General features: G+C 34.8%; 3 protein-coding genes across 5 annotated transcripts; 1 reads left to right on the top strand and 2 right to left on the bottom strand.

The window, feature by feature from the left end:
• Positions 1-28,175: 28,175 nt before the first annotated feature.
• On the bottom strand, positions 28,176-45,497 carry LOC142351534 (uncharacterized). 2 transcript variants are annotated; one of them, XM_075403606.1, is made up of 4 exons: positions 45,345-45,497; positions 30,030-31,223; positions 28,951-29,465; positions 28,176-28,575 (listed from the first exon to the last, which is right to left on the bottom strand). In XM_075403606.1, exons 2-4 carry the CDS (start codon positions 30,981-30,983, stop codon positions 28,245-28,247), a joined length of 1,800 nt encoding a protein of 599 aa, XP_075259721.1. In that variant the 5' UTR covers positions 30,984-31,223; positions 45,345-45,497; the 3' UTR covers positions 28,176-28,244. The 2 variants fall into 2 exon arrangements, with proteins under 2 accessions (XP_075259721.1, XP_075259720.1); XM_075403605.1 differs by lacking the exon at positions 45,345-45,497 and having other exon boundaries at positions 30,030-31,303.
• LOC142352272 (tyrosine-protein phosphatase non-receptor type 1-like) lies at positions 38,238-39,995 on the top strand. The gene has a single exon (XM_075404764.1). It carries the CDS (start codon positions 38,261-38,263, stop codon positions 39,734-39,736), a length of 1,476 nt encoding a protein of 491 aa, XP_075260879.1. The 5' UTR covers positions 38,238-38,260; the 3' UTR covers positions 39,737-39,995.
• A 10,284-nt stretch (positions 45,498-55,781) lies between the features above and the next one.
• On the bottom strand, positions 55,782-63,771 carry LOC142351868 (uncharacterized). 2 transcript variants are annotated; one of them, XM_075404109.1, is made up of 4 exons: positions 63,469-63,771; positions 61,814-61,845; positions 61,199-61,311; positions 55,782-56,110 (listed from the first exon to the last, which is right to left on the bottom strand). In XM_075404109.1, exons 1-4 carry the CDS (start codon positions 63,548-63,550, stop codon positions 56,011-56,013), a joined length of 327 nt encoding a protein of 108 aa, XP_075260224.1. In that variant the 5' UTR covers positions 63,551-63,771; the 3' UTR covers positions 55,782-56,010. The 2 variants fall into 2 exon arrangements, with proteins under 2 accessions (XP_075260224.1, XP_075260223.1); XM_075404108.1 differs by lacking the exon at positions 55,782-56,110 and adding an exon at positions 57,922-58,140 and having other exon boundaries at positions 63,469-63,763.
• Between the last annotated feature and the right edge of the window lie 8,318 nt (positions 63,772-72,089).

Below are 72,089 nucleotides of genomic sequence, written 5' to 3'. Positions count from 1 at the left end.
TCAGCGGGTGTACCAACTTATGTAGATCACTATGCAAAATATTAGTTGAATTAACTACGCTAACCTATCGTACTGAGGATGTACCGATAATCGTCAGACAAAAGATTGCTCAAAGCTACGTGCGGTGTATGAACTCAACATCCAAAATTTTCTCGAGAAACTGCATGGTTAACAAATGCAACCCTCTGTCCGCAATGCGTTTCAACTAGGTAAAGATTCATGGATTGCATTTGCACATCATGTAACGATAGTAGGAGAACTAAATCTTTTTCTACTTTCGGACAACCGAAACATGAAATCGCGATTGTGAGGGAAGCGGTTGACGGCTTATTTACAGACAAACAAATAGAAGAAAGTCCACTAGCAAAAAAGTACTGGCATAGAGGAAGAACAAAAACAGGATGAATTTTCACCAAGGAGAAGAAGAGGAAAAGAAGTTTTCAGCAATGGAAAATATATGTATGAAAAGCTCTTGAAATTTTGTTGCATAATGAGAAAATTGACCTTGGATCTGATGACATTTTTTTGAAAAACGTCAGGTCTTGTTTATACGAATAACAGGATCTTTTCCGTTTGCCCTCGAGCTAATTGGGCGCATATTATTTGCACCACAAGACGCATCTGTCGAATTTTTAATTGTTTACTAATTATTGGCACATTGCTATGTACTGGTTTACTCTGTAACTGGAGGCGCAGAAGGTACTGCAGTAGACATACCCGGAAAAATCCGAATGGCGTTATCCACTATTTTAAAATTTAAAACTGTTCAACCGAAAGTGGTTCTACAGTCGAACAACCCGTTATTTAAATTTAACTATACAACAATTCAACCGTTCTGAGAATCATCGGTTGCAACAAAAATGGGTCTTGAAAAAACTTGTTGAAGCTAAACTGAACAACTCATCGATAAAACGGCCCTTGAGCTGGGTGCTCTTAGACAAGAAAAAAACGGAACGTCTGCAAAGATGTTAGTTTAAGTAATCATATCTAAAGCTTGTGTTGTTTTGAAAGCGTCATGCAAACAGAAGTTGAAGAGTATGGGTGTTATCTGCCACAATTGTGCGAAGTAAAAGCAGTCGTTCGACACGGAGTCTACGAAATATGCGGTGTCAAAAACAGTTTGAGAACGTTAGTGACCCTACATGAACTCGGTGCTACAACATTTACCCACAGACAGACTCTTATTTTTCAAGGATGGGATCAGTAGGAAGTGCTGGTTGAAAACGGTGGAAAACTGTGAGTTGCTTATCTACGAATACAAGAGCAACTTAAAATTGTTCAACAAGCAAAGAGTATGGTTAAAGGGCAAAATGTTGAGTTAAAGCGAAAAAAAGTCGTTGCTAGATCTCAAAATCAATGGGAGCACTTTCGTGCTAGATTAGTAGCTAATAATAGTTCATGTGAGCTGCAATGGCAACTCAAGCAAATGCGGCTTGACTGCAGGTCAGATCAATCAGTGCCAGATGTTTTTTCTGGAGAGCTAGAGACAGCTCCAAAAATCTCGTTGAAAATGTGTTAGAGTTACAGGCAGTTTGTCAAAACGTTCTGAAAATGGCCGCAAAAGTTATGGTTTGGGAGGCCATAGAAAATAATCTAATGTCAAATGAAGTGGCTAACGAAATGTCAACGTTCACAATGAAAAGTTGGTCTTTCCCATTATATTCACTCATGACTTAATAACATGACTTCATGCCATACTATAATGGGAAAGACTCAAAGATTATTTAAGCTACTGGTTGAAACAGTCTGGGACATCACGGCAAAAACAGATCTTAGTCGAAATCTCTCTAAATTCCCTCAAAACGATAATTGCAATTACTGCAACAGGAAAGTTGCCCAACGAAAAAAAGAAGGGAATGTGGGATATGCAAAAATACTAAAATTAATTTAAACATGAATTTGAAAAAAAAGAACCACGAAGGAATCAAGAGTTTCCTGGATATCAGCGTAAATCTGAGCAATCTTAATAGATTTACCTGTCATTGTTATCAAAAACCAAATCACCTTGGGATGAAACAGAACTTTACAAGCTGCCCGCCACTTCAGCATAAGCGTAGTTTAGGGGACCGCTCACAGGTTTTAAAACGCATCATTTAGACTACTTCTTCTTAATCAGGCTCTTGAAACGAACAAGTCACGTTTAATCAAAAACCGGTATCCAGATGAATGATCCTCAAGTTACTGAATGTCTCGTCGAATGTAAAGACATTAGGTTATTAATTTGAATAAAACTAGAAACACAAAACATGGCAAAAATGGAAAGAAAAACTGGATTGAAAAAATACTAAAAAAGGATGCGCAGTAGAAGATGTAAATAGGCTAGAGTTTGTGCATATAAAAATTTGTTTTTTATCAATCAAGAACTTGTTTAATCTTTCTTTTTTTTTATCAGTTTGAATTTTTAAATCAATTTCTAAAACGGTTCTGACATGAAAAGGCATGGAGCGTTGAGAACCGTCTGTTTCGGAAACAGAAATTGATTTTTAAATTTTTTAATTAGGTTCTTTTTCATTCAGAAAAATTCAAAGAAAACGTTAAAGAAAAAATTGTAGACAATTAGAGTTTCAAATTCTTGTTTTTTGGTTTAAAAACTTCTAAGTTCTGTTAATTAAGAGCAGTATCAGTGAAACGTTTCAGAGATTTTCTTGAATTTTGAGATAATATCAGACTGAAGATAAGCCCTATTAAAAAGCTGTCGTTCAGTTTTGCCAAGCTCAGTATCAATTGAACAGCTTAGACTTTTGATGGCTTATCATATTGTTCTTTGTCAGTTAAAAAACAAAATAAATGAAGAGAAATTGGCAGGGAAAATACCAATGATCGTCAAAACAACCTGCTGGAGTCACATTAAAACCTTTATGCAAAATGAGCTGAATTGAGTTAAAAGTTTTAATTTTTTAAAACTGAATTAAGTGAAAGACACGATCTTTAGATTGTGTTTTAACTTGTGATGGTTAATCTTTTTTGCTTTTCAAAACATACTTAACTTTCAGTTTGTATCTGATAATAAGGTGAATAATACAAATTTAAAAAATTATTACATCCAGCAGTTCTTTAAATGAAGCCTTCCTGTGAAAATATTTTCTTTTTTGATTTTGTCTATCTCAAAAACTTTTTAAGATTAATTTGAAAAAAGAAATTTGCGTGTTTCTATTTAGTAAAATGTTTTTGTTCTGGATTATGAAACATCCCTATGAATTCAGAGACTGAAAAAAGCAAAAATTACGTTGATCACAGAGAATTCAGTGAACGCAACATTTAGACTGCTCCTTCTTGATCAGGCTCTTGAAACGAACAAGTCTCATTTGACCAAAAACCAGTATCCAGATGAATGGTCCTCATTTACTGAATGTCTCGGCGAAAATAGAGGTCCGGATGCCTGTTGTACAGTAGAAAAATTCATGACCATCAAATCTATATACATCAGCAAATTGAAAACAGGAACAGACACGTGCGACAAATCTCTGGGAAGGAAATGCACGCTAGGTTATTAATCTATTAATCTCAAACGCCATTTTGTCTATAGTACTGGTAAAAAACAGTCTGTAAATGGCAAAAAAGGCAAGACCCAACAAAAAGGATCCTTAGGGTTAGGTTAACATTTTGAATAAGACTAGAAACAAAAAACATGAAAAAATGGAAAAAACCGGATTAGCGAAATACTAAAGAATAGGTTGTACATTAGAAGATGAAAATAGGCTAGAATTAGTGCATAAAAAAGTTTGTTCTTTATCAATCCCGAACTTATTTTAATTTTCTTTTTTTAACAGTCTGAATTTTTGAATCAATTTGTTAAACAGTTCTAACCTGAAGAGAAACGTAGCGTTCGGAACCTTTTGTTTTGGAAACAAAAATCAATTTTCCGATTACTAATTAGATTCTTTTTCATTAAAAAAAATTTAAAGAAAACGTTAAAGAAAAGATTGTTGACAATTAGAAATTAAAATTCTTGTTTTTTGGTTTAAAAACTTCTAAGTTCCGTTAATTTAGATCAGTATTAGTGAAAAGTATCAGAGATTTTCTTGAAATTTGAGGTAATATCAGACTGAAGATAACCCCTCTTAAAATATTGTTGTTCAGTTTTGCGAAGCTCAGTATCAATTGATTAGCTTAGTCTTATGATGGCTAATCATATTGTTCTTCGTCAGTTGAAAAACAAAACAAACGAACATAAATTGGCAGGGAAAATACAAATGATCGTCAAAAAAACGTGTTGAAATCACATGAAAACCCTTATCCAAAATGAGCTCAATTGAATTAAAAGTATTTTTTTTAAAACCTGAAATAAGTGAAAGCACGATCTATAGATTATGTTTGAACTTGTGGTGGTTAATCAATCTACTTTGATTTTCAAAACATACCTAACGTTAAATTTAATTCTGTTAATTAAGTAAATTAATGCAAAGTAAAAAAAAACATTTTATTAAGTCCAGCAGTTCTTTAAATAAAGCCTTCCTGAGAAAATAATTTCTCTTTTGAATTTGTCTATCTCAAAATCTTATTAAGATTAATTAGAAAAAAACTTGCGTGTTTCGGTTTAGTAAAACGCTTTCATTCTGGATTATGGAACATCCCTTTGAGTTCAGAGACTAAAAAAAGGAAAAATTACGTTGATCAGTGAGCGTTCAGTGGAACAATGGAAGAACAAGGCGGACAAATAATCCTTCACTTTAATGGCGAAGATGTTTGAACTAGGTAATGTTTCTTGGATGACGTTTCGGCAGTATGTGAAGGTAGGAAAAAAATCACAAAAACTACATCATCTAAGGAGTAAAATCAACGGCGTTTCAAAAACTTTACTACGTTGATTCAAACTGTTAAAAGAAGCGACACAGGGAAATTTCAGTTAATTAATCAAATAAACTTAGTGCTCTCGGACAGGGGAGCCCGAAATATATATAAAACGCACGGATCGAAGCTTGCGGTAGGGTTTCTGAGTTGATAATGGGTGGAACATTATGCTTTTCCTCCAAGACATCTTCATGAATTTTTGTGAAGCAGAAATTTTAGAAAATTACATAAAAAGTTTTGAGGGTGACAGCTAAACGCGCTGATTTATGGCTTAATTATGAGACATTATCTCTAACCAATTTTTGTAAGAATTTATTGTTCAAACATCAGAACTGAGTTTATGTCAGAGAATAATTTTGATGTACAACGTTATCGTCTGGACCAAACTCTGGGTTTAGAAAAGACAAACAAAGCAAGGACTCCGGGACCAAGTTATCTTGTTATATGCAAATAATGAAAACACCGGGGGCCGAACCCGTAAAATGAGTATCACAGTTTTGGATCACTTTTAACGCCATTTCAAAGGCTGCCTTCCTATAGTGTCACTTTTGAGGAATTTCATTTGTAATAATCATTTGTCACGCTAATTTTTACTTATAAATTCTGAATTCAATTAGTTTAAACCTTTCGAATATTTCAAAAGAAATTAGAGAAGATTTTTAGAATCCTAGTTAATTGAAAGGGAGTCTATATTTGGTAGCAGTTATGAAAACTTGAATAGAATTTGGGCACCATATATCCAAGGAGTACGAAGCGCAAACACTGAAATCAACACAAAAGACGGTGGAAAAACATAGGATTTTTTCGTGGTAATTTCGAAAAGTATCCCATGACGTAAAATTTCTGCATGCCAAAGTGACGGTTCGTAAGTCAATAGAAAAAGCTCTGAGGGAACTCTATTCTAATGCACTGGCTACGGAAAGCTCTACGTCACAATGAAAAATTGGGTGTTTCCCAATATATTTCCTGCAGCTGAGTGATCAGATAACCTATAGATCCTAAATCGTGTTGATAATAACATAAAGGGGGCTATAACTGGAAAAATCAAAAAAAAAATATTGAAGCTAGTGGTTGAAAATTTTTCAATTTAAAAGAAAGGGCATCTAGTATATGCAATCAGATAGTCTGGCTATACTAGCTGTATACCCAACTAGCTGTAATACTAGCGAATGTATCAATGGAAAATCTGAGAAATAACAGTCAAAACACAGCTTAGTTGAAAGCTCTCTAATCGTCCTGAAAACGGTAATCGCAAAGACTGCAAACGGAGATTGGCTGTACGAAAAAAAGAAAAAATTGATGGTTATGCAAAATTGTAAAGTAAATTTAAAAACTGAATATAAAAATTGAACGATCAATGAATCACGGGTCTCCTTGATATCATTTAAAATCTGAGCCAGCATGAAAAATTAACCTGTCATTGTTATCAAAAGTCAACTGACACGGGACTAATACTGAAAATTTGCAGCTGCACGACGCTTCAGAATAATAAAACGTACTTCACGGGACTGCTCACAGGGTTTAAAATGCAATATTTAGACTGCTTTTTTTCGATCAGTCGCTTGAATTGAACAAATCATGTTGGACCAAAAACCAGTTTCCAGATGAATGATCCTCAAAAATAGTGAACGAAACCTAAGATAAGATAATACATGGTCAAAGATCAAGCTTCTCTGCACTGAAATCTTTTTTCCAAATAAACTTTAAATCTCAGTTGTCGAAATAAAATGTAATGAGGAAGGGCCAATCTATGTTGAGCACACAAGGCGGCATGTTACAAATAGGATATCAGAAAATAAAAAAAAGATTAACAAGTGGTTAACGCCTGTCGTACACTGGAAAAACTCATGATCATCAAATCTACATAGATCAACAAGTTGAAGCCAGCAACAAACACGCGCAAGAAATATCTGTTGTTAAAATGCACGTTAAATTATTAGTTTAAAACAACATTTTGTCTAATTTATTTAGCAAAAAACAATTTGTAAATAAAAAATGCAAAACCTCTACACGAGGGATCCCTAGAGTTAGGACAACTTTTTAATTAACACTAGAAACACAAAATATGACAAAAATGGAAAGAAAAACCGGATTAGCAAAATACTTAAAAATAGGATATACAAAAGAAGATGTAAATTGGCTTGAAGTTGTGTATTTGTAAAATAAATTATATATAATTGCGAGAATTGTTTCTATTGTGAACTTAGAAAAATGTAAGATTTTTTTAAAAATTTGTGAATCAGTGCTTCCCTTCCAATGCGCGAAGCATTGAAAAATCTCTGTTTTTCAAATGAAAATCAAATTTTAAATGACAACTCAATTTCTCTTTTATCAAAATTAATTTGAAAGAAAACATTACAAACTTGAAAACGAGTTTAAAACTCTTGTTTTGTCGATGTTTTTTTAACATCGAACAGCCAAAAATTTGTCAAATGTTTTCTTGATTTCTGTGAAAAAATATCAGACTCAACTTATGTCCACAATTAACAAAATATGTATGTTGCAAAGCTCAGAATCAAGTGAAAGGCTCAATTTTAATGCGCAAAGTAAACACAATGTTTTTTTGTCATTTAAAAACAAGAATAATTGAACCAAAATTGAAAATACAAAAATGTGAATGGAGAAAATACAAATTTAAAAAAGTTCAGAAAACAACGTATTTGAATCACCTTGACACTAATATCCAAAATGAGCTCAAATCAATAAATATTTATCTGATTAAAACCACAAACAACTGAAGGACACGACCTTTAGATTTGTAGATTATTCTTCAACTTGTTATGTTTAACAAACTTCCTAGCTTTATATAATGTTTTTAACTACCATTTTTTTTCTCTGAGAATTAACTATTTTGATACGTTGTAAAAAATACTCATTGAGTCCAGCATTTTTTTGCAGCCTTCTTGAGACGAAAAATTCTATTTTGAATCTGTCTGTCTCAAAAGTTGCTTACAATTTTGACTATTTTGAAAAAATGTTTTCAAGTCTCTATTAAGTGACAATTTTTTACTTGTTGTGGTTTACGAAACAACCCATTGCGTCCAAAGACAGACAGAATGGAAAATACTTTGGTGATCAAAGACGATTCAGTGAAGCAATGACAATAGAAGGTGGAAAAAAATTCATGTCCCTAAAGGCAAATTGGCCGCAAACGTGTAGAAAGGGTATAGATGGTGCACAAATCCACGTAACCAACAGCATATATCATCAGTTATTAACAAATGATTTTTCAGGCCTTATGACTTTTTTCTTTGAAAACTCGGAAAGGTCAACATTGATTTTTTTCACAACTTTGGAACAAAACTTTGTACATCTCGCGCAATTTTTAGTGAAGCGACCAAAAGAGTCTTCATCTGGTCAGGGCTGACTAAAGCTTTTTATATTTTTACAAAGACCAAACCATCAAGTGCATTCGTGTGGAACAGCAAGAACAAAAAACTAAATTCTTACGGTTATTATCCGTTTGTCTGTCAATTTTATTAATTTCTTAATTTTATAATCTTTTAGATGTTTACAACCAGACAAAACAGTACAAGAGACGTAACGTTATCTTTTCATAGGTATTCAAATTGTTTAGAGTAGAAATTTGACATTTATTTGTAAATATTGCGTTCAAAGACTGAAAAAATGGAGTATTACTTTGGTGACTCAGGGAGGATTCAGTGAAGCAATGGAAATAGAAGGTGGACAACCCGGGTCAAGAAAAATATTGAAAAAAATGTGTAAGATAAGCTGTGAAAAATCATTTTTTTTCACCACAATTTTTGCAAAATTTTGCGGTGAAATGCAGTGAATGCAGTGAAATTATGTAAGTTCACCGCTTAGACTAAGCGGTGATCTTACAAAAATTCAGAGGAAAAATCGAAAACGCGAAAACTAATTTTTCACTGCTTATCTTACATAAGTTTTCGATTTTTTGCGTTGAATTTTTGTAAGATCATCGCTTACTCTAGCGGTGAACTTACTTAATTTGACGGCATTTACCGCATTTCACTGCTAAATTATGTAGGAAATTTGCGGTGAAAAAAAAACTTTTCAAAGCTTATCTTACATATTTTTCAGATTTTTTGCTTTCAGATTTTTGCAGCAGTAAATTTGTTTCAGCTTTTGCATGGGCCTTTTTAGCTTCATCGAAAACTAGAGCCAGTGCATTACTGTGCTCCATAAGGAGCGCACCTGACCTAGCCGCCAAAGAAAAAAACAAAGACCCTAAATATCTAAGTTTAATGCGCGAAGGGGTCACAAACAAGAGCGAGGGTTATCGCGCTTCTCGAAGGGGTCATAAACGAGGGCGGGGTGTTGTCACGCTGCAGAAAAAAACAAACAAACATTAAAATGAACCTCTAAATAGACAACAAAGGGGGCACAGAGAGGGCGGGGGTTATTGTGCTAAAGAAATAAACAGACAAACTATAAACGAACTTCTAAAAGCACAGTAAAAGAGGTCGGAATTAGCGCGAAAAGCGACAGCAACGTCGAAAAACTAGCAAGCGAGCGCAAAAAACGAGCGAGCGCAAAACGATCAAAACAAAAACAAACGAGCGCGAAAACGAACGTGCGAAAAGCGAGCGACCGCAAAATGAGCGCAACAAAAACGACAGAGCGTGAAAAGGAACAAACGAAAAGCGAGCGAGAGCAAAACAAGCAAAACAAAAAGGGAAGAACGTGACAGCATTCAAACAATCGCATTTTCTGAGAAGGTCATCCTAAAAGCATAAAAAGACTTTGAAATAGGCGAAGAAAACCGGAGAGAGCGAGAGATGCGAATAAAAGCCCAGTAGGCAACTAAAAGAGACGAGGAGAGGGAGAGAGAGAGAGAGAGAGAGAGCGAGAGAGAGAAAGAGCGAGAGAGAGAGAGAGAAAGAGTGAGAGAGAAAAGTGAGAGACTGAGACAGAGAGAAAAATAGAGAAGGAGGGAGAGAAAAAAGGGAGTCAGAAACAATTGATTTTGAAAAACTAAAAAGAGAATTTTTAGAGCTGAAAAAAATGACGACGTATCGACAACTTTTTTCGTAGACCAGCTGGGTCAAAAATTCATTTTTGTTAGACTCTATTTCAATGCTGAAACGCTTCCTTAGACACTCAAATTTATTATATAAGTCCTTGATTAGATTGAAAAACAATTTATGTTGAAACACTTTATAGAGAGTTTATAGAGCTCGAATTTTCACAACGTATCAACTATTTTTTTCGTAGACAAGCTAAGTCACAATTTCATATTTTGTCAGACTCTATTTCAATGCTGACAATCTTCCTTAGACACCCAAAATTTTTATACAAGTTGACTTAGACACAATCTCCCTTAGACACTCAAATTTTTTATACAAGGAAAACAATTTTTGTTGAAAAACTAAATAGAGAGTTTTTAGAGCTCAAAATTTGACAACGTATCGACTAATTTTTTCGCAGACCAGCTAGGTCAAAAATTCATTTGCTTTCAAACTCTATTCCAATGTTGACACTCCACCTAAGACCCTCAAATTAATTAAATAAATCCTTGACTAGGTTGGAAAGCAATTTAATGAAGCACTAAACAGAGAGTTTTTAGAGCTTGAAATTTGACAACGTATCGACTACTTTTTTCTTAGCACAACTAAGTCAAAAAGTCATTCTTGGTTAGACTTTTTTCAATGTTGACACTCCTCCTTAATTTAATTTAATGAGTCCTTGACTAGATTGAAAAATGATTTATGTTGAAACACTAATTAGAGTTTTTAGAGCTCGAAATTTGACAACGTATCGACAAGTTTTTTCGCAGACCAGCTCGGTCAAAAATTCAATCTTTGTCAGACTCTATTTCAATGATGACACTCCTCCTTAGACCCTCAAATTAATTAGGTAAGTCCTTGATCAGATTGAAAAACGATTTATGTTGAAACACTAAATAGAAAGTTTTTAGAGCTCGAAATTTGACAGCGTATCGACAACTTTTTTCTGAGACAAGCTAGGTCACAAATTCTTTCTTTGTCCGACTCTATTTCAATATTGACACTCCTCCTTAGACCCTCAAATTAATTAAATAAGTCCTTGATTAGGTTGAAAAACGCTTTATGTTGATAAACTAAGTAGAGAGCTTTTAGAGCTCGATATTTGACGACGTATTGACAAGTCTTTTCGGAAACCAAAATGGTCAAAAATTCATTTTTTGTCAGACTGCATTCCAAAACACTTCTCTTAAGTACCTCAAATTAATTCAAATAGTCCACCTTCTAATTGTCCACTTTCTTTTCCCATTGCTTCACCAAGTCCTCACTGAATCACAAAAGCGGTACTTCATTTTTTCGGCCTTCGAACGCATTGGGTTGTTTCGTAAACCGCAACAAATGAAAAATTTTTACTTTCAAAAAAATTCATTTGTTAATAACTGATGATTTATGCTGTTGGTTACCTCGTGCATCATTCTTACCATTGCTGCTCGTATGCGGCTACTTTTTTCTTCAGAGACATGGATTATTTAAATCATCCATCTCTCTAAATACAAAAGTGGCCTCATAAAAGCAGCAAGGGTAAAAATGGTGCACGAGGAAACTAACAGCGTGAATCATCAGTTATTAACAAATGAATTCTCAGGTGTAATGACTTACACGGAGAACACGGAAAAGGTCAACATTGATCTTTTCCACAAAAGCGACCAAAAGAGCCTTCATGTAATAAAGGCTGACTCAAGTTATTTATATTTTAACAAAGACCCACCCATCAAGTGCATTCGTGTGGAACATCAAGAAAAGAAAATTGAATTATTACGGTTATTATCAATTTCTCTGTCAATTTTATTAATTTCTCAATTTTATAATCTTTTAGATGTTTACAAGTTTAGAAGTAATCAAATTATTTATAGCAGATAAGTGACATTTATTTTTTAAATATTGTCTTCAATCAACCAATACGTGATAAGTAAACATGGTTTTTTTAGATTTTTTAATATATTATTTGAATTAATTGAATATTTCTAAGCGTGCAGAACAAATTTTTTTTAACAATTGTTATAAGGAAAAGTTGATTCTCCTTCTGAATATCGTTCAATTCTTGATCATGCTTATCCGTTGTGTCTTACATTTGATCTTGAATTCATCTGGAAAATTTGCTTAGGTGTTTGAGTTCTCTTAAAAGAGGTTATTAAAATTATTTTCTTGAACTAATCCCTACAAAATTCCTTACAATTGAAAGTGAAGAAACTTAATAAAACCTGTCAACCAGGTTGGAAAAATGGCATCCGCTTCAATTCTTGAGCAGCCACAACACTTAGGTCACCTGAACAACAGCAACGACTTGAACAACTAGCGAATTCCGAAGAATATCAAGAGCACGGAAATGGGCTTGGGCATTGTAAAGAGCAGCGTCTTCAGAAATTCATCGTAAAACTCATTGAATCAAGGAATATCAGCTTGTAGACTTTCATTCTAAGAACCGCACAAAATGTCTGCAGTCAGCACTGAAGTCAGCAACAATCACACGAACCCATCAGGTTATTTCAATGGTTAAGATTAATGAACAATACAACGATTACTGCGGTCATCAAAAAATTAAAAACAAATTGGAAAATATAACGCTAGAAGCAACGGAGACTTAAATTCAGTGAAATCTGCATCAGTGAAGACAAAAAAGCAGATAATTCAGTTGTCTGAAATAACCTCGATTCATTAAACTGAACTCAGCCTCGGAAAAAAAAGGAAGACAGGAAGTGTGCATTGGGCATTGGGTAACAAAACCAAAGAATCTCTTAAACACTCTAATTCAAAATCAGGCAGAGTGTCTGAAGATGTTTAGATCTTTTAAGTTATTTGACAAGTATTTGAAAGAAGACATTTCTGAAGATCTTCAAGGAATTTGGTCAAAAACAAAAAGAGTACAAATTGAACATAAAGTTGTCAACCTAAAACGCTATATTGTCAATTTGAAGCAAGAAGTAGAAATGATGTACTCAGCAATATAGTTTAATACATTCCTGTCCAAAAGGAACCACAGATGGACGCGTGATGCATCAATTTACAAGTGGGAAAGTGAAGTATGTCCAATTACATTAGCTCTAGTGCCGTTTATGGCTATTAGAAGAACTATGAATTCACAATAATTTTTTCAACGCAAAACTAACAGAATAAAACAAGAAGTTTTGTACAGATGTATGAAGCTATTCATACTGGAAGGATGTTCAGATTGAAAAACTTTTCCAAATTATTTTATGTCTCCGTATGAGAATCAGCAGAATCTTTTGTTTCGGAAAAATGAACAAATCACGTTGCATCGAGAACCGATATAAATGGTCCTCAAAAATAGTGAACAAAAGCTAAGATAAGATAATAACCGTTCAAAGATCAAGCTTCCTTGCAGTGAAGTCTTTTCTCCAAAAAATCTTTGAAATCTCAATTGTCTTTTGAAACAAAATGTATTGGGTATGGACCAATCTATGTTGGGCAGAAAAGGCGGCATTTTACAAATAGTATATTCAACATCAAAAGAAAGGTTCACAAGTGGTCAACTGTTTGCTGAATGTTGGGCCGACTGCAAAAATCTGGATGCCTGTCGTACAAAAGAAAATCTTCTGACCATCAAATCTACGTACATCAGCAAGTTGAAGCCAGAAACAAACACGGGCGACAAAGCTTGGGTTTGGAAACGCACTCAAAGTTATTAATTTAAAACGCCATTTTGTCTAAAATATCAGGCGAAAAACAGTCTGTAAATGGCAAAAAACTGCAAAAACCCCAATGATAGGGATATTTAGGTTTAGGGTAACTTTTTAAAGTAACACTAGAAACAAAAGACTTGGAAAAATTGGAACGAAAAATCGGATTAGCAAAGTAGTAAAAAATGATATGCAAAAGAAGAGGTAGATAGGCTAGAAATTGTGTATATATAAAATTTATTTTCTTAATTCCCGAAATTGTTTCAATTGTGGAATTATGTAAAAACAATTTTTTCAACAATTGTTTAAGAATTTTTGAAACAGTGCTGACCTTGCAATGAATGGAGCGTTGAAAAACGTCAGTTTTAGAATTGAGAATCATTTTTTGAATGACAACTAAATTTTTTTCCATCCAAAAAGTTTGAAAGAAAACGTTACAAAAATTGTTCATCAATTAGAGTTTGAAATTCTTGTTTTAGCATGGTTTTTTTGGTTTAAAGTTTTCTAAGTTCTGTTAATTGCAATCAGTCAAGTAAAAAGCTTAATTTTGTGGTGGGTAAACATTTTGCTTTTCATCATGTAACAACAAAAATAAATGAACAGAATTTGATATGGAAAAACAAATTTAAAAATGTTCAGAAAAAAACTTTTTTGAATCATCTTGAAGCTTATATCCAAAATGTGCTCAAATCAGTAAATGTTTCTTTTATTAAAATCGGAAATAACTGAAGGACACGACTTTTAGAATATTTTTTAACTTTTGTTGTTTAAAAAAGATTCTTAGCTCTTTATAATACATTTAACTATCGTTTTTTTCCTCCGAAGTGAATTTTTTTGATGCATTGTAAAAAATATTCATTGAATCCAGCAGTTTTTTGGAGCCTTCTTGAGACGAAAAATTCTATTTTGAAACTGTCTGTCTCCAAGTTTCTTACAATTTTGACAATTTTGAAAAAAGGTTTGCGTGTCTCTATTTAGTAAAAACTTTTTATTTGTTGTGGTTTACGAAACAACCCAATGCGCCCGGAGACTGACAGAATGGAATAATATTTTGGTGATCAGTGAGGATTCAGTGAAGCAATGGGAATAGAATGTGGAAAAATAATCCATGTCTCTAATGGCAAATGTGGCCGCATACGAGCAGCAAGGGTAAAAATGGTGCAAGAGGGATCCGACAGCATAAATCATCAGTTATTAACAAAAGAATTATCAGGCGTATTGACTTATTTTCTTTGAAAACTCGGAAAAGCTCAACATTTAATTTTTTCACAACTTGGGAACAAAACTTTGTACATCCCGCGCAATTTTTAGTGAAGCAACCAAAAGAGTCTTCAGGTGGTAAGGGCTGACTCCAGTTATTTATATTTTGACAAAGACCCACCCATCAAGTGCATTCGTGTGGAACAGCAAGAACAAAATTTATATTATCACGTTTATTATCTGTTTGTCAATTTTATTAATTTCCTTATTTTATAATCCCTTAGACGTTTCCAACCAGCCAAAGTAGTACAAGAAACGTAGGTAGTAAAATTTTCATAGGTAGTCAAATTTTTTATAGTAGATAAGTGACATTTATTTGTAAATATTGTCTTTAATCGTCCAATACGTGACGAGTAAACATGGTTTTTTTATAGATTTTTTGAGATATTATTTGAATTAATTGACTATTTCTAAGAGTGCAGAACAAATTTTTTTTAAACAATTGTTATAAGGAAAAGTTGACTCTCCTTCTGAATATCGTTCAATTCTTGATCATGCTTATCCGTTGTGTCTTACATTTGATCTTGAATTCATCTGGAAAATTTGCTTAGGTGTTTGAGTTCTCTTTGAAGAGGTTATTAAAATCATTTTCTTGACCTAAGCCCTACAAAATTCCTTACAATTGAAAGTGAAGAAACTTAATAAAACCTGTCAACCAGGTTGGAAAAATGGCATCCGCTTCAGTTCTTGAGCAGCCACAACACTTAGGTCACCTGAACAACAGCAACGACCTGAACAATTAGCGAATTCCGAAGAATATCAAGAGCACGGAAATGGGCTTGGGCATTGTAAAGAGCAGCGTCTTCAGAAATTCATCGTAAAATTCATTGAATCAACGAGTATCAGCTTGTAGGTTTTCATGCTAAGAACCACATGAATTTTTTGGAACTGAGCATAGAAGCAACGGAGACATAATTTCAGTGAAAACTGCATCAACGAAGAGAAATAAGCAAATGATTCAGTTGTCTGAAATATAATCAATGCATTAGTTTAAACTCAGCCTCGGAAAAAAAGAAGACAAGAAGGGTGCATTGGGCATTGGGTAACCAAACCAAAGAATCTCTTAAAGACTCGAATTCAAAATCATGGAGCGTGTCCAAAATTTCGAGTTATTTGACAAGTAACAGAAAACAATACTGAAGATCTTCAAGGAATTTAGTCAAAAACAAAAAGAGTACGAACTGAGCATTAAATTGTCAGCCTAAAACGTTATTTTGTCAACTGGAACTAAGAACTCAAGATGAAGTTTTCAGAGAATTGATATAAAACATTCCTGTCCAAAAGGAACCATGAATGGACGCGTGATGCATCAATTTACTTGTAGGAGCATGAAGTTTGTCCAACTACGATAGCCATAGTGCCATTTATGGGCTATTAGAAGAACTATGATTTCACGTTACTTTTTTCAATGCAAAACTTACAGAGGTTATGTAAAACAAGAAGTTTTATAAAGATGTTGATAGTTGTATGAACCTATTAATATTGGATCGAAGTTGAAAATTTTTTTTACAAACTAATTGATGTTTCGGTATGAGAATCAGTGGAATGTTTTGTTTCACGAAACACGATTTCTTTAAATTTCGAATATGTTACCTTGAAAAAAAATTACATATACTACAGATAAAACTATTTTTTACGAAATGAATGTCCAATAGCTGTGTCAAAATTAATAGGCAACAAAAAAAAGTTAAAAAAATGTAAGAAAACCTGTCACCGAGTTCGAGAAAATTGCAGCTGCTTCGATTTTTGAGCAGCACAAAATTTAGTCTATTTGGACAACAGCAACAACATTGAAAATTACACAATCGCGAAGAACATCAAGAACGCTGAAATGGGTTTGGGCATTATGAAGAGCAGCATCTTCAGGAACATTACAAAAAATACGGCCTCATCAAAGGCTGGAAGACAAATTGGAGAAAATAACGCCAGAAACAACGGAGAAATCAGGTCAGTAAAATATGCATCAAAAATGACAAAATTTCAGTTGTCTGAAAAGAATCGATGCTTTAAATTTAACTCAGTACAAGTGAAGAAGAAATAAAAGAAGGGTCCGTTGGGTAACTAAACCAAAGAATTTATCAAACACTCTAATTCAAAATCATGGATCGTTTCGAAAGATGTTCAGATCTTTTGAGAGTTTTGAAAAGTCAAAGCAAACAATTCCGAAGGTTTTCAAATATTTTGGTCAAAAAAATGAGAGTACGAACTGAACATTATATTGTCAACCACCAACCTAATATTGTCAACTGGAAGCAAGAAGTCAAAATTATGTTCTCATACAACTAAGATATTACAGTCTTGTGCATAAAGGAACCACAAATGGACGCGTGATTAATCAATTTACAACTGGGAGCGTGAAGTATGTCCAACTACATTAGCTCTAGTGCAATCTATGGGCTATTAGAAGAACTACGAATTCACAAAATTTTTTTCTTTGCAAAACTTAGAGAATCCAACAAGAAGTTTTATACAGATGTTGAGAGTTGTATGAACCTATTTATACTGGAAGGAAGTTCAGTTTGAAGAAGTTTTCCAAACTAATTAATGTCTTCGTATGAGAATCAGCGGAATCTTTTGTTTGACAAAACAGAATTTCATTAAATTCGAAAATTGATACTTTTAACAAAACTACATACACTGCAGCTGAAATTGTTTTTTTATGACAACTGAAAGACAAATTTGAATGACTAATTGTTTTGTCAAGATTGTTAGGCAACAATTAGAATTAAAGAAACAGGCCGCAAAAAAAACTGTCAAATAGGTTGAGAAAAATGCATCCACTTCAATTATTGAGCTGCCACAACACTTATGTCAATTAGACAACAGCAAAAACCTAAAAAATACCAAATCCCGAAGCACATCAACAACGGGTACATCGGCTAGGGCATTGTGAAGAGAAGCATCTTTAGAATTCTATCGTATGAGTCATTGAATCAACAATTGTCAACATGGAGATGTTCATGCTAAGAAATGCGTAAAATCTCTAGAAGTGAAGTTAACTAAAATCAGCCGGATACATTAAGTTAAATGAATTATTAAGTTAGCTGAAAGTTACAACAAGTACTGTGGTGATCTAAGGATTGAAGAAAAAAGTGTAAAAAACTGCTAAAAACTATGGAAAGATCAATTCAGTGAAATTTAAATTAGAGAAGACAAAAAAGCAAATGTTTCAGTTGTCTGAGAAAAGATCGAGTCATTAAATTGAACTCATTCTAGGAAAAAAAATGAAGAAAAGAAGGGTCCATTGTGTAACAAAACCAAAGAGGCTTTTAAACAATCTTGTTCAAAATCAAAGAGCCTGTCCAAAGATGTTCAGATCTTTAGAGTGATTTGAAAAGTATAAAGAAAACGATTCTGAACATCTTCAAGGATATTGGTCAGAAACAAGAAGAGTACGAATTGAACATAAAATTGTCAACCTTAAACATTATATTGTCAACTGGAAGCAAGATTTCAAAATTATGCTCTCACAGAATTAAGATAATACAGTCTTGTGCATAAAGGAACCACAAATGGACGCGTGTTGCATCAATTTACAAGTGGGAGCGTGAAGTATGTCCAATTGCATTAGCTCTAGTGCCATTTATGGGCTATTAGAAGAACTATAATTTCAAGATAATTTTTTTAATGCAAAACTTAGAGAATCCAACAAGAAGATTTATACAGACGTTGAGAGTTGTATGAACCTAATAATATTGGACAGAACTTCAGTTTGCAAACCTGCTCAAAATTAACTTTTGTCCCCGGATGAGAATCACCAGATTCTTTTGTTTCACAAGTCAGTATTCCATTGAGTTCGGAAAGTGCTACCTTGAAAAAAAATATATATGCTTCAGTTGTTTTGTTTCTCAGTCAAAAGCAATGAGTCGAGTTCCGGAGCGAACAATTTGTTGCTACCGAAAAAGACAAAAAATTGTTCAAAAGGAACAAAAAATGCTGCATACCCCCTGTCAAACAGTTGAGAAACTTGATCAAATAACATCATATAGAAAACAGAATCAACCCCAGAAAAAAACAGTTGGTCGCACAAGACGATCAGATTTTCCATCGTTATCCTAAACTGCAGGGAAACCGAATCGCTGGAAAATCCAACCGCATGACCTTTTCTTCTGCACTGTGTTTAGCAAGAAAAAAGATTGCGAGAATCAAAAAATTATTCAGCAACTTTTCACTCTACGAAATTTTCTATACAAAGCTGAGAATACTTTAACATTCTGCAATATAACCGGGCCGTAACTTGATGAGGTTGTCAAAGCAACAAAATATTTTCAAAAGCTTTTTTAGATTTCAGCAGCTCATAAACGCAGAAGCGGCCTGAGGTGACTCCAATGACTTCAGTGATATTCAACCTCACAAAAGTAGTGGGCTGATTTTATCCGAAATATATTATGCCCTCAATAGAAAGCACAAAAAGCGGTGAAGTGAGGAACGATTTTTCATCGCAAGCAAATATTCCAGCAGCTAGCAAAACCAAAGATGCCATTCCATTGACTCGTGGAGACCAAAATTTACCTTCTGATGAGACTGGTGCAGACGAAAGTCCGACCGAAATAGGTACTTAAAAACTACATATCAAATGTTTTGTTTTCGACTCTAAAACTACTCCAGTTGAGTTGAGTGTGTAAACAAAGAACTTAAAAAAACGAAAGACGTTTGTTTTGTTTTTGTTCAAAACATTAACTAATTTCTTCAAAAAAATAAATGATTACAATTGTTTTGGTGTCTTTTGGTTTTATTTTTGGCTCTCCAATTTATGAATTGTTCTGCTATTTAGCTATATCAGATTCCCACTAAATTGCAAAAAAACTTTCAAAACAAACCGGTACATGGTTTGAGAAAGTAGAAGAGGTCAGGAATTTTGTTTCAACCTTTCGTCCTCTGAGTTTTTCTCTATTGAAACTTCAATGACATGTTTTGTTTTAGTTCCATTCACTATATCTGCAAATTACTAAAAATAAAACTCAAATATTCTAACAGAATAAAAAGCTCAAAAATCTGTACTGCATCCAACATTTATTGCCTTGAAACTTTTCCATTTTTCATTCCAATTTCTGTACACAAGTACCAATTGTCACACCTTGGTGTAGAGTTGTCAGATTAGAAATAAAAATTGGATTAAAACGTAATGGGCTACATAAAGAGATCATTTTCTCTAGGTTCCCAAATGATAATGGAAAAGAATATGGATTGAAGAACCAACATATGAATATGTGGTCTTTAAAAAAAGGTTTAGCAAAAAATAAAAGTTAAGTACATATGTCATTCAGTTTTAGGCAAAAATAAACAGTTCCTTTGCAGTTAAAATAGATATTATAAACTAAAGGAAACTGTCGCTCGCCATAATTTACAATCAAAATTGTTTGCATTTTCGGACATTTCAAATGTTAAAAATTTTGGGGATTGTTTATCAGATCCAGTTTCCTACATCCGATGTAAAAGACAGCAAAGTTGTTTTTGAAAACATTGAGAACAACAAGTGGTGGTCAAGTAAAGTGAAATAAGTGAAATTCGCAATTTCCAGGTGGAATGGCCTTTTAAACAAGGCAAAATCCTTTTTACACAATTCAGCTTTTTTTCTTCGCATCTCATCATCTAAGTTTTTAAATGTGGGTTAACTAACGCCTTACTATTTTGACAAGATTATCAAAATATTATTTCCTTAATTATGTTGATTCTGTAGGGTGACTATTACAGAACATATTTAGTTCTGATATCAGCTACAAAAACTTAGAAAATTTTTCAAGCGAATGATGAAGTGCTTTGTTTATGCTTCATGGAATAATATAGAAGGATTCTTGTTCTGTGGGATTTTTTTGAGGATAAGACAGCGCGTGTTGTCTTCCTAAAGCATTTTTGCATCTGTGAAGTACAATGAAACTGCACTTACGCTCGCTCTGTAGTCTGGAGCATAAAGTCTACCACCCTCCCAAGTTCCCTATTTCACGCTGTTAATTTTCGCATGCCTCATTTCGCAATCAAGCAGAACAGCCCTGTTTTATAGGATTCGTCAGCTTCTAAAGCCCTGAGAGCAGGTCATATCGATGAACCCAACAATAACACCCAAGTACCGATTACGGGGCTTTAATACAGGTGCGAAATCCAATTTGCCGAATTTTTTGGTGAAGCCAAATCCCTGCAAAACTCTTTTCGAAAAAGATTCTGTTGGCAACTACTATGACCAAAAATTATTTCAGACAATAAAAACCAAAGCCAAATAAGTTCTCTTATCGGAACATTCTCTCCTCAAAACAAAATTAATAGAGATTTCTTGAACTACACCATTAAAAACAATCCTCTCAAACCGAACCACTTTGTTTTATTGACAAGCATGCATTTAAATCCATTCTATGTCATCCTTCAATATATCAAAACATAAGTGCAAAGCAGTTAAAAATGGAGCCATGAATTGCTTTGTTTAGACGCCAACAAAGTGATAAAAATTCTGACTTCACGGAGAATTGAAACTCCGATTACTCTAAACAAAACTGTCAAAAAGATAGACCCCGAAGAAATCATTGTTTTTATTTGGTACCATACAATGTATTTGGCTTCGCACTTGTACTACAGCATTGCCACTGTTCTATCCAGAAGCGCAACGCGTTTCAACCAGAAAATTTCCTAGCAATGAAATAACAATTTTTTGTAACTCAAAAAAACCGATTTTTTCAACATTTGGTTAAAAACTATATTGCGTGTCAGTTTTAAAAGTCTACTTCACATTTCGTTTTGTGAGAAATTTTCCCAAATTGTTCTTTTGTCATTAATGGAGCATCATAGCAACAAATGTTGCGGAATCTTGACACCGTAACAGGAACACGTATGTTTAATCAATTATTCAATTTAACTATTGATTTACCCATAGACTAAATGCAATTGATAAAAAAAAATGTTGTCACCTTTCTGACAATTTTTTTGTGGCCAAGAGTATAAAAATGAATACATCTTGAATTCAAGACCAACAAAAATAAATATATTATCAGTTCAAGAAAATAAAAGAGTCTTGAGGTTAAGACTGAAAAGGTGAACACGTTCTTAGTTTAGAAACTCAAAAACAGAAATCGTCTTGTGTGCAGGATCAAAATAAGAATACGTTTTGAATGCGAGACCATAAACGGAAAAAATTCAAAAACAAAAGTGTTTTTTTGAATAAAGCAGGCAACGCGACCTCACGAATCGGTGAACATTTATACTATATGCCCGAGCTGATAAATGTTATTTCTGAGATTTCCCCAAGAGTTACCGAGTGGAATCCTGTTTATCTGAGACTTGCAAGGTGCTACCTTAGAAATTCCGGCACTCACCAATATTCGGTCCCCAGCGTTACAGCCTGAAGTGGAGTTGCAAAGCCCCTGCATGCAGCTAGAGAAGTTGAAGAGTTACTTCAAAAAGACCTTTTCGAGATCGAAAAAAATTATACAAATATTGTGATACGGCCAAGGAGGAGACAAAAAAGCGATGGAAAACCTGAGGGCCGAGAGATGAAGAGACTAAGAGGTGACCTAAAGGCAGCGGCAGTCAGAAATGCCGAACAAGAAAAAGCAATCAATTTATTAAAAGGATTGGCCGATAGTAAGTTCAAGGCTGCTAAGAAACGCGAAGCCGTCGAGAGACTGAAGAAAATGAGTGATCAATTATTCTCATAGCTTCAGCAGCTAGAACAACACAAACCAGTACATGACCATTGAATGTCGAAGAAATAATACAGTCAATGATAGACAGAAGACTTCATTGAAAAACGAGAAAACAAGACAAGGGCGACTGAGCAATGTCTTTTCGGGATTCGAAAGAAGAATGAATGTTTCATCCTGCTATGCTGCATGCAATTTTGTTGGTCAAAAGTTCTGTCCCTAAAGAACAAATCAAGAAACTTTATCACCAGTTGAATCTATGACGCACCCTGATGCTGGTGGGGACGAATTGTTCTTCAAAACAATTAAGCGGGCATTCCAAATTTTGTGAAGTGATGCAGCGGGAGAAGCATACAAACTTTTTTGGCGGGAGGAAGGCTAGAAAGTTCTGTATGACAAAAACTTACACAAAAATTTCATTATGAAAGGTACTAACTTTTCATGCTGAGATATTATGCAACAAAATTTGTTTATGAAAAAATTGGCCGATTTTTTGAGTAAGTGGTACCCTCTATCCTTAGTAAGAGGGGCAGTGTGAGTTTCACGCGTTCGTGGAAAGAACACTGAGAAACCTTGGCCTTCAAGATGGAAGATTTAGCTTAAAAAAACAAATTTTTCAGTTGATTTACGGCTGACACAAGGCTGATAGGTGTCAAATTTCGCATTATTTGCACCCCCAGACGCAGGTACTATATGAAATAATGATTTAACATGTAATAACTCGTGATCGGTAACTGGGTAACTCCAATCCCCCTTCTGCACATCGTTCTCCACTCACGCCTGCTCGCCGGTTTGTTTAGGCCCGACGTAAGTCCGTTATGTTTTACTTTTCAAAAAATTTTGAAAATTTTTGTCTCACTGCTGAACTATCATCCAGAATATTATCACCAAACGATACAATTAACGGAAAAACTGTATATGTGTTGCTCAAAGGGAAACACCCAACTCCTTCCCAAGTCAACCTCACTTACATTGTCGACGAAAACACGTTTGAGTAAATCCCGTTACAAGCTGCAATCTTTGAAGTTCTCCGTCGCATCATAAGCAAATGCATCATTAAGCGTATCCAAAACAACCTACGCTTCTTGGGCGGCAACAGAGGACTTTGCCTATGCCAAAATTGCAAAACTGAACACGCAATTCACTTTCTGCGCTCGCAATATAAAGAAACTGAAAATAAAGCTGTTCTCCCTTTTCTTCAACTGCTTCAAACGTAACTTGGCAATTAAAAACAACAAGAGAACTTTGCCCTGCCTTGAGTTTTGTTGTTCAAAACTCCTATTCAGCCCCGTGGGATTTATTTGTCGCAAGTAAAACACCGCAGTCTCTAGAGGGCACGACTCAAGGGGAACCAATGCTATGGCTATGTATGGAGTAGCCACCCTCCCCTTGCTTAGGCTTGCCCAGAATACGCACATGTCGCAAAAATGTTAAGCACGCGGCGGCAGCGCAGTACGCTGCTTCGCTAACCACATGCGCTCCTCTTGAAGATGAGGACCAAGAAAATGCTCACCTCGGCCAAGAACGCATAACGCACGACCGAAGAACCGCATGCCTTAATATTATTTGATGGCGTAAGAAGGATATTAAGGAAAACCTTCAGACCGAGCAACGCTTCGTATTATAAATGGCTCCGGAATGTGGAGCTTCGAACTATCTCACAGCTCCACGGCTTAGACGTTACGGTTTTACACTAAAGAAGTACGACTTTAGAAAGGGCTTTGCACTAGTGAGTGGTACGCTCTATCCATAGTAAGAGGGGGCAGTGTGAGTTTCACGCGTTCGTGAAAAGAACACTAAGAAACCGTGGCCTTCAAGATGGAAGATATAGCTTTAAAAAATAAAATTTTTCAGTTGATTTATGGCGGACACAAGGCTGATAGGTGTCAAATTTCGCATTATTTACATCCCCAGACGTAGGTGCCATATTAAATAATGATTTAACATTTAATAACTTGTGATCTGTAAATTGGTAACTCTAAACCCCCTTCTACACATCGTTCTCCACTCACGCCTGCTCGCCGGTTTGTTTAAGCCCGACGTAAGTCCGTTATGTTTTATTTTTCAAAAAATTTTGAAAATTTTTGTCTCACTGCTGAACTATCATCCGGAATGTTATCTCCAAACGATACAATTAACAGAAAAACTGCATATGTTTTGCTCAAAGGGAAACACCCGACTCCTTCCCAAGTCAACGTCAATTACATTGTCGACAAAAACACGTTTGAGTCAATCCCGTTACACGTTGCAATCTTCGAAAACATAGGCGCATCGGCAGTTAAAAAGCTGGCCTAGAAAACACACGGCAGCCATGGACTGTTCGGTTTAGACGCAAACAATTGGATACGATTTATCACTTGTCTAAAAGAATTTTCAGCAAACATAGGGAAGACGATAGCCAAAATTGCTATTCGTCTGGCAACTGAATATGTATCTGAAAAATCTCTCCAAGCGCATAACGCATGCAGACTAATCCCTTTAATCAAAAACCTTGAAGTTTGACCTAATGGCGTCGGAGAAGTTTTGTGTCGCATCATAGGCAAATGCATCATCAAAGGTATCGAAAACAACTTACGCTTCTTGGGCGGCAACAGACGACTTTGCCTAGGCCAAAATTGCAAGACTGAACACGCAATTCATTTTCTGCGCTCGCAATATGAAGAAACTGAAAGTAAAGCTGTTCTCCCTTTTCTTCAACTGCTTCAACCGTAACTTGGCAGTTAAAAACAACAAGAGAACTTTGCCCTGCCTTGAGTTTTGTTGTTCAAAACTCAGATTCAGCCCCGTGGGATTTATTTGTCGCAAGTAAAACACTGCAGTCTCTAGAGGGCACGACTCAAGGGGAACCATTGCTATGGCTATGTATGGAGTAGCCACCCTCCCCTTGCTTAGGCTTGCCCAGAATACGCACATGTCGCAAAAATGGTAAGCACGCGGCGGCAGCGCAGTACGCTGCTTCGCTAACAACATGCGCTCCTCTTGAAGATGAGGACCAAGAAAATGCTCACCTCGGCCAAGAACGCATGACGCACGACCAAAGAACCTCATGCCTTAATATTATTTGATGGCGTAAGAAGGATATTAAGGAAAACCTTCAGACCGAGCAACGACTCGTAATATAAATGGCTCCGGAATGCGGAGCTTCGAACTATCTCACAGCTCCACGGCTTAGACGTTACGGTTTTACACAAACGAAGTACGACTTTAGAAAGGGCTTTGCACTAGATGTAATATTGAGGCCAACAATACGCCCATTAATGGTCCATGTGGTGAAAAGTTTACCCTATCACTTACTCTCAACTTTACGAATGTGGGGGGGGGGGTATACACACATGAGACACAACAAGATCCGAGACAACATTAAACCTATGGGGGTCAAGGTTCAGCCGTTAATTTTTTGTCCTGAAGATCTTTGACCCATTTGCCAAGTCATGCCCGAAAAACTCAGTAGAAGCGTACAATTATTTTGAGTTGTTTTGTTGAAGGGCCTGAATTATAAGCAACGAATACTTCGTCAAGAAGAGTAAATCTGTGTTTTCCTTCATGGGGGCGCAGGTTTTCCTTCACGGGGGGCGCAGGACCGTCCGCAACGCGCATTACTAAACAACTAACTAGCAAAATTGCTGAAAAGAAGGAAGAATCATACTCCGACGCAATTTTGTATACACGCACGAAGATAAATTTTGCTCTTCTGCCCAGCGCTATCATATGCCTCAGAGGATGACGTGGTTCCAAATGGCCGGCCGACATTGATAGTTGTTGCAGTGCCATAGTGCGGGAGGGGAGACTAGACTCATAACAAATTAGGTTATATTGAAATTCTATTCTTTTGATGCAGCTCTAAAAGAGCTATAGTGCTTCATCTTTAAAATTATGTACGATCCAATGATGTCTCACTGGGGGATCACTACTCATCCATTGGATTGTCCTACGAGCGTTTACACATTAGGGCGGATTACCTATGGGGGTCAAGGTTCAGTCGTTATTGCTTCGTCCTGAAGATCTTTAACCCATTTGCCAAGTCATGCCCCCTTTATGTTTGAATTGTTTGTGAAAAAAAATAAAATAAAATGAGAAAAAAATTATTGATCAATAAACTTTAAGCTTTGTTAATAATTGTTGTAATTTCTCTGAAATTTTGTTTATTTTTAGTTTATCCAGGAGTTTTTGTATACAGATGGTTATGTTATCTGCTGCATTCAACTTTTGGATCTTTTCCGTTTGTGCCCCCCCCCCCCAGTACGTTATGTGCCCCCAGCTGCAGAGCACGTGCTATCATCATATAATGTGGCACGTGCGTCTGGAGGGTGCAAATAATATGCGCCCACTAGGCTGGGGGGGGGGGGCACAAACGGAAAAGATCCGAAATCTGTAAAATTAATTACGGTTTGCGACAGAAATTCGGGATCTCTTCTGTTTCACCCCCAGTATTTTTTTATGCCACCATTTACAAATTATATGTTATATAGCACGGGATCTATTCTGTTTTGCCCCCTCCCCCCTCTTAGTGAGCTGATATTTTTTACGCCCCCCGGGCGTACATGCTATTTTTTGAAATAGTAACGTGCTAAATAACAACACAATTTGTAATTGGGGGCGTAAAAAACACTGAGAACCAAAACAGAATAGATCCATAGCACAATACTTTGTAAAAAAAAATGGCAGGTGCGCGTGGGGGGGGGGGGGGGGTGGTAAAAATAACACATGCGCCCTGGGGCAGCCCAACGTCTAAACTCAAAGAATTCGCATCTATTCTGCCCCACCCCCAGCTTAGGGGGCTTCTAATTTTTATAGTAGTAGTTCTGGGTACAAACCCTCGGGTTATTCACCCTACAAGTTTAAATGTAGCACGAGTTTTGATGATTAATCAAAACTGGTGCTAAATTTAAATTTGTAGGGTGAATATCCCGTGGATTTGTACCCAGAAGCCAGGACTACTAATATAAAAATTAGAAGCCCACCAAGCTGGGTGGATGGGGGGGGGGGGAACAGAATAGATTCGAAATTCGTTAACAAGAAATTTTCTCAAGTTTCTGGTTTGAGACCTGCTAGAATGTTGTTTCAGTTTTCTCCATTTTGTTCAATTGTTGGCAATTAACTGTATCGCTCCAATAAATTTTTGCAATTAAATTAGTCACTTATCAATTTTTGGATCTATTCTGTTTCGGCCCCCAGTGTTTTTTATGACCCTCAGCTACAAATTATATGTTATTACATAGCACGTTACTATTAAAAAAATAGCACGTGCACCTTGGGGTCATAAAAGATTTATGCTCACTAAGCTGGGGGACCAAAACAGAATAGATCCCAATTTTTGTAATCAAATAATTGCCAATTGTTGATATTCCAATTAATTGCAATCCCTGCTTTCATTTCAGTACGTAATATATTTCCATGATGCCCATTCTGCTGTTTAACATTTCAACTTAAGAGAAATATGAGAAATGGCGAGTTAATCAGTTGTCGCTTGATAATCGATGGCTGGGTAGAGGGGGTGCAACAGTTTCTATAACTGGTGACCTTCGTTACTCTGTTTCTTGCAATGGTTAAGTGACTCTGCTTGAAGTCACTGAGAACTTCTGGCGTTTATCGAGAACCGCGAAGCTGTTCGAGATATTAAGTCAGAATTTTGAAGTGACTTCTGCAGAGTAACTTAACCATGCTTAAAACACGAAAGGCGCACGTTTTGAAATGACGAAAGTCAACGAAATACAACTTCTGGCTAAGTAGCAACTTCTTGCATTTTAACCTCTGGCACTGCAGACTTTCGGCATTTTAAAATATGCAGTCGTGTTTTGCGATTCTGAGTTGCGCCTTCTCCTCTACCGGCGTCTTCCCCTCCTATGCGAGGGAACCAAATGAGATCAAATTGGTTTGTGTGTAAATTGAATTTTGAAAATAATATTTTGAAATATAAAAATGATGCTTTTTAATATTATAAATCAGGTCTCTGATTCTAGTATTGGTTGAACTGAAACAGCTTGTACGTCTGGAATGACTTCCAACGAGCGGGGTTCAAATTCTGGAGGGTCGATGTATAAGGGGGTGGCGGGTAACTTGGCAGGTACAGTAATTCCGTTCGTGACTGTTCCGGCTGCAACATACGGATGAGACATTTTTCGGAATAAAATTGACCTCGGCGCTGGTGCCATGGGCTTGTCTCCATCAATATGCACAGCCTGAGGGGAACTTGAGCCAGGCACTGTCGCTGGTTGAGCAACTACAAGATTGGTTGACCTCAAGTTGGCTGGCATTGTACTGGAATTAGCTGGCCTAAAACAGCGGATTTGTTTGATATCCAACGGGAGCTAAAGTTGGTGCCATTCCCAATTATATCTTTGATGAGTTATTTATATAGGATTTAAATCGCTAATTTAAATTCTATTCAAGAACAGCCCCATTGCACGGATGCAATGATTGAAAAGATCCGGATTTTTTAAATCTTTTTTTTTGTGTCTTTGCTACCTGCTTTATGGGCACCTGCACCTTAAAATTATAAATTCTAGTGGTAAAAATTTGTGTAATTTTTGCTCTTTACGAGGCAATTGTTCCAATAGTTTGATGGCGTTGCGAAAGTTTGTACCCGTTTAAGAACATAATTTTGTTTAGAGGCTGATCGAATCCGTTAAGAGTTACTAGCGAGCTCACCTGAAAGTTGATGCTGGTTTTGCTGTTGGTGATTTTTGAATGTCAGTAGCGAGCGGGTTCCTTTGTAGAGACATGAATTGATGATAAGGTGGGCGCTGGGGAGCATTCTGAGCTGGAGCACCATTTGGTAATGTCCTGGGAATGTCCATTGACGTGGTGTTCAGAATTCCAGTCAATCCCACTGGTTTATCACCTGGGAATCTGTAATCCTCGACTGGTTTGCCATTCACATTCGAGTATCGCATCTTTCTTTTGGGCTTGCAACATTTTCGCACTCGTGGCGAACAGAAGCAGCACAGTAATAGCGAGAGAAGGGCTAGAATTGCTAAAGGCAAAACTACTGCAGCGATAATCTTTGTCTTCTCACTTGAAGATAGCTGCTGGTTGACAGTTAGGATGATCTCAATTGTGGTGTTTTTGACAATGTTTGAAGCTATGCACTGAATGCGTTGGGCATCTCCAATTGATACCTCGTCAATTATCAGAATGCCATCGTCGGAGACTTTGTATTTGCCCTGAAAAATTTTCCAAATAGTTTATCTTATTGCTCATATTTGTCAGTGCTAACCTGCGGCATATATCACGCCTTTTATAATTTTTAGCTCATACAACAAAGATTACTTTCTCTACTATTAGCTCCCTCTTTTCAAAGACCAGAAATTTGCGGCAATATATGTTGCACTTGACTGTTCGGGCTGAGTCCCCAATAGATCTTAAGGGTCTTAATTTGTTAATATCCAGATCTTTTTGTCTTTTTTAATTTTTCAAATTTTTCTATCGAAAAACGTGAAGCCTCACGATGTTTATAGTCTGTCCCATAAAATTGAAATAGGCGAACGATCGAAAAATGCCAAAAACGTACAATTGAGCATCAATGTGCTCATTTGAATGTCAACGTTTTCTCCATTAAGTTTTCATTCATCATTTTTTTCTACATGTTTTAAATTTGACTTTGAACTCTAACCTGTGGCTTTTGAAACTTTCGCTTGTTTCAACTTTACCGGACACGCTATATAACACCTCTTCTTGACCTGGATGTGTAGTAAAATTGCGGTTCATGAAATATAAACGTAACTAACCGATGATTGTCCTTGTGCCAGCCAAATCCCGTTAGACAACTTGAAGTTAATTGTTGGTTTTGGATCCCCGTTTGCAGCACAGGGAATCATCCCGTAATCATGTTCGTCCAACACAATATGCGTCCTAACAGTCACGTCTATCTCGGGTGCCTTGCAATTGAATTCCGAAGGTTTCAAACTGTAAAGGTTTGTCGATTTCATGCTAATCGGGTACTCGCAAGTTCCCTGAATGTCTATGTGAGAAACTGAATGTTCACTGAAGTCGTCTTGCAATGTCGAAACCCATTTCATAAGGCAATTGCAACGTAATGGGTTCCCTGATAAGTTGATTTTTAGCTTGCTGTATCGATTGGAGTTGTAAATTAAGTTTGAAATTGCTTCTTTTGGAAGGGTTTCTATTTTGTTATTTGAAAAGTCCAGTGTAATTTGCTGCTGTCTGACGTTAATTTTGGAAAACAGATCGTTGGGTATTTTTGTAATGTCGTTTTCTGAAATGTCGAATTCTTGAATCTTGTGCATAGATTGCATAAAAAGTGGTGATATATAAGCGATACTGTTTCCTTTCAAGTTGATATGTTCCAAAGATAGCGGGGTGTAAAATTCCAGTTTTTGAATTTTATTGTAGTCGAGGTTTAGAAACCGAAGTCGCTGTAATGGCAAAAATGAATTCTGGTCTATGTGGTTAATCTGATTTTTATTCAGAGTAAGTCTTTCGAGGTTTCCACGATCGACAAAGTCGCTGCTTTTGATTGATTTGATTTGTTTAGACGATAACAGAGCACTAGTTGCGTTCTTGGGAATTGAAGGAATTCTGTCAAACGTGATTCTGGTTTCGATACAATCGAAGATTAAATCCTCAAACTTACAAGGCAAATAGGTAGACGAAATTCTAACCGCTAAATTTAACAGGATAGCTATTATTAAACTTTTAAGACAGACAAATTTATGATACATGGTTTAAGAATCGAAGAAATTAAACTACCGTAGTTTAATGTTAACTAAGACAGCATATTTTTTTCAATTTTTTGCAAGAAATGGTGAGTTGTTGGTTGTGTAGAATTGCTAGTGGCTTCGTAACGCATTTATAACATTGATTGTAAATAATATAATGTAATGAATATTGTAAGTTTTTTTCTCATTCGATCGGCTCAGCTGGACATTTATCACTGCTTCGTATGAGTTTTATGGCCAGAACTAAAACACACAAAAGCCACAATGTAATTTGTCCAATTTTATCTCTTTTTCATATTCTGATAGTTGTGCTAAAATGATTAACTATACCATTAAATTTAATGTTAACTGCCAAATAAAGACTAATATGATGTTATATGCACTACTAAGAAATTGGCTTTCTTTCGATTTCATTAAGTGGTCATAAAATATGGTGACTTAAGTTGAAGTCGGGGGATTACACGGAGTGCCGTAAATACTGTAAAAGCCCTCAGAGACTAATTGAAAATGTCTGGAAAATGTACGTGGGATTATTATTTTCTCTGTTAGTGTTGATCCGGGATTAAAAAGTGGGGTTCGGGTTGTTGTGTCTTTGCGTAAATATTGAAATGCGATTTTTGAAAGATCCCGACTAGCATTTGAGCTGATAAGGTGGAAAGAATTTATCCAACTTAGGAGAGGGTATGTTCAAGTTCCACTGTTTCCGAATCTGTTTAAGTATGCCCTAAGTGGGTTAATTTTTCCTATCTATTAGTAGTCTCTATCTCTAATGTCATTTAAAACTTTTTCAAGGCTGACACATTGTTTGATCTAATAAAAAACCACGTACTACGTTGATTGATATCATGCTACATTAACATTTTTAAGTTTATTCGTCACAGTTTCAATCAACTGTTTCTCTTCTTTCAGTTTTTTAGCCTTTCTTGTATTTTGTGAGCATGGCACGAATTTGTATCCTGACGCGAGTTGTTATAGATTATTTGTATTAAAATTTTTCCTTGACTTCGGTATTAATTTTAGTATGATTGGAATATTGTATGATATTTAGTATGATTGGAGGCAGGGTAATTTATGAAAGGCATTTTTTTGAAAACTTTTGCCCATGATATCCTATGTCTTTTTAATTGCTCTCAAACGAAGTTGGTAGCAATTATATTAGTCCTGTCGGTCTTTTTTTAATGCAATTTTTTGCTTGACCGATTTTTCGTCTGACCAATTTGACTTTTCGTCATCAAAAACGGGATAAACAGGTAGCGCCCAGTGGGAATTAAGTGCTTTTAGAGCCTTTCAGCTCACTATTATCCAAGTATGCGATTCAAAGAAACTGTTTTGGAGACTTATACTTATGTTGTGAAGGGCGGTTCGTAGAGGTTGACCCCTACATCAGCCCCCCTCTCACTTCACCCCATCCGCACCCCTCCACATCGTTCACCCCGTGCAGCCAAAACCCCCTCCAACCGTTGCCCCCCCCCCGTTGTTCCTGCCCTCCATTAGCCCCCCTCCCCCCGCTGCGCGAACCTCACGGCTGTTCAATTAAGCTAAAGCTGGCGTCGCTGAACCGTGTCTAGCTACTGATAAAGCCAACCGCTCGCCGGTCGTTTGAGAGCAATTCGCCCGACGTTAGTCGGTCATGTTCATTTTGTCCGATTAAGTGATTTTACGCACATTTTCAATCAGTTATTACTTTTAAACTCGGTGATTTTTACGATTCAATGTTTTTGAACATGATCACTTTGGAGGGTTTTAGTTCTCGGGGGCTTAAAATTTATTTATCGATATAATTTATATTCAATGTTCACGTAGTTTTTTCCGTAAACGAGGAAAGTCAGCGTTTTTCTGTGTCTGTGTATATTTCTTCGGTTTTTGTTTTCTAACAGTGCGTTCGACAAATCTTTGCAAGATAGTACTGAATATTACCACACGGTTGATATTGGCATCGAAAAGTTATCTAACTACGAGACGAAACCAGGTAGTTGAATACTTTCGAGAAGACAATAACAACCGTGTGGTATTGTGTTTAATCAACTTTTGTTGCTATTAACAGTTGCTTAACTTTATCGCACTCTTGTCGTTATTAGACTTCGAGTTTATCTCTTTAACTCCACTGTTTACATAGTAACAGTGGTGAAAAATAAGCCTGATGACTTTAAGCCTAACGAGGAAGCAGATTTCGTACTGTAAATTGGGCGTTAACATGTTATTTCACTGGAATGTAATGCAACTGTTATTGCAACGAGAGTTGATTTAAGACATTTACATTAGATATTTTTGTTTAACGATGAGTGAGCAAACTTATTTATTGCTTTTAAACGAAGTTTGTAGCAATTATATTAGTCCTTCGGTCTTTTTTGTACGATTTTTTTGCTTGAATGATTTTTCGTGTCACGCTTTCATCTTGTCGTGCTCAAAAAGTGTATTAACAGCTAAAGCTCGGAAGGCATTAACGGCTCGTTAGCTCTCTTAGAGCCATACGCCTCACTAGTCTCAGTGTCCGATCCACCCAAACTGTCGCGGAGACATAAATTCATGGTGTGGAGGGCAGTACTTAAGAGTTTGAACCCCCTCCCTGGCACCCCTTCACCACCCCGCCCTCGCAACTCCAAACTCCTCCTCTTGGCGATTTAGACCAATACCCTTTGGTATCACTAGTAGATGCGACATTATCCTTTTAATGTTTGCTCGTCACAGTTTCAATCAACTGTTAATAGATTATTTGTGTATTAATTTTTTCCGCACTTTGGTGTTAATTTTGGTATGATTGGATTAGAGGCAGGTTAAATTAATTTTTTTTGTCCGCTTAAGTGATTTAATTAATAATTTTTTTGTCCGCTTAAGTGATTTTACGTACATGTTCAGTCTGTTGTTACTCTCCGTATTCTTGAAACAAATAAGCAGGTATTTTTGGGGCATCTTTTTTAAATAAAGGGATATATCTGAGTTAATTAACTGAATAACTTTAAGCTATTGTAAGGCAGCAAAAGGTGTTAGTTTTACTCTGCAGAATTCAACAGGTGAAAACAAACTGAACTATGGGCTCAAGAAATTTTGGCGAAAGCTTGATTAGGCAAAAGTCTTCGTCGTAAATCGTAAACAAAAGTTCTCAATTTAAAATTTTGTCGAAATTAGGCGAAACGCATGCAAACCACTAGAAGGCAGTACCTCAAAGTGGATGTTACAAATTGAACTAGTCAAAATTCCCTGACATCTGTCTTTAAAAGAAAATTAGTAACAAAAATCAATCGAATATTCATCTTGGTCGCAAGTTTTTCACCCCTTCACCACCTCTCCCTAGCAACTCCATCCTCCTCCTTGCGATTTCGTCCAGTACCCTTCAGTGGCGAGACCCCCGAGGTCCCCACTCCATTCAACCCCCAGCCCCCTAATGCTAGCATACCTGAGAGCAATTAGCCCGACGCTACTCGGTTATGTTTACATATTTGCGGTTGACCGTAGCGTGATCGACATTTTTTTAATGCTGAACTGTCTGATTTAATTGAAGCTAATTTAATTTTTGTTGATTTTCAGCCTATCGTGTGCACGAACGATTTTTTTAAAACCTAGGTAATACTTTATGGTTATTGCACGCATTAGTAGTTCAAGCCTTTTTAGTAATATTGTAGGAAAGAGCTTTTATCTTTTAGCAGCAGATGCTTCTGAATTATTAAATGTTTTCGTATTTGTATTTCTGACAAATAGTTTACACCGTTTGTTTTGTTTTTACTAGTTTTTGAAAAGCTCAGAGGTTGTCAATATCAGCAATTCATTTGGATTCAATTTGATCAGTTTCTTTGGTTAAATCAAAAAGTAGCTTCAATGAAATAATCAGATGGTTTTTTTAGGTCGTGATATATTAGGGTTTTGTATGTTTAGGTTAATAAGTTTCAATGTTCTTAAATTGTTGAACGCATGAATTGACTGCTTGCATTTTCAATTTGCACGAAGGCAGTTGAAAACGGTAAGTTTCTTTTTATTTGTGCAGTACTGCTTTTAGGTAATAAGTGTTGTCTTTAGTGTCCCTTTGTTGACGAATTGTTATGGAAGAGTTGTCGTTTTTAATGAACAAAAAGTATTGAAAAAGTTTTATGATTTTTATTTGAAAAAGTTTGGATAATTTCTTGAAACGTCTCAAATAACTGGTCATTAACTATTGATCAATTTTTCTTGCAATTAGTTTCATGCTATTTTTTCATAACCAATTTCTGCACTAGTGTGATTTTTTTCGAACCTGATTTTTTGTAATCTGAATTGCTCTCCTTTAGAATAAAACCTCTTTAACTGAATTTGATATGCTAATTCACGGCATACTTGAAAATTTCAGTTCAAAATTGCGCCAATTGTAGTTTCTTCAATAAATATTGATCACTGAATAATCTTTTGTATGAAAATCAAAGTAGATTGATTCCCAAGCGTAAGCCTCCTATTTTCAGATTCCGGTAATTTTCTTTGTTATTTGAACTCTTATAGTTTTCACACAAGTTTCTTGCGACATCTGAGTAAAGTTTGTGTCATTTTTTCCAAATTTTTCGAAAGAACTTTCTATTTTCGTAATTGTTGCTCCAAAATGGCCCATAAATTTTTAATTGGTTTTAGATCGGCACTATTTGTTGACCATTCCGGTTCCTCCCGGTCTTTTTCGTTGAAGAAATTTCTGACAATCTTCAATTTAGTCACAGGAGCATCATCTTGTTGAAAAATATTGTAAAATCTATTTTTGTAACTTTTTAATATTTTCAAGTTAACTACAATTTTTTGATTGTTTGAACATCGCACAAACAGTTTCCACCCATCTTATTGTATTTAACACCAAAGCATAAGTGATCAATTGTCCGAACTCGACTTTTTTGTTTTTTTTTGTCAAAAAGTTTATCTCTTCATTTCTCCGATGAACTTGCACAATTCCTTCACTGGAGATGCATTGATCCTGTTACCTTTTGCATCGTTTGTATGCTTACTGTTCGCTAAATTTTGTTTTTAAGCTGAGTTGATTTTTCTTTTTGTCCATAAAAATTGAACATTTCAAGTCGCAACAGCGTGGCAAACAAAGTAGCAGAACTATCTTTTCTGTGTAAGCGGAAAAAATGAGATTGAAATCTCGTTTAAGACTTCAATATTTCACGCGTTTCTCCACGCCTTAACCCAAATGAAACGTTTCGATCAAAAGTAAATGTTAAAGAGCACAAATTGTGCTGTACTCGCTTTTTGGTACGATAGATCTATGGTTAACAGCACTATCTGGAAACAATCATTTTGATGAATCATTCATTGATCAAAAGCCGATCTGACCGGGCTTTCTTTACAATCCAAAGCTTAAATGTTTACAAATGAACTGAATGAACCTACACCATTTTCTATCTTTCATTTAATGTATTAATGGACCCGCTAATCGAGTCTTCAATTTATGTGCTAAGAGCCTCACAGTGCTTTCCTCAGCTTGCATTTTCATTCATGGTTCCTTAGTATATAATCATGGTATGCTGCCAATTTCTAGTAGATCTACCTTGCTATTTGCTTGGCCTGTCAGCCTTTTATCAAAACTACAGGTATCGATAGTGCCCTACGACTCGACTGATTGCAATGATTAAACTTCAGAGATAGGGTTTTCACCCCATCAGCTAACAATGCTACCCGTTTAGATATGGTATAATGGGGAAGAGATTCCTCGTGACTTGTGCTTGATTATTTTGCAATTGACATGCAAAACTTCAGAAGAGTTATGCTAATGACTATTAGCTTCCTGTTGGAAGTAACAACCGATCTGCATTTGTTAATTGGCATAATTAATGCAGATATTGCAAACAATAAAAAATAGTTAACAGAATAAAAAAAATGTTATTGTGCTCATAGTGTATTATAGTATTATTAATATATACGCCCTGCGGTGTAACATAGAAGGTTAGGGGCAAATCTTGATGGCGTATTTGTTTACACGACTTCAGCTTTGATCACTTTCTCATGTGTGTTTTTCATAACCATAAAATATCATAAGGTTCTGGTATATAAACTAAAATTCTCAACTTGGCGGAGTTTCATTCGTTTGAAACCGGAGATTTTTGACTGTTGGCGGTCCTTATTTTGATTAGGCTTTTGAAGTTTGTTGTTTTTCTATTATATGTGTGTTTGTTTGCTGAAGTGAATAGCCGAGGCGGACAAATTAGCTGGACAAATTTACGATGCCTTTTATGAATGTGACTTGAGACTTGAGGTGTTTGAAAGAACCTCTTTCTGTTTGTTATGGCCGCTTGTTTAATTGACAAAATGCCTTTTCTCTTAACTCGCTAATTTAACATACAATACCTGCTTAGATTCAAGTATCACACTCGACTCTAACAAGAACTCTTACCAACATACAGTCACAGTTCTTTCATTTTTGGCTCGAATCACGTTGTGATTTAAATCTCTAACTTTGGACTGTGATTAACCTGCTGTTGTATTGTGTAATTCGAACAATTTTGCTTAATTTTTCAGAGGTTTATAAAATGTACATGCGCGTTATAAATTGCATAAGTTGAGATTTTTTGATAGAAACTGTCAATTTAACAATGCTAAGCATGTTCTTTTCTCTCACTAAGACTCGATCAAAACTCATCTTTTTTTGTCAAATATTGTTAACTTTTTCAATCAACTGAAAATTGTTTCTGTGCCCATTGTTTTTACAGTGGTGAAAGCAGTGTTTTGAACTTTAATCAAAATGGGCTATCACGTTGATTGAAAAGTATTTGAGGTGTTTATTTTTAAAAAGTGGTCAATTATTTGTTTACTGTGCAGTACACACGCGTTCATTTCCTGAAGCGTAAGAGACTTAACCAATTTCAGTTTGAAGCACTAAATATGATTTAATAAAACTGATAGACCATTAATGTTATTGATATTGTTAATTGTCGTAGAATTTAGTAATTATTAATAAATTATATATATTGAACAGTCAACTAAAGCTGAAAGGTTAGGTAAGATAGATATTCGTTATACAGAAATTGTATTGCATGCATGTATTTGAGAAAATCGATTATGTTATATTTCATGAACCTAATGAAGCGAAACTTGATACGTGCCAAGATATGCAAGAGCATAATTTTCTTGAAAACGTGGGATGAATCGCCAAGATCTTGTTCAGTTTCTTTTCGTTAAAAATCGAGACTTGTCTTTACAAGATAGGATACCTATTTCTTCGATTACATGCAAAGATTTTGAAAATTCCTACATATCTTTTCGATTTCTGGTCAAGAATCTTATCAATAAATTTTAATTTTCGTTCCACTATTAAATACAATAATTGATTATGAATGTATTTCAGATCGCAGATGTACAGTAAATGGAATAGTACCATTCAAACTTTTTTATCGGGCAAAAAAGTGCCTCTTATATCGCAACAGTTAAAGCAAATTTTCGACAAACTATGGCGGGAATTAGACGAGGGTGCTTTCAAAACAGTCGAAGGGGTGCAATATAGAGCCTTAAACCGGTACTTCAACATTTTACCCTTTGATAAGAATCGGGTGAAGTTGAACCCACTGCTAGAGCAAGGTGATGAAAAGTCATGTGATTACATAAATGCGTCCTTCATTAAACATTCGCTGGTGCCTAGACAGTATATTATGTGCCAAGGACCTCTTGAGGGAACCAGCGAGGCATTTTGGAAAATGGTTCTTCAAAACAAGGTCAAGTTGATTGTAATGTTGGGAAACTTTGTAGAAAACGAACGAGAAAAGGTATTCGAATACTTGCCATTAATTGAAGATGAAGGTTGTGGTCAAAGTGATGATAGCAGAGATTTCAACAGCGTCTCAGTTAAATGTGTAGATGTTAAAGTAACGGAAAAGATTATGACTGAAAGAACTCTTGAAATAACAGAGAGAGGATCTGATAACAAACATGCATGTACTCATTGCCATTTCTCATCCTGGGCCGATTTCGGAGTTCCTGCTAAGGTGGAGTACTTGGAAACCTTGTTGAACTTTGTTCAGCTCAAAAGTGCATCCGATTCGAGTCCTATAATTGTGCACTGTAGCGCAGGTGTTGGAAGGTCTGGAGTGTTTGTGTACTGCGATATTGTTCTTTCTTTGCTTTCTCAGTCAAGTTTGGAATCGGTTGCGTACGTCGAGGAGCTACTCGAGCTTCGAAGTCAGAGAATGAAGGCAATTCAAACATTTCCTCAATTTGTGTACGCATTGCAGGTTCTAAGGCTAATGTACCCCAAAGTTGCGAATTGGGGTACTTTGAGCCCAGAAAAAGACAACAAAGCTACTGATTTCATTTGTGACAATTCGCCTAATGATAAAGTAAAGCCAACGCTAAACGTCGCTAAAATTCGGGAAAAGCGCAAGTTTCAATGCTTGTCTGAGATTCTATGTTCGGATGCAGACGTTGAAATTTCACTCGATGGTCAAAAGCAATCCGAAGCAAAAAAGCCACCACCTTGCCCTATTCGCACTACTTCATTAATGCATATGCTTAAATCAAAATCAGTTGACTCAGAACCAAAAGTGCCCAGATGTGATAGTTATGAAGAATCGAGCGACAAGGAAAGATCTCCATCGCCAGAACAAGCAGTTATGTTCATGACTCCGACTAACCAAAGCGAGAAGGCAAACCGAAGTTTCTTTAGTTTGTCAAAGACCGATTCGAAGATTATGATGAAAAGCAAGTCTTTAACTAAACGAAAGTTGGGATCGTCGTTGAGAAAAAATTTGATGACCAAGTTCAAAAGGTTGGAAAAGACGGAGTTGAGTGTGGTTGCTAAACCTGTGAACTTTGATTGAAAGCCTAATTCTTGATTGAAAAAGCATTTCATTGTTATGACTGAATTGAACATGACTTGGATGAGCAATAAAACGCAATTGGATATTTTGACTCTTGATTAATGCTTAATTTATTCCCTAAATTTATAAATTATTCATCTATTAGCATCAGTTTGTAAACGTTTAGAGGATGTGGGTTATTGATTAACGATGCTGTGAATCATTTTTGTTTGTTTAAAAAGTTTGCAAAAAATGATTTTTATACAACCAGAGTGTGCAGCCCAATTTGGTCCTAAATATCTGATCATATCAAAACTCAATAGCACCTTTAAAATACGTGAAAGTTGCGGAATCAAGTTATTTAATTGAAAGAATAGCCAAAAATTGTAAGTTCGATACTTCTGAACAAAAGCTTTGGAAAAGTCAAGGAAAAATAGCCAAGTCCAATATTATGGAAAGTAGCGAATAATAATAATTAATAATAATTGTTGTTCCTGCGTAATCGCAGCGGAACAGCATTAAGCCTACAGTAGACTGTTCTCAGCTGCCCTTTTTCTTATTATTCCCCACGTTTCAGACTATTCTTTCTATGAGCAGCATTGCTCTTTTTTGATGACTATGGCCACTTTTTTTGCGTCTGAAACTTTACGTGTTACCATCATTGCAGCCAACATTGGTCAGGCTATGGTCAACCTGAAGCTATGGGTAAGTAAGAGCTCATCCGTACACAGACAGCTTCACGGAGGCAGGGGATTGAACTCTCAATCATTGGCGTGTGAATCACACACCTTACCTCTCGGCTATCAGGCCACAATTGGTCCTAAATATCTGATCATATCAAAACTCAATAGCACCTTTAAAATACGTGAGCTTCTTGTTGTGCACTCAGATGGCCCAATTTTAAAAAAGCCGAGATTAATAAAAGTTCAAACAAATCGATTCGCCGAGTTTTGCACTAGATTCTTTTTGTTTAGATGTGATCGTGCATTCAAAACACCTGAAACTTAAGTGCTGTTTTTGTAACAAAAAGGTAACCAAACTTGTAACAAAATGGTTACCATACTTTGGCGCTAAAACCAGCTGCTTTTAATTTTAATTGCCTCCAATTGATTGTCGTTAGGTTAATTCATGTGATAATGCCTTGTGGGACTTGCGAGAAACCTATCACAACCAAACAATGCTGATTTCTGAAGATTCTATCTTTTTGGTATTAAATCTTTGGGTGGACTTTAAAAAGAACCGAAGAAATGGAAACGAATTTTTGACAGTAAAATGAATTTGCACAATCCAAGAACACAAATGCGTTCTGAAATACATCTGCGACAGCAAATTTCTATGGACCTTTAGTTTTCACTCAAACTGCACCTAGTAACTGACCGTGTTTGAGCATTACAGTTCTGATGCCGGCAAAACAAGTTTAGTTTCTAATTAAGTTGCTAATAATATTAAAGAGAAAACGAAAGTGTAATTCATTGGGGTTATCGCAAACATGTAATATCCGGAAGTATAGTTCTTCTTTAAACCCCGATTTATTTAATCCCATAAAATTTAACGCCGTATATATTTACCCCTCTGTCATTTAACCCCGCAATTTGTTCACCCCGAACTCGGTTCAACAAATTTTTTTTATCTATTTCTGCGTCCATTTGAACAATTAGCAAAGTTCAAAGGTCTGAAAAAACACAAAGTTACTGATCTTGAGGAGTTTGCCATTAAACAGTTTGCGTTTGTTTTGACGTCTGTTAATGACGAGCCAGATTCAAAAGCTGTTTCAGTCTAGAAGCCGGAGAAACCGGTACTTTCCAAATGAAACAAGTTACGCTAGATTTAAAACCTACTTTTACTGCAAGCAAAATAAGTGGTGTGTAAGTGTCATATCTGAATGTTAGAAAAACTTGCCAAATAGGGGCCACAAACGGTTAACACCCGGGATCAAATTCCCTAGTGAATCACAATGTCGCGAATATGTCGGCCATCTTGGTTAAAGCCAGAAACGCGGCACTTGTAGCTGTGATTCATCCCGAAATCCCTGGCAGTCGTTTACTTAATCAATCTTTTTATATATAACTCATATCCTTCTCTAAGCCATATTTTTGTTTTTGAAAGAAATGGTGTGAGTCGGAAGTTATCATGCTGATTTCAGGTTGCAATAAAGCAAATTGTCTAGAATGTGATCCACATTGAATTGCCTTTAATTACCCCATTAAGAACTAGATGAGATAACTAAGTCGATAAGTGTTGTAAATTTGCTCTTAACAGTTGAGTCTTTAGGTTCGTTTTCCTGGCAATTATAAGCGGTTAATTTTTAGGTTAAATGACAGGTGTGAAAATGTTTGTCACGCCTCTGTCATTTCACGCCGATGTTAATCGCTTTTAATGCGACTAATCATAATCGATTGAGACTTATATATGCTCATTTATAGAAGCTTAATTTCGGGCGTAAACATTGTATGGGTTAATTTTTTGCTGGATTAAATTATATATAAAGGGGTTAAAAAATCAGGGTTAAAATATAGGGGGTTAAAAGAAAGGGGGCGAAAAAACAGGCCAACAAAATTATATCCACTTAGTCAGAACAAACGTTCACGTAATTGTAGGGAAAATTTGAGTTCTTCATCTGGACGATAAGCGTCAAAACATTAAATTTAAGTACTACTAGAGGTCATTTTTCTCTGCTTTCCATTTAAAAATATTGCTCTGATAAATAACAGGTTAACATCGTCCATTAATCCGTTAATACAGTTGCAAGCATGGCGTACTTATTTCACTAGATGTACTAGAACACTAAGGCAAGCAGCAAAAACTTTCGAAATAGTTTTCGTATAGAAGTTAAGTTGTAGAATCACAATCGGCAAAAATGAAGTACATGGCTTACTGTAATCTCAGTGGCTTACTTGCAAACTACTCTGAAATACAAGAACTGTTTTTGCTAAAAGGGCACACAAAATATTACCAATTTTAAAATGGTGATCGTATGATTCAAGAATAGAAGCCAAGCTTTATGATAACTAAGAAAAAGGTTCTAACCGCATCGGGGCGTTTGCATTTCCAAAAAGATGGTTTCAATCACATTTTTTGGTTAAAAATAGAATTCAAAAAGTTGAATTCCTTGATAATAAGAAGTCTTTTCCCTTGATAATAAGAAGCTGATAGAGAAGCTACTGCAAACCTCTCGAAACGGAAATCAATATAAATTGTAACCCTTCTCATTTTTTAATCAATGATTGATGTAAGCTTTCATTGATTGATGAACACTTTTTCTTAATCAAACGAATCAGAAATTCTTTATCGTTTTAACAGCCTCATATCTCTGAAAAAAAAGACTGAAAAAAAAACTGAAGAATTGAACTATACTTGTAGAGCATGTTCAAAAAGGGTTGAAGGATACAACTACATTTGCCAATCAAATAGTGTACTAATTTTTGTCTCCTCAAACAATTTGTGCTTCCACGGCAAAAAGACAAATTTCCCTAATCTCCGATCCTCGAAGCAAGTTTTTGGTAAATTTGAAGCACCCTTACGTCCTTAAACCACTAGAAGTCTAACTGATTCTTCATCATGATCTTTAAAATGGTAATGCGACAAGTAATTGAAAGTATTCAACTTGTAAACAGTATTACTCTACAATATACTTTTAAATTGAGAATGCTTTTTTACATTGAGAATGCCGATTTTTCAAGATTGAGAATGCTCGAGTTGACGGTACTTTTAAGTTGAGCTTTTTGATGAATTTGATAAGATATTTCAATGCATTATTATATTTGTTACTAGAAAAGTAACATTAACGGCACCCAAAATTATATTCACAGTTTTTCGTTACGTTTTTGAAGCCGGGCAACTTTGAGAGCACACTGTTAAAAACAATTGGAAAACCGTTGTAAACAATAGAAGAAATTCAAAAGATTGGCGCATTTTCCTAAATATTTATAATAATAGATGCATGTGAATTTAAGTATCGTGGCTGAACTCTTGTCAATAAAAGGCAACCAAATAAACTATGCGAAAATTTTTTTAACAAAATTTCTAGAACAAATTTAATTGAACTACTGCCCTTTTACTTTCCCCATTTAAAACTATTTGTTTACAGAAATTGTATAGTCTTTTTAAATAGAGATTTACTGAAGAGGAATAACATTTCAATAAGCAACCATGCAACTTAAGCACAAATACGGGATAAAATTTAGAATATTTTAGACGTTTATCAACTAAAGGTTTAATTTCATTTTTCCATCTAATGAAAATAAACTTTAGCTAAATTCGTAGAACATGATTTCAGCAAAATTAAAAATCTAAATACGGCAAGTAAGAATTCCAAAAATTAATGCGATGATAAGTTTGGTATTTGTTGTTGCAATATCTTTTCGGTTATTTCAAAAGTAATAAAGCAGTTCCGCTAAAAGTACTTTCTGTTTTTTGCTGCTGTGTCAAAGAATAAAACTTTGCATTAAATTTTGGAGAATTAGTTTAAAAACTGATAAAACACACTTTTCAAAAGCTGCTTTAGCTCACCTCGTAGACAAAATCTGAAAAAATTCTGACAAAGCACATTAGATGTTTTTAAAATAAGAAACATGACCGCTTAACAATTTGTTGACAAAAAAAATTGCAAGCAAAATGATTTGGGTCTAATTTCTGGAAATTGACATGAGGTTTTTCTTGAAATCTACCAATTGAAATTTAGTCAACAAGTACTTTAATACCAATTGGCCATTTGCAAAAGTTAACATTTATTGATTTTTTTATATCAACAAAAATCGATATACAAACAACTTTTTCTTCAAATAACTCTGTTCATTTGTACTGACTTTATTTATTGATTACTTTTGGAAAATGAGTGGATGTTTTTGATTAATAGTTTAGTTTAGACTAGGCAAAAATCAATTTTGCTGAAAAACCTTAGTATTGTGCAAATTTTTAAATAATGGCAAACAACGATTAAAACTAATCAATTTGAGAGAAATACATTCCTTTTCTTACTGATTTTGGACAGAAGATATCTAAAATTTACCCTTAAGGACAAAAATGAACAAAGGTGCGGCAAAATGGAAAAATGCAAAAACATTTGAAGCCTAAATAACTCCTCTAGAAAACAGAATTTGGAACTCCCTTTGATAGAAATATTTCACGCTTGATAGGTTTTCTATTGACGCCACTCACAACTCTCTACTATACATATATCGATCGGCCAAATTTGGTGAACAAAACAATCAGTTGAGCGTGTAATTCCTCCCTCCCATGAAACAAAGTGAGGTTAGAACGATAACTAAATTGGAAAGAATGCCGAGTTTTAAAACTATTCGGAAGGTTCTTGTTCGTATGATAAACACCGGCCAAATTTGGCTGCACAAAAACAGACTGCCCTAGCAAAATTAAAACCTATTTTTGCTAAATTAGTTCATTTCAATCAAAATTGAACTTGAAGGAATGGCGAACAAAAATAAACATAAAATGAGAAAATTTCGAAATCACTATTTAATAAATATCAGAATAAAGAAAGTTGCTGAAGAAGATTGAGGGACCAAAATCGGCGCAGAGTTTGAATATAACCAGAGAAAAAAATGAAAAAAAAAATAGACAAAAGAGCTTTGCTTGGATAATTAGAGCCCAATTAACTATAACACTGTCTTACCTTGTTGACCGAGTGCTCAGTTTTAAATGGTGTAAAAGTTTGCTTTCCATATATCACTGGAAATGTAAACAGTTGCCACAGTTATCAGTTTAGGGAACAGAGACTCAAAGTGATAGAAATCCAGCTAACCAATTGAAGTTAAATGAAAAGCACTGCTGTAAATCTCGTTCAAAATGCATTCTGTGTATACCTGTGTGAAATCATAAGGAACTTGTTAGCCACGCGGTTTGAACAAATGGCCCTATTGAATATAGGAACGTTGAACTAAGTAGGTGTTTAAATTCATGGAGAACTGAAACAATTTGCTATATCTGGACAAACATAATCCCAGCCCAGCAAACAGCCCCACGCTGGATAAGTTGACGAACCCCATTTGCCCGGTGTTTTATAGGCCACCTTTTCCATATAGGATTTATTTATTAGAAAAAGACTTACAATATTAGATTTAGTGCCGGCAATTTTGATCACACTTTTCCCAATCAGAGCCCATTGAATATCCCTAATTGAAGTGGTTAAGATGATAGCTCATAAATCCTTCCTTAGATTTGCGCCAGTCAAATTGGCCAAATTGGAAGTGTGTTTGGAATCCGAGTATTTATTAATGGGCGGAATCTTGCCTCTGGCTAAGTCTGGTTTTGAAGTTGTTCCAAACAAACTCAAGGTGTAAATGCCGGTTGGGTTGATAGAATAATCAAACATTCTGACAATGAGACGCTTATTACACGGTGAATTGAATTACGTAAATTTGGCGTCCATTTCTACAGGTGAAAATTATAAAGAGATCAAATCTGTTCAACTGTTGTTCAGACTGAATGCAAGGCTGTGTATTAAAAAGGGAGGAGGAAATTTCCTGCTGATGGTTAATGAAAGCTTTAAGAACCATTTTTGGCTCTGAAGTTTATTTGAAGGGTTTTAATTGGTTCTGACAATAATTAGCGCCAGTATTCAGCAGCTTTTTAAGCATTAATTTCCTTACCCTGGAGTCGCTTTCCAGTTTCACGGGGAGCAAATTTGCCTTTTCCACATTTGAGGCATAGGTTCCGAAGTACTGTCAGCTATAATCGGTACAGTCGAGGATCTTTGTCTCTGTTCTTTATTCGACTCGCATTTCAGATCTATAAGATTTTTCGGTGTACGTTTTGACAGCTAGAATTTTTAGCAGCTCGATTTTTGAAAGTCCATGAATAAAAATGTCTGTTTAATGAGGGTAGGTGTAAAATTTAACAAATTTTACTTCTTTGAGAAAGAAAAACAAATTTGTGGAACAAGAGCTGAGAAAAACCAAATGTTAAAAATCACTTATCTGTCTTAAAATGAGAATACTATTAAAGTGTCATATGCGTATAAAATCCGAACAGTAGGCTCTAAACGTTTGGAATATATTCAATTTGTTTTTGCGTAATTTTGCATTTAGCTTAATCTTTCAGGCAAATTGCTCTCACGTGAGCAATACCTGAAAGCACCTGAATTTTAGCTGAACCTTCCCTGAAAAACAAAGGAATCACTGGCTATTTTTTTTTACCTGATTATGCCTGAACTGTTCAAGCATTTTTCTCAGGCGTTACCTTATTTTCTATATTTCTCAAATAAAGCTACCATAAAAATTTAGGTAAAATTCAGGTGAAAATACCTGGAAAAATGCTGTCTTAACTGTTCTAGCACTTTTTTCATGTGTTTTGCACGCACGGTCAGGTAAAAACTCAGCTAGTGATGCCTGATTTTTTCAGTATATTTTAGGTGCTTTCAAGTGAGAACATTTTGCATGAGCAATTCAGCTGTTTTTCAGGCAAATTAATCTGAAATTATATCTACCTGAATATTAGAGAGCTCTGTGGAGTTTTTTGGTTGAAATTATTTAAGGGGCTCAGGTGTTCTTTAAATGTGATTGATTTGGCTTTTGAGTTTTTTTTTGATAAAGAAAATGGGGTAACATTGTTCCAATTTTCTATCATTTTTGTCTGCTGGCTAAGTGTTTTGGCTAACTTTTTGAATTTAATTTTTCTCTTTATAACTTTTTTTCGATATTTATTCTAGTGGTATTTTAGAGGCAGTGCGACTAAAAGTTGTCACATCATGGCAATTGCAAGGCCGCTTTTACTAGAACAATTTTTTGAATTTAGTAATTTCTATCCGCTTTCTCATTGCTTGCCTTTTTAATGGCTGATTAGTCTTCCTCTTACGTTATCCAGTTTTGTTGTCGAGAAGTAGCATTTTAAAAGCATTTTGCAATATTTTTTGTTTTGATTTTTCCGTTCTCGTTTTTTCTGTTTGTACATTTCTGAGGTTTATATATATATATATATATATATATATATTTCATGGCACTCATTTACTGAATGGTAACTAGTTGCCTTGCAAGTTGTTTGCACCAATAGTTTAACGAAAATGGCAACTTGAAAAAAAAATCTCAGATATTTGCCCAGATGCCAATTCTGGCTTTTCTCAAGTTATTTAGCGCTGTCATCGTTTCAATTTCAATGGTAAATTAAGTAGCAAGTTGATGTTTCATTTTTTAGTGAGTGCATAGCTGCGGCCTAAGTGAATGTATACCTCGAGTCGTTGTCGGAGTCTTCCGGTTGTTTTTTGTAAGATCTATTTGCACTTTATTGGCCTTTTCACATAAGTGAGAATTCAATATAAAGTGTTCATTTTGGTCACGTTGATTAGTAAAGGAAAATAAGTCTAGTCGGTTTGAGGCGCATTTTTTTCAAACTATCTTAAAATGAACTGAAAAAATTGCGTTTCAACTAAAAGTCGCTCTTCGAGGTGGATTTTCTTTCACGTGCGCCAACGTAACTTCTGCATCGAGTGTTTTTTTCTTGATTATTGTTACTATGATTCATATTTGTTCCAATTGGGCTTTTTTGCAATTGCTTCATTTCATTAAAAAGAAAAAAAAGCTTGTTATCACCTTGACGCAAGTTGTGATCATAAAACTTTAGTAAATGGTTTTTTGCGCAGTTTGAGTTAGCAGCTAGTGGTTTTTCTATAACTTCGCACTAATTTTTCCAAAAAATTCTGGTGAATTTTAGATTTTTGCTAAGATTTGTTGTACTTATTGTTGCCTTTTCATTAATTTACATTAGAGACAAGTCTCATAGAGTGCTATATTGGACTATGTTAGTCAATTTATCTGTTTCTGTACAACGCTAAGCCTTTCTATGACTCGTAGCTATTGATTTCCTATTTTTTTAACACTATTTGTGTTGCCACTTTTTGACAAAAGCTGATTTCTTAGTCGTGCATGTTTTTGTTTTTTATGGTCCTATTACTTAGCATCCACAGTAGAAATGGCGTAATTTTGGTAAAATTAGTTTTTGCAGCTTTCAGATCATTTCTTCATTGAGATGCTGTTTGCATTCAAAATAATTAGGTCAATCTGTGAATCTTGCATTAGTTGTTATTTCTTCTTTTTCTGCTACTAGAACTGTTAATAAGTTTTTGAGACTTCTTAGGTTTTTATTATATTCCTGGTATGGTTTTTGGCATGTGGATTTTTTGAGTTTAGGCCACTATAGATCAACGTTTTTTTTATTAATGCCAATTTAGTTTTTTTATCATTTCCCTTGTTTTTGTTTTCTTTTGCTTTGTTTGTCAATAGTTCCCCTCATGTTTGTTGTTTTTTTTTTCTATTGTATCTTAAAGTAATTCAGTTTTCAGCTTGAGTAGATTCAAATTGTCTTTTATTGTTTAGTCATAATTTTCATAATAGTTTATTTGATAATGGTGTATCCTTAAACAATAGATATTGCAAACAAAAGACGACTAATTGTTTTTAATTTTTTTTTATTTCTGCGCATATAAGGTCATGGGTTTTTGTTGACGATCTGAGTTTGATTTTGACGTAAAAATGTTAATTTTCAAATCATATGTTAGTTCAATTTTTTAGTTTTATTTCATGCCATCTCCGCCTATGTTTTTTTAAAAAGATTTTCACACTTTTTTCCTGTTTTTGATTTTTGAAATAAGATATTCAAGTGAAACACGGCGGGCATTAAATCGCAATAGAGAACCAAAATCCAATAATGAAATTGTTTGTACTTCTTTGCGAAAAACTTAACTTTTGAAAAAAGAGTTGAGAAAAAACCAAGTGTGAAAAGATTCTTGTCTGTCTTGGAATGACAATACTATTAAAATGCAATATGCCTATAAATTTTGAACGGTAGGGTAAAAAATTTTGGAATATATAAAATTTGTTTTTTGTGTGTAATCTCGGCTGAGCACTCATTAGAATTTTAGTCAGCAGTGAATCAACAGCAGCCTGTTGAAGCTGCACTTTTGTATTACGCTCAAAAGTTGAGTAATATTGCCTGAAAAAACACCTGAATCTAGCTTAATCGTTCAGGCAAATTTTTCACACCTGATAAATAACTGAATGCACATGAATTTTAGCCGAGTTTTTCCTGAAAGTCTAAGAAATCACTTGCTAAATTTTTTACCTTACTATGCCCTCAGGAGGTTCCTGATTTTCTGTATTCCTCAAATAAATTAACTATAAATATTTGGGTAAAGTCAGTGAAAATACCTGGAAAAAACTGGCTGAACTGTTCAAGCATTTTTTAAATGTGTTTCCATGTCTTTTATGTGCTTTTTAAATCATTTGTTATTGTGTTTTTAAGCACTTTTACGCACGTTCAGGTAAAAACTCAGCTAGTGATGCCTGAAATTTTCAGTTTTTCAGGCGTTGCTCAGGTGAGAACAATTCGCATGAACAATTTTGCTGAATTCAGGTGTTTTTCAGGCAATTTTATCTGAAATTATGTCAAACTGAATTTTGGAGAGCTCTAATAGGCACGTGTGGATTTCTTTGGCTAAAATTAATTTTTTAAAGGGCTGAGATGCTCTTTAAATGTGACTGATTTGCCTTCTGAGTTTTTTTGACAAAAAATGGGGTAATATTGATCCAATTTTAAACCAATTTTGACTGTTTGTTAAGTGCTTTGGCTGAATTTACGCTTTTTCTATATAACTTTTTTCGCTATTTTATCTAGTGGTTTTCTTAGCGGTAGTGCGATTAAGAGTTGACACATCAAAACAATTGCAGGGCAGCTTTTACTGAAATGATTTATTAAATATTGTATGTTCGTCTGTCCCGTTTTTCATTGCTTGCTTTTTTAAATGGCTGATTAGTCTTCTTCTTATTTTATCCAGTTTTATTGTCTCGGGAAGTAGCCTTTTAAAATCAATTTGCAAAATTTTTTGTTTTGTTGTTTCCATTCTCAGTTTTTCTGTGTGTACCTTTTCTCTGGTTTTTGTAAACATTACAAGGCTCTCAGTTACTGGATAATAAATATTTGCCTTGCAAATAAATTTTACCAAAAGTTAAACCAAAAACGCAATTCTGGAAAAATATTTCTCAGATGTTTGTTCGTATGTTAATTCCGGCTTTTCTCATGTTATTTCGCACTGTCATTGTTTCAGTTTGAATGGTAAATTTATTAGTAAGTTGATATTTGTTTTTATTTAATGAGTGGATAGCTGTGGACTAAGTTAATGTATACATCGAGTCGGTGCCGGAGAGTTCCGGCTGTGTTTTTTTAATGATTTGTTTACACTTTTTTCGGCATTTTCACATCAGTGAGAAGTCAATTGAAACGGTTGAATTTGGTCTTGCTCAGTTAATAATGGGAGCCAAAGTCTAGCAGGTTTGAGGCGTGATTTTTTTCAAACTCTCCTTTAAAGTGGAATGAGCTCTTCAAGATGGATTTTCTTTCACATGCGCCAACGTCATTTCTGCATCGAGTGTTTTTTCTTGATTGTTGTTACTGTGATTCAAATTTGTTCTAATTGCGCTTTTTTGCAATTGATTTATTTCATGAAAAACAAAAAAAGCTTGTTATCACCTTGACCCTTGACAAAAGTTGTGATCATAAAACTTTAGTGAATGATTTTTTGCACAGTTTGAGTTAACAGCTAGTGGTTTTTGAAAGAAAAAACAAAAGTTGATTTTTTAGCCTTGCATGTCTTTTTATGCTTAATCCTTCTGCTTAGTCTCCACAGTAATAATTGAATGGTGTAAAATCGGTAGTTTTAGCAGCTCTAGCTTTCAACTCATTCCTTCAATGACTGAGGTACTGTTTGTTATCGAAATAATCAGGTCAATCTGTGAACCTTGAAATTCTTTGTAGTTATGTCCTCTTTTCCTGCTATTAGAACTGTGAAAAAGTGTTTTGAGACTTCTTAGGTCTCATATTATATTCTGGTTATGGATATTGACATGTAGTTTTCTCACATTGAGGCCACTATCTTTCAAAATTTTTCAATAATGCCAATTTGTTTTTTTTTTGCCATTTTCTTAGTTTTTTGTCTCCCTTTACTTTGTTTGTCAATATTTCTCCTCAGGTTTGTTGTTGTGTTTTCTGTTCTATTTGAGAAGAATTCAATTTTAAGGCTGAGTTGATTCAAATTCTTTGTAACTGTTAACTCACAATTTCATAATAATTTTGTTGATAATAGTGTATCTTTAAACAATAGATATTGCAAACAGAAGTTGACTAATTGTTTTTAGTTTTTGTTTTATTTTTGCGCATATAAGTTCATGGGTTTTGTTGACAGTCCGAGTTTGATGTTTACGTAAAAGTGTTATTCGTCAAGTCATTAGTTAGTTCAATTATTTTAGTTTTATTTCAGAACATGTCCGCCTATCTTTTTTTTGGTTAAGATTTTCAGATTTTTTTCCATGACTTTGGTTTTTTGAAACATGATATACAAGTAAAACCCGGCGGTCATCTTTTCGCAATGGAGAACGACAGCTGATTTTAGTAGTTTTCTAGGTGTTTAATGTGCTGAAACTGCAGTACGGCCTCAATTCAAAGTAAAAACGTTAGTTTTTGCTGTTTTTGAGCCCTGAATGCATTAATTTTTCTTTGTTTTGTCATTTTTCTTCAGTATTCTGTGCTTATTTTAGAAGTCAGTGAAAGTTTATATGTCTATTATGCTTTGAGAAAAGTCTTTTTATGCTAATGTTTTTGTTTTATTTTTGTTGATTTTGCCAACTCTAACAACTGAGTCACAGCATTTTCTGCTAAATTTTTTCCAACAAAAACGGCGTAAATTGCAGGCTGAAATTTGAGTTATTGCATAACCTTCATTGACCCAGATAATTTTTTGAGGACATAAAAATCACAATTTTCTACAACTGATTAAAAAGTTTTTCTTGAAAACCTTTTGTTGTTTGAAAACGTTTTGTTCTTTTTGTTACAGTTGAAGTCAGGGCTTATCGTCCTTTGTTATAGTTAAAGTGACAACGAGATATTTTCAAATGCTTAAGAGTTCAGCAACGAATAGATATTAGGATGCCATCAATACAGGCGCTTTTTTGAAAGTATTTTATCTTTCATTTTGATTAAATGTTAGCTTCTTGAATCAGTTTCCTCCGTCTGTTTGGCTACTATATAAACCGATTTTTTTTGTAGCCTGCAAGTTTGCCGTGTTGTAGTTTTGGCAAAAATTTGCCGATTTTGGTGAAATCAGTGTCTTTGAACGTAAGTTATTTATTAAGTAATCTCCATTTTCAATAAAGTTTTTTTGTTTTATTTGGGTTTTTTAACTGCTGTTTTTCATTTTTTTTAATGAAGACTGCCTGTTAATCAGTGCTCTATCTTGATGCTGGGTTTTGAAATTTTTGTGACAACACAAAGTTGTTTCTGAGCACAAAACAGTAAAAAAAATTTAATGTTTTTTATTAAAAACTTGCTCTAACAGAACAATTCGGCTTGTGGTTATTGCTTGTGCTTGTTGTTTGTGTCTAAGAAATCTGTGAAAAGCCAACTTATGTTTTTTTTGTGATTTTTTTTGTATGTTTATTATTCGTTATTGCTACCGTAACAACCAAAGAATCTACAATACAAATTCTGTTTTGATAATTCTCAATTTGTGTAAAAGTTGTTTTGTTTGGCTTTTTATTTTATTAGTCAATTGAGGAGTTTTCAAGGTTTCCTTTCTTTGTATTGGTTTTTGTAAATTATCCTGCGACAGTTTTTTGGTTCGCTTTACGTTTGACTCGTGATTTGCTTCACTCACTGTTTCAACTGAATTGATTTTGAATTTTTTCAATCATTGAATTAGGAATTAGGCAGTGTAGTGAATACGGTCAACGAAAAAAAAAACAAAATCAACAGAACTGTAGAAACCAATAAAGCCCGGTCATGAAGTCATAGTGCATTAAGCTATCAAATTTTATTAGAGGCATTGCTAGCTGAAATTAGTTTTCAGCTAAATAGGTTTCAATTCAAAAGCTGAATAAAGTATAGTTTTAGAGTCTAATTGAAACTGTAGACTAAATTAGAACAATTTTTCAAGCTTAGGAAGAAATTTTGTCAACTTCTGTCTCTTCTTTTTTTCTGTTTCTGTCTCAATCCCGGTGGGCTTCAAGCACGTCAGTGGAGGCAATTTTCTGGCAATTTTCCGGCTATTATTAACATATAGTTTCATAAAGTTTTTCTATCAAATATTTATGGAAGCAAACGTGACTAACAGATCGAAAAACAAAATTCTATGGCCATACCAAATTGCCCGTAAGTTCCACAAAATCATGCATAGTTTAACTAACTTTTATCGTTCCCGACAATGATTTGTTTAGCTTGTGCCCCTTTGTTTTTCCTTCCTTCCGACGGGTTTCTATGCCTGCTATATTTCTGAGTGGTTATGATTGGGTCGGTTTTTCTGGTGTACCAGCTGCAATTGTTCGAACCTAAGAATACGAGATGATTCTTCACATAAGTTCATGGGACTCCGGTAAGTAGTTAGTTAAAATGTGAACGATTTTGTGGAATTCACGGGTAAGATCGTCAGACCATAGAACTCTGTTTTCAATATGTTAATCACATTTACTGCCCAAACACAAAGGAAAGTTTCAGTTTCCAATTGTACTTGAAGTGCAGCATAACTCGGATCTAATTTCAATACTGCATTATATATGATCCTAGTATGATTACCAAGAATCATACACCTAATTCTCATAAATCTATTGACAGTAAAGTTTATAATTTTTTATCGGTAAAGTATCACTTATGTGATACCCCTGTTTCATTTTGTGATCCGCCAAAAGACCCTGAACTGCAGTGTTTCTTGCAAGGTTTTGGACCAAATCAAAGATTAGGTCCACGTACAAGACTACGGTTCTGATAATCTCTGAAGCTAGTTCCTACCTATAAATGCTCATTTCAAACATATATTTGAAAAAAATTTCCGGATAACATCAAGATCGTTTTCTGAATACTTTTAAAGCGCATAGTTATTAATTTAGCGCACCCAAAGAAACAAATATGGATTGCACATGCGATATAACAAATTTAAATGCCTTCTGACAACATTTTACGATAATTTTTGGCACCAGTTGATGTTTTATGTGTCATATATGAGCCTGTATGCTTTCCAAAAAATTTTTTCAACTTCGTTCGGAAAAAAATTCTACAGTTTTTATGGCTGTAATTTTTTTTATGATTCCTGTATGATTTCTTGGAAATTATATATGATTCGTGTGTGACTACCAAGATTTCGTACAAATCAAATATGACCTCTGATGACTACAAAGAAAGAAATTGTTTTTCTACACGTTTGGAATCGTTGGCTGATTTTTTCCATATAATTTACTTAGGGAATAACTATTGAGGCTTTTTGAGAGTAATTTTTAAAATTATTATGATCGTTCTATGAGTAATAAGAAAACATAGAAATCATATAGGGCCTAGTAAAAAATCAAAGAAAGTTATATGATCGGTGACCCGGGCAAGTTCATCAGCATGAGTTTTGTTGGCATTTGTGTCTAATTTGATTCAACAACAAAATCTTTTAGCAACCAAATTATGTATGAATTTTATTTAAGAATTGGTGAGAAGTTTGGGAGAGAACTGTCTAATGTTAATTGTGCATCAGATAAGCTTGACATGGCTTGACAAGAAGCTCTACTAGTTCAACGTATACTTGCTTGGCTAGAGAAAGGAAGCCTTGAGGTACTAGAAAAAACGTGAGACCGGGTTAAAAGAGAGGTTACAAGTTATATATGCCCAAGTTCGAGAGCTTAAGACCAATAGGTGTAAACGGGAAGCAGACCAGTCTTGCAAGTAAGAGATGCTGGTTCAAGTCTTTTACTGGTCCATTTTCACAGTGGTTGCAACTGCTTAGACTCCCTAACAATTGGCGTTTTTAATCCGCAACCAGTAAGTAGTGGATAACATAGGTAACGTGCGGAAACGCATTTTTAATCAAAATAAGGATCTTCATCAATTAAAACAACAAAACCGAGAGTGGAATAGTGATATTGATTTTAAAGAAATTGTACCAAAAAATCACTTAAAAACCTTAAATGGTGTAATGACTTGACACGTTACTCTACTTCATGCATCCCTGGCTTCTTTCTGATATTAATTATAACCAACTGGATCACTTAATCAAATAGTTTGCAAATTTTTGCCTCACTTTGTCTATAACAGAAACTTTAAGTTGACGTTAAATTGACATATATAAAAATTTTTCGCCAATACGCTCTTCTGGTTACTAGAATTCAGATGCAGAAAAATTCAATATACTGTGAACTAAACCGAGCTTCATATGACCTTTGACAGCAATATAATGACACTATAGGTATTGATCAGAACAGAGTCGCAGTTTGATAGTTTTTGTTTTCTCTGAAAAAAGTTAAATTGACAACGTCCAAGTTCTCGGATCAATCCGTTATACGACTGATGATTTTTCCGAGAAAGGTAAAGATAGTTTCTCCATTGTGAGGCAGGCAAACACCTTCGTATGTTAATTTGCAAGCAAGTCTGAAACACAAAAAAAACCCAAATTTAAGATCCTTTTCACGAACTAATTTTGAATTGTTGCGCAAAGTTGTTTAGCGCCTCGAGTTTCATTTTTTGAGTTTTCCGGAAAAATATGCATTTCAGTTGTTTGGAACTTTTTGTGCTCACTAATCTGGGAACAATATATTTGACTTTCATGGAAATGTGCAAAATTTTGCTTCAATTTTTTTTATGTACGCTAGATGGATCGATATTTTGAGGTCAGGATTTTTGAATATCATTAAAAAACCATGTAGCTTAAGAATATCACTATTTTAATCTTTATTGACAGTTTATCCAACTCTCAGCCTTATCCAAGTGGTTGAATAACTTTGACAGGGCAATTGCAACAGTGTGATCACGTGTTCAATCAGCTAGCGTCGCAAATGCTTTAACTGCTTAATTTACTTCACTTCTTGTGGCGAAATTTTCTTGTCTGAACGCACAGCCATTTTTCCTTAAAAAGTTTTGAGGTACTTATTCAGCGTTGGCCTCAAAAAACTATACAACTATTGTCATGACAACAGAACTCAACCACAGAAACAATTAAGAATGAATTACGAAATTGAATTTTGTTTTCGTTTGAAAGCTTTTTCCTATTTGGTCTGATATATCCCAATAATTTCCAACTGATTCATATTTTTATAGTATGAACTTCAGGACATTCTATATAATGTTGTTTTGGCTTCTTATTTGCGTCTACAGTCATGATCGAGATAAATTGTTATGTCATCACCACTTAATTTAATCAGGCTTCCCCCAGTTTACAATATTTTGATTTTCTTTTATTTTCCCGACCTAATTTCATCACTGAGTTTTGCTGAGTTCATAACTCAGAGGAGCCATGCACCGAAATTAAGTCTGAGCAGCATAATGTCATATCATACTTTTGCAGCTTATAACTGGTAATTAATATAAAAGAAAAAACGCTCTTTATCCTTAAGCCAGTTGGAGGGTAATTACCAGAAAACCCGACTTAGCTCAGTGGTAACGACGTGTAAGGCAAATTAAATGTTACAAGTACCCACGCGTAATTTCGAATCACAGACAAAACTAATATTTTAGGCGGGAGATAAGCTGAGCATACTTTTTTCCTTCGTTGAATTTTAATTGCTGCTGATTCAGCGGTGATTTGCTCTGTCACCAATATCCGAGTTTTTTATTTCCCTTTTGGAATAGAATTTTTCAAAATCAAGTTTCAAGTTTACTTTTTCATGTTTTTCTCTAATTACATTTTTTTGATCAATGAGCTCCAAATTTGCGTGAAGAACATCAGAATGCGTGCAGAGATGAGGTGAATATATATATATATATATATATATATATATATATATATATATATATATATATATATATATATATATATATTTATATATATATATATATATATATATATATATTCACCTCATCTCTACATGCAATTTGATGTCTTTACGCAAATTTGTTGTCAATAGACTGCTAGTACAGGGAGTAATTGCGCTGTTAATTCTCTGTTTCCAGAATTGGACTTGGAAAATTTGGGTTGCCAGCAATTATTTTTGGTTGTGCTCAAGTATTGTCATCGGTGCAAGGTTTTATTTATGCTTTGAGCGTTAATTTAGTTTAGTTTTTTTTTAGGAAAACAGAACTGGAGAGAAAAAACCGAAACCTTGTTTAAAAAAAGCTGAATATTTTTTATTATAAAATTGTTGAAAACTTCAAGTCAGTTTTGTTTTACATTGTCGTTCATTTTTCTGAAGTTATTTCCACTTAGTTTCCTTTAATCAAAACATGACGAGAGAAAAGATGTCATCTCAATAATAACTGTTGAATTTTCTAATCTCTTTCTAATTCATAATTTAGGCATAATTTGAGTTCAAACAATCAAACTTTGTTTCATCTGTATACATGCTGTCTCAAAAACATTTCTTCAATTATCGTCGTCATCATCGAGTAGGTTGGTTATGAAATCCCACAGGGTTTTTCCATCGTGAGGTAAACAAACGCCTTCAAAGGTATATTTGCAGGCTAGTCTGAAATATAACAGAAACCGTACCTTATATTTAAGTATGTATATATCCAGTAATGTTATGGAAGACGTTATCCTACAAAAATCATTTCTTAACTCACATTCGATTTTCTTTTTTTGTTTACTTTTGTTCACTTTGCTTTGGGTTTAAGTTGCCCAGAATTTAGCATCTCAAAAACTACTGGATTCTTGACAACGTTTTTCTCAATTTTCCATTTCTTAACCCGTTCATCGGTATAATTGAAGAAAGGTTTAAAATACAACAAACATTACGTCTTGAAAGTAACATCTTGCAGCTTTTCTGAACAACAGTGGCAACCGTTTCATTTAACCATATTCGATTTCTCGCAGTTTTAAATCATTCTTTTTAATACATTTTAGAAACCCAATTTCTAAAGAGCCAAATGATCAGTAAGTCATGTTTTGGAATTTTTCTTCCTAATACAAAATATTTAATACGATGACCTTCTATCAAATTTAATAAATATTTGTTATTGTTGAACCATGCGTAGTGGGTAGAAGAACTATGCACTCAAATGAATTTTTGATCAGTCAATTATCGCCGATCGATATCATCGTAGAGAATCAAGAGTGGAAACACTAGAAAGCTCTTCAGGCGTAAAATTTGTAATGAAGAAGATTTTTCTTAATTGCCCTTTTTCGACGAGTTATCGTTCGTAGAAATTATGTCAAAACTTTATATTTGGTTTTCATGGCTTTGACAAGATGTTTTTGTAAATTTTGATATATTTTTTGTGCATTTTGCTTGCGTTTGTCGCATGTTTGTTGTCCTATTGCGTAGTCTTGTTAAATGAAAGTTCAACTTGCTACCTATAGAGTATTAGGCGAACCTACTTTTTGCTTTTAATGCATGCCCAATAGCTGTTAAAACCATGAAAACAACAAAATTTTGAACACTGCCCGGTTTTCAAACTCATATCCGTGAACTTGTGAAACTTAAATTTCCCACTGATGAAAGGTCCCAGATGCTTATGACAATATTGAATGTTCTTAATGGCGTTGAAAAGCCGTCAACTGAACAAAAAGAAAGTTATCAGCCAATTGCTTATGGTTTTAATGGCCTCGAATGTTCCTTCGTGCACTTTTTCATTGATTTTTTAGTTTTCGCCTGTAATTGTTGTCCTTCTGCAGTCTACTCCTTCTATTTTTGTACTTTTACTCTAGGTTCCTTACTCTTTAAATACTTTGACACCTTTCTCTGGCGTTATTTCTATCTTTCGTTTTCTGAAAATATTATTGTTCTTTACGAAGTCATAAGAATTTTTGGTGAATAATAGCAGCACTCATTAGCTTCCTTGTATGGGGTTAATTGTTTTATTAAATGCTATCACTTGATTGCTAACGGCTCGAAGATTTTGATTTTAATTGTTTTCAAAAATTACAGATTATTTTTTCAATTTTTCCCGATTTGTTCCTATTTTTTAAGTGGAAAATTAATCTAATCAATGAGAGGCCCCGTGCACTTTCTTCTGATTTATACGTCAACTTCTCTTTTGCTTTTTTGAACTGAATTTTTTAACTGAACAATATGCGTTTTTTGTAGTCCTTTAAAATGTTCAAGTTAATGACATATCGGATTAATGTGCAATTAACAACAGAGTTAACATATATAATTTTTCATTTTTGGCCTAACTGAAAAAATACAAATATTAGTTGAAATAAAAATACGTAATATTCAAATAGTAGCTGAATTTTTTAAGTAATTCAATCATTTGTGTTTTCGTTTTTCTAGTTTTCTGTACTTTTGTACGTGCAATTATTTTTTTTGTACTGTCCTATGGCTTATTATCAACAAAAACAGATCGTTAGAGGAATTGAATGTAAATCTATTCAGAATTTTTAGTTGAAGCTAATAATATTTGACCTTAAAAATTTTTTCTTTAAAGAAACTAGATAGATTATTGAACGGTTTATGCACTGTTTATGAATAAATAATGAATTACGCCGTAAAAAATGTCTCTTTTTGATTATTTTGTTGTTTGCATTTTCTCATAATCTTAATAATGGCAGGTAGCCTGAACTCTCAAATGCAGCAGGACATTGTATAGTTTATTTAGTAGTTTGACTTAGTAAAAAATTTTCAAATTTCGACATCTATTTTTGTATATCTCTTATAATCTCTTCCTTTGTTAGACAATTAGGTCAAAAAGGTGTGAATGAGCAAGGTCGGAATTTTATGTGCGAACGCACATTACCGAGCTTCCTTGTTTTGATGTTCAATTGACACGACACGTTGTTAAGGACAATCATGGGTAATTTTACCTGCGGTGGAATGGAAATGTTCATTTATCACTTCATAAGTTAGAGATAATAAAAAGCAAGATTTTTAAAATAGTTTAATATCAGAATGTATTTGATGTTAACATTTTTGCATCTTAAGTTGAGCTTGTAAGTTATTTTTGAAAAAAGTAACTCTATTGAAAGGAGTTCCAACATTTTTGTCGTAAGTTGTCGTAAAATTTTTGAACTCAGAAAATTGGTTGACTCATTATTTAAGAGATTCAAAGGTTTAATTGACTTTCCTACGAAATGAGTTGTTGTTTCCAATGTTCTGCTTATTTAAAAGATTGAGTCAAAAATGATGTTTTCATGAAAAGTCTGATGAATCAAATAATTTTTTGTTTTTGTTTCGTGAAAATATTACGCCCTACCTACCTGCAGGCTGATTGCGCTATACCTGTCTGTTGAAAGCAATGTGAAAGTCAAGATAAAAAAGCCTAGTTAGCCGGGCATGCTGTAAGTTAATTATGTTCGTTGATCACTGGCACTTCCTCATCAAGGAAAGAATTGTAAAAAATTTGTTAGTTAAAACCAAATACCATGTCCATGTAAATTTAATTTCAGTTTGTTTGCACACCATGTTTCGAACGGTAAAAAATTATTCCCTATGTTGACTCAACTCATCTTTAAAAACGCAAATGATTTCATCTGCGGTTTCATTGCCTTTATTCTATTTTGAGCTATTTTTTTTTTTTGGGGGGGGGGGGGGGTCGTAACGGGCATTTTGCTTTTATGTTGAAATGTTTTTCAATTGACTTTACCCCTCGCAGCAGTCTCCGTGGAAGTGACACTTGTCGTTTTCCTCGTGACAAATCTTCCCACCCATATCATGATCAAGAATTCCTCTCTTAGCCGATGTGAAGTGGCCCAGATCCTAAATAGTTATAAATAGTTATAAATAGTTATAAATAGTTTTTTGGTGTTACAAATTCAAACAAAATTGAGCAGACAATTGATTTCACTACTAGTAGGATTATAGTTTACTACTCATCTTTTCATATTTGATTAAATAAAAATATCATATATGATAAAATTCATCTGAAAAGGAGAAGCTTTTTCTTTAAGTTCTGATCAACCATTTATTATCTTTCCAGTTTTCAAGCTACAAAAATAATCAGTGAACAATGCACAAGCACAACACAATAAAACTGCGTTGTGTTAGTCAAAACTGTTGTTTTAGTCAAAAACCTAAAACGTCATTTCTACCAAATGTTTTTTTGAGAATTTCATTTATCAAAGGAAAATGCAACTTAGAAATATTCAAAAATTTCAAGAATTGATTGAATTTGGTCAGGTTTCAGTTAGGGTTTGGAAAAGGCATTTATGATTTCTACTCATTATATGTGAGCTAAGCGAAAGAAAAGAACTGTACATACATTATATCTGAGGCCTCTTGAGTAAGCAGAAGCTGAAACATGAGAAAGTTGATTAGAATAGCATATATCGAAGTGATATTTTGCTATCGAAGTGAGATGTTTTTCTAGAAAACAGTATCACCAGATGAAGAAAACGCCATCGATGAAAAGTGCCGACTCTATTATATAGTTGTCTATTTGTGTTCACCTCAATCTATTTGATGCGAAACCAACAAGTCTGATGAACTCAACGCCACCCTATCCTTGGTCGTCTTCAGTCCATTTACCTTCCTTTCTTGTTTATTTGTTAGTTTCTCATTTTTGTTTCAGGTTACATCAAAAACATATAACCTCACTTCCGTTTTACATGAATGACTTTACTTTTGGTTACCAATCATTAAAAAATGGCGCTTTACATAAATCAATCCTCAAGCATGGCGACTTACATTGATTCAAAGAAGAAGTTAAAACTGGGCATGAACATCTGGTATCAATTTTTTGCTGAAATCTTCCAAAATGAACTTTTGAAGCAAAGAACAACATAAGAGCAGTCTGATTATGTGATTATTACAATAGCAGACACTGCGTGAGATCATTTGTAAGAAATAAAAAGTTTGTATAACGCACAAAAAAACTCCTTGTGAACAAACTGCTTTCTCATGTGAAGAGTTTATTGAAAATTCGAGACAAGCTTCTATTAGTCTCATTTCAAGAGATCACATTGGAAATATTGAACAATCCAGTTGTTTAAAGTTAATATGTTCTTTTCTTATTTAAGAATTTTTAAAACTGGTCCAGAGCATAGGTAAAGTAACTTTAGAGTATCTCAATGTGCTTGAGTTACAAATAAGCGCCTTTTTATAATTAGTAGGAGGTTTTTTTAGCATTAAATTGTGGTTACTTTAGCGTTTCTCTAACACAGCTTTTGCAGTGTATCTGAAACAGTTTAAAATCTCTGCCGAAGTTTCTTGATCCGGCTGTGATCAACCCTAAAAACTCCGTTTAGGAATTGATGCAATTTTTTTATTCTTTTCTGTCGCTGAAAGCTAGATTTTGATCTCATTTCTGTATAATTGAACTGCTTCAAGGCATCACTTGTTTGAGCTTCTTTGAAGCCTATTGATGACTTGTCCGATCCGCGATGTGCTGTGTTTGCATTGAGTTGATAATGTTGATAATTTGATGTGCGTACGTTTTGAAAACGACTTTATTAAAGTTTTTGTAAAAAGTTTTGTGTGTACTAACTCAAAGATATAAGATTTTAAAATTTGTCAATTTCCCAAGATCTTGAAAAGATATCAATTTGTCAATACAACTAACTTAAAGTTAAACACTGTTAATCAACTCAAAGATGTTCGACTCGAAAAAAATTTCTCTGCAGAGTTACACTTAGAATTGTTCCGGCTACTCGATATTCATGGAGACGAAATAAGAAATTTCTTTACTGAACGGAACTCTCTTCTGAACGAAAACCAACTTTAGAAACATGAAAAAAATTTTTGTTTCGATCATCAATTGAATATTGACCTAATCTAATTAGTTATTGGAAATCAAAATAAATATATTTATTTCATATCATAGCATCCTTTCTAACAGATCTCTATAATAATAAAACTATGCCATAGTTGCTTAAAAAAGTTCAATTTGCGAAAAGTTGAAAACAAATGAAAATTTACCTGCATCTAGAAAATAAGCTACTAGAAGAATTGAGATGAATGTGAATTGAGATTTGCATCTTGACTGTTGCTTTTGAGACATGATAAAGGTTCAAAAATGAAATTCAAGTTTTTAAGTTCTCAAATCTGGGTTCTTCAGCCACTTTTTTCTCAGCTTGTTGCTGTTGTTGTTTTTGTTTGTTTTCTACTTAATTGCGGTGTTGTTTTGAAATAACGAATCGACGCAACAGGAAAACAAGTTTTTAAGTCCAATTTCAAGCGACTGTTTTGTTTGAAAGACAATAGGAAACTAAAAATCGGAGGCAACGTTAATGAAATCTTCTAATTGGACAAACTGTCAATTATAATGGAGCAGATATAATTTATTTCTCAAGATTATTAATGACTTGTTTTTTTCCAATTGTCAAGTATTCGCATACAATTTCCCCCCAATTAGGTCGTTTCATTAACCCACGGAGGCGTCGCAATATTGATTACCTTCTGACATTTTAGCCAAATAGATTAAATGACCTGATTCAACTATCTTCCCGTTTTTTCTTCTATTGTAAAATCACTTTGATGTGTTCTAATTATACCAAAAGTTTTCTATACAGGAAAATGAGCTCCAATTTACAACCCGACATTCATCACGGTCTAAAGCGCTGACTTTAACCCGGTTAACGGGCAAAATTTATAACTACCGATCTCGAATAAGAACTCTTTCGTGTGCTATTTACGCACTCCAGGAAGCAAAAATAGGACATTTATGACGTCAGGCATGTGGACGCTTACTTTGAGTAAGTATAGATGCGAAAATATAGTTCTAAAAAGTTATCCAGAAGAAAATGAATTGAACTATAAACAAATTAAGCAGCTTTTTAATAAGAGCGTTCACAATCGTCAGGTCGCACACCAAAGGTAACAAAATTGATTGTCCAAACGTCATTTTATCTCTCACTTTGCCACCTAACGATTATATTTCAACATTATTAACCATCTCGCCCCGTTGGCAAAAAAATTTAATTTGACCAGGTGCTGGTTCTTGGTGTCGATCTTGGGCAACATTGTTCCTATATAATGTACCTATATTGGGTTGCCTTGTACCCAATTTAATCTAAGTAGCCCTGTCAAGCCAGTGATTTTTCTTCAAGCTAGCTTCATAACAACTTTTTGATATATGGCGCTGAAGTACAATGTACACAATTCTAAGGCAAAATCCACGACCAGAAGAAAAAAGTCTAATGTAAGTCGTGAATTGGCAATACACAAAAATAAAAGAACAAAGAAAACTAGGGATTATGGAAACCCAAGTCACCCCAATTTGAAAGCTAAATTTTGATTGCTGGATTCAGAGGACGTCAGAAAGAGGTCCAGATAATTTGAGGTCCTGATAACATAGCAGCTTTGATAAGTTTTCTATGCCAAAATTGTATCAAAATGTTAATTCAAATATCTTTTTTAGTGATAAAATGAGGAACAATTTCGTGTTCATAAAAAAGCGAGCAATGAAAAAGCGATGAAACGGGCAGTTTTGGTGTCATCGGTAAGTTTACAACCTAAAGGATTCGCGCTCTATTAGAGAGCTTTTAAAAAACACCTTTTCACGATTTTTTGGTTTTTATGTCATTTAGAGATAAATCACTTTTCATACGAAGAATCTATTAATGGCAAACCCCGTTTTACGATCAAATGAAGCTCAATGAACAATTAATTTGTTTTAAGTTAATCGTCGCTCATGGGTTTTATAGCTTCGACAATGTGTTTTTGTAATTTTTAATGAATGATTGTTTTGGCTGCATTTGTCGCTGTTCAGTTGTCATAAGACTTAGTTTCGTTAATTAAAAGTTCAATGCGGTTCTTAAAAATGATTAGGTGAACCCAATTAACTGTTAAGACTGTTAAGAAATTGAAAATCTTTTCGCGAAAAAATGAACCTTACCCGGTTTTCAAACTCATTTTTGTGAACTTGTAGGACGGTCCCACTAATGAAAAGTCTCAGATGCTTATTATTGAACTTAAAATAAGTCTGGTTTTGTCTTCGAACTATTGATTTTTTAAATGTGAAACTTAACATTTTTTCTTTAGTTTTCTTAACAATTTGTGATCTTTAAACTTTATTCATAATGGTCTTTTTCGAAGTTTTATCACCGTACGACAATATTAAACCTTCCCATTGGCAATCAAATAGCTCTTAGTTGAACATATACAAACTTTTCAGCAACTTTTTTTTGGTTTCAATGGCTTAACCTAATCTCCTCTATTCACACTACCTCCCCCCACTTAACCTGTACACGTATCTTAGCAGCCCGAAAATTCCTACAAACCACCACAATTTTTTGCATTGTTTCTATTATTTTTTAATTATTTTATTTTAATTATTTCTGAAATAGGTAGGGTTAATTAAAAATTCTTCCCTACTTTTTCGTTTCCATTATTTCTTCTCTTATTTTTTTCCACTTTATAAAAAGCTTGTTCGTGAAATGAATTTTAACGTCTTTTATTGCAAACAATTACCTCATTTCGTGAATGTTGACTTCTTTATTTGAGCATTGGATTTCAACTGTAGCTTATTTTGTAAAAATTAGTACTTATGAAATGCTGGTATTTTTCGAGAACAAAAAGTCATTATTTTTTCTTGACATTCCTTCCTTCAATCAAAACTAAACAGACCTACCTCCAACAAATCCCGCCCACAGTTTCATTAAGCTAATTTTTTTTGCATTTGTCTCATTTTTTTTTGATTTTTTGACTGATGTAGGACTACTTTGGAGACTATATAGAGTGACTTTTCGAGTCGTGGGTTAAATGAGCTGGGTCTTTCCCATTATAGACCCCCCAGCTTAGTGGGCATGTAACCTCTAGCCCCCCCCCCCAATCATAATAATTATACCATAATGGGGGGCTATAATTTCATGGGGGGGGCTATAATGGGAAAGACCCAATGAGTTATCTGGAAGTTTTTGGAATGTTTCATTAGAAACTAAAACTACTTAAAACTAAAACCTATCAAACACAGCAAACAAATAAATCCACTGATTTTTTGTTTTCCAACTGACTGTACCGTTTGTTTTTGCTTTTACGATAAACCAAAGTCAGCAATTGTTACGGACAAATCAAACAATGTGTTATTTAAGTCTGGTTGAAAGTCTGGAAGTTGATCGAAAACAATAAAAAAAGTAGTGATAATAAAGTAATTTTTAGTAATGAACAGACAGATAAAAGTTTTACAGCCTAATTGCAACTTAATGTTTGCGAAAACAGAAAAAAGAACTAAAAATTTCTATGAAATTGAGTAAAATCTAGAGTGGAAATTTAAATACTCAAAAATTGATAAAACTCAGCAACGCCTCGGAAATTACTAAGTTCAAAAATCCCGAAGACTGAACAAGATCTTGTACACTGGAAGGGATTCTATTGTGAAGTATTCCTTCTTTCTTGGGTTTCGGAAAACAACTTTCTTATGCAACGTCTTTAAAATTTTTAAGCCGATGCACTTTTTTTTAGGAAAAAGTCAAACAACGTAACTTTGTAAATTTGGAAAGTTTTTTTTCGCAAAATACTACATTAATTTTTGGTGTTGGGACAATTTCTTCTGGTGTCTTTGATTTACAATCAAATGAATTCTCTCACTTGAACAAAAATTACTTTTTCAAACAACTGATGAAATATTTTTAGCGGGTTTTCGTAGACCAAAACGTACCTGAGAACAGATGGCAAAACATTTTGTAAAGGCTTTAAGTTTTAATTGTTTTTAGTTTATGTTTCCAGTGCAGGTCAGCCTATACGATAAAAAGAATTTTTTTCAGTTTTCATTAGCTCTCTTGAGGGAGTGCCATATAAAATTAAGTGTTTTCATCAAAGAAGAAAAATTGAACACTCTTGTTTACCATCTGTAATGATCCACTTTCTCTAGCCTTAAATTTCATTTAATAAATTATTGCTTCATTTTCTGTCGACGATTAAGATAAATAAATGTTCATTGGTCTCCTCCGATTAGCTGCAGCCACAAATCATAAAGACAACAATCAAAACAAATTTCTGATTGGAATGGTTCTAAAAACATTTCTCTTGTTGTGTGTCTGTTGTTTGGGCACCAAAGGGAAGCAGTTCCAGCTCACAATCAAAACTGGGATATCGGATGGCGCCGGAACCGACAACGATGTGTATTTCAGGTTCAACGACCTCAAAAATACATCAACAAAAATTGACGCAAGCAAAATGTCAAACTTCTTTGAAAATGATGCTGAAGAAACTTTCTCAGCAACGGTAACTATGACCTCAGCAAATACTATAAAAAACATTTTGTTTATAGTCCAAACCTGTTCGCTGTACAAGCTAACCTTTAGTGGCGTGATAGCCGAGAGGTAAGGTGTGTGATTCACACGGCAATGATTGAGAGTTCAATCCCCTACCTCCGTATTGTTGTCTGTGAGAATGAGCTCTTACTTAACCATAGCTTCAGGTTGACCATAGCCTGACCAATGTTGGCTGCAATAATGGTACCACGTGAACGGTTCAGACACAAAAAAGTGGCTATAGTCACCAAAAAAAGAGCAATGCTGCTCATTAAAAGATCAGTCTGAAATGTGGAGAATAATAAGAAAAAGGGCAGCTGAGAACAGGCTACTGTAGGCCTAATGCTGTTCCGCTGCGATTACGCAGAAACCGAAATTATAATTATTTATTATTGCTATTATTATTATTATTATTATTATTATTAATATTATTACTATTATTATTATTATTATTATTATTATTATTATTATTATTATTATTATTATTATTATTATTATTATTATTATTATTACTATTATTATTATTATTATTATTATTATTATTATTATTATTATTATTATTATTATTATTATTATTATTTTGTTTAAACAAGTAAATTGAAAATATAACCCGGGGGTTAAATATTACAAGTTTAAAATTATATATACAAAATTAGTGCAATGATAAAAATCAAAATTAGTGGTTCCGTTTTTTAGAGGTAAAAATAACTTTTGAAGCCACCAACGTTCCTTTCCAACGGTACAAGTTTGAATTGTTGAAGCAGATGCTGTTTTAACATGCGTTTAATTTTTGAGCGTGATCTGATAGTCCGGACTTCACGCGGAAGTTTATTCCATTTTAGGATGCTTCTTTTTTGTAATGATCGACTGCTCGACCTTAGGAGAATTAGCAGTTCAGTTCTGTTGTTTTTTCTTACTAAGATATTACCACTTAGAGAAAAACTCTCAGTGCCATCTGATTTCAATAATGAAATATCGTTCCTAAGTTTTGAAACGCTCATCTGGCTTATTAAAAGTTCTGCAGGCAAAATGTCAGATTTTACTAAGAGATCTCTAGATCTTTCAAACTTTTTTCTCAAATAGCAAACTTTAATTTCCCAATTGATTTGTCGATTAATTCGCTGCCTTGCAGAGAAATTCATGTTCTGAAAAAAAGAGCATTGAAAGTTAAATGAGAAAGTACTAGGGATTTGAATAGCATCAATCGTGCTTTCAGAGGCAACTTATAACGTATAAGGTATATGGATCTGATCGCTGTGGCCATATTTGATAGGACTTTGTTGAGTTGTACATGAAAATTTAATTTAGAGTCAATCATTATACCCAAGTATCTGCAGTGACTTTGTGGCTTAATTTCTTGTCCCCGAAAAACTATTGGATCAAAACTTTCATTTTCTTTCGAGACGCAAAGAACCTCAGTTTTACCGGTATTCATGGTTAATTTGTTTTGCTTTAGATAATTATCTGTTTTCTCCAGTATTTCAGAAACACATTTTTCCAGTTCGCTGACATTGTTTCTGCTAATATGGAAACTTGTGTCATCAGCAAATTGAATTATGTCGAAGTTTCCTTGTACCTTTTCTCGAAAATCATTAATGTAGAGAAGAAAAACTAGTGGCCCTAAAACCGTTCCCTGTGGAACACCATAATTTTTTTCCAACCATTCTATTATTATTATTATTATTATTATTATTATTATTATTATTATTATTATTATTATTATTATCTCACAACCTATTGCGATAAAACTTATGCCCTAATCAGGTTAAAATCATGCAGTTATTACTTGTCACGGCTTCCGAATTCATTTTGAGTCCGCCGCAATCTTTTCATAAAAAAGTACAAATTTAGGAAAAAAAGGCTCTAAATTTTTGTATTCGTGGAATCTTTCATTTCATTTCCCTGTTGCCGACCTGGAAACAGGAAGGATTTGACTAGATTAAAGAAAATTGGGATTTTTTCCCTTTGTGCCCTCCAAAACGGCATGCCCACCCCCAAGCAAGTGCCATTGAATAAGAAACCATCATGTAAAAATATGGCACGTGCGTCTGGGGGTGCAAATAATATGCGCCCACTAAGCTGGGGGCCACAAACGGAAAAGATCTGAAAATTGAAATGGAGGAAATTTAAACTAGCGCAGGTTGATGTAAAAAACTGAAGTGACACGTGATCAATCTTCATCTGCTGATAAGTTGTATCAAGCGTGGGCACCCTTTAGTTTATGCCGTTTTAAAAGCACAAAAATCTCGTCAAACTTCTATTCAAAACCACGAAAAATTGATCATATGTGGTACCAAAAATTAGTAAAAATGATTGTATATCTGGTTTGAAACTCACGTATATGTAATCATAATGTGCTTCAAAATTGTGACCATCCATAATTGTTTTTCAGCAAAAAGTCAATGACTTCATTTGACCTTTTTGCAGGATTATCAAGACACTTGACAACTCTTTTTGCACTTTGCCCTTTTTGCGGGATTATTATTTGAATTTGCTGCCCATTTTCAAATATAACATACGAATATGTTATTCGCTTGCACCCATTACCCCCTGTTCCTACCATTTTTACTCACCATAGACACTTCTACTCTTACGTCATTTTCAGTCAGAAAAAGGTATCTCAAAAGTCTGGACAGTGGTCTGGCTCAGTCTGATCAGTGTACCTTTCAGTCTGGGATAGTCTGATCAGAGACCATTTCGAGAGCAATTCGAGCGCACGAAAACTTTGAGCGCACCAAAATCTGACCAGGGGTCACTTCAGTCTGGGAATGTTTGATCAGTCATTTAGGTCTGGGATGGTCTGAGCAGAGGTCATTTCGCTCTGGGATGGTCTGAGCAGAGGTCATTTTGGTCTAGGATGGTCTTGGAAGAGTTCATATTGGTCTGTGATGGTCTTGGAAGAGTTCATATTGGTCTGTGATGGTCTGAGCAGAGGTCATTTGGGTCTCCGATGGTCTGAGCGGAGATCATTTTTGGTCTGTTATGGTCTGAGTAGACGTCATTTTGATCTGGGATGGTCTGAACAGAGGTCATTTTGGTCTGGGATGGTCTGAGCAGCGGTCATTTTGGCCTGGGATGGTCTTAGAAGAGTTCATATTGGTCTGTGATGGTCTAAGCAGACGTCATTTTGGTCTGAGATTGTCTGAGAAGAGGTCATTTCGGTCTGGAATGGTCTGAGCAGAGGTCATTTCGGTCTGGGTAGTGTCTGAGCAGAGGTCATTACGGTCTGGGAGTTATCTGAGCAGAGGTCATTTTGGTCTGGAATGGTCTGAGCAGAGGTCATTTTGGTCTGGGATTGTCTGAGAAGAGGCCATTTTGTTCTGGGATGGCTGAGAAGAGGTCATTTTGGTCTAGGATGGTCTGAGAAGAGGTCATTTTGGGCTGGAATTGTCTAAACAGAGGTCATTTTGGTCTGGAATGGTCTGAGCAGAGGTCATTTCGGTCTGGGATGGTCTGAGCACAGGTCATTTTGGTCTGCGATGGTCTTAGAAGAGTTCATATTGGTCTGTGATGGTCTAAGCAGACGTCATTTTGGTCTGAGATGGTCTGAGAAGAGGTCATTTCGGTCTGGGATGATCTGAGCAGAGGTCATTTCGGTCTGGGTAGTGTCTGAGCAGAGGTCATTACGGTCTGGGAGTTATCTGAGCAGAGGTCATTTTGGTCTGGAATGGTCTGAGCAGAGGTCATTTTGGTCTGGGATTGTCTGAGAAGAGGCCATTTTGTTCTGAGATGGTCTGAGAAGAGGTCATTTTGGTCTAGGATGGTCTGAGAAGAGGTCATTTTAGCCTGGAATTGTCTGAACAGAGGTCATTTTGGTCTGGAATGGTCTGAGCAGAGGTCATTTTTTGGTCTGGTTTTGTCTGAGCAGACGTCATATTGGTCTGGGAGGGTCTGATCGGAGGTGTTTTTTGGTCTGGGATGGTCTGAGTAGACGTCATTTTGGTTTGGGATGGTCTGTGCAGAGGTCATTTTGGTCTAGGATGGTCTGAGAAGAGGTCATATTGGCCTGGGATTGTCTGAACAGAGGTCATTTTGGTCTAAGATGGTCTGAGAGGAGTTTGTATTGGTCTCGGATGGTCTGAGCAGAGGTCATTTCGGTTTGGGATGGTCCGAAAAGAGGACATATTGGTCTGGCATGGTCTTAGCAGAGGTCATTTTGGTCTGGGAGGGTGTGATCAGAGGTCATTTTGGTCTGAGATTGTCTGAGCAGAAGTCATTCTGGTCTGGGATGGTCTGAGCAGAGGTCATTTTGGTCTAGGATGGTCTGAGAAGAGGTCATATTGTCCTGGGATTGTCTGAACAGAGGTCATTTTGGTCTGGGATGGTCTGAGCAGAGGTCATTCTGGT

Source organism: Convolutriloba macropyga, chromosome 13, assembly GCF_964194025.1.
Source record: "Convolutriloba macropyga chromosome 13, txConMacr16.3, whole genome shotgun sequence".
NCBI lineage: Eukaryota > Metazoa > Xenacoelomorpha > Acoela > Convolutidae > Convolutriloba > Convolutriloba macropyga.
This window is presented reverse-complemented; position numbering and strand designations above follow the sequence as displayed.

Excerpts from the sequence above, each read along its gene's own strand:
- LOC142351534 (XM_075403606.1), bottom strand. The coding sequence starts at position 30,983 with ATGTATCATAAATTTGTCTGTCTTAAAAGTTTAATAATAGCTATCCTG. Across the intron at positions 29,466-30,029 it reads TGGCACAAGGACAATCATCG|GGCAAATACAAAGTCTCCGA; the intron begins GTTAGTTACGTT and ends AAAATTTTTCAG. Across the intron at positions 28,576-28,950 it reads AAACCAGCATCAACTTTCAG|GCCAGCTAATTCCAGTACAA; the intron begins GTGAGCTCGCTA and ends CCGCTGTTTTAG.
- LOC142352272 (XM_075404764.1), top strand. The coding sequence starts at position 38,261 with ATGTATTTCAGATCGCAGATGTACAGTAAATGGAATAGTACCATTCAA.
- LOC142351868 (XM_075404108.1), bottom strand. The coding sequence starts at position 63,550 with ATGTCTCAAAAGCAACAGTCAAGATGCAAATCTCAATTCACATTCATC. Across the intron at positions 61,846-63,468 it reads AGCTTATTTTCTAGATGCAG|CTTCTGCTTACTCAAGAGGC; the intron begins GTAAATTTTCAT and ends CTCATGTTTCAG. Across the intron at positions 58,141-61,198 it reads CACGGAGACTGCTGCGAGGG|ACTAGCCTGCAAATATACCT; the intron begins GTAAAGTCAATT and ends GTTATATTTCAG.